The sequence below is a fragment of the Ictidomys tridecemlineatus genome, chromosome 7 (genome assembly GCF_052094955.1).
Source record: "Ictidomys tridecemlineatus isolate mIctTri1 chromosome 7, mIctTri1.hap1, whole genome shotgun sequence".
In the NCBI taxonomy this organism is placed as follows: domain Eukaryota; kingdom Metazoa; phylum Chordata; class Mammalia; order Rodentia; family Sciuridae; genus Ictidomys; species Ictidomys tridecemlineatus.
The window spans coordinates 104,454,163-104,523,533 of record NC_135483.1 but is presented as its reverse complement, the minus strand read 5'-3'; the positions used below and the strand labels follow the sequence as shown (position 1 = coordinate 104,523,533).

The 69,371-nt window shown below is 52.7% G+C and overlaps 1 protein-coding gene across 14 annotated transcripts; it reads left to right on the top strand.

Moving 5' to 3' along the window:
• The first annotated feature begins 10,472 nt into the window (after nt 1-10,472).
• On the top strand, nt 10,473-67,342 carry Bin1 (bridging integrator 1). 14 transcript variants are annotated; one of them, XM_005315884.5, is made up of 19 exons: nt 10,473-10,846; nt 39,110-39,190; nt 46,085-46,139; nt 46,269-46,363; nt 46,802-46,897; nt 47,798-47,905; nt 48,556-48,648; nt 52,281-52,366; nt 52,537-52,612; nt 53,888-53,970; nt 56,994-57,141; nt 58,508-58,636; nt 61,726-61,833; nt 62,281-62,304; nt 63,337-63,444; nt 64,374-64,463; nt 64,703-64,813; nt 65,039-65,140; nt 66,674-67,342. In XM_005315884.5, the coding sequence occupies exons 1-19, from the start codon at nt 10,763-10,765 to the stop codon at nt 66,779-66,781; spliced, it is 1,785 nt and encodes a 594-aa protein (XP_005315941.1). In that variant the 5' UTR covers nt 10,473-10,762; the 3' UTR covers nt 66,782-67,342. The 14 variants fall into 14 exon arrangements, with proteins under 14 accessions (XP_005315941.1, XP_021577488.1, XP_077873386.1 ...); XM_021721813.3 differs by lacking the exon at nt 48,556-48,648 and having other exon boundaries at nt 10,474-10,846; XM_078017261.1 differs by lacking the exon at nt 10,473-10,846 and having other exon boundaries at nt 46,241-46,363.
• The last annotated feature ends 2,029 nt before the right edge of the window (nt 67,343-69,371 follow it).

Genomic DNA, 69,371 nt, shown 5'->3' with positions numbered 1-69,371 from the left:
GGTGGTAGATGCTGCTGGTAGAAACAATGCAGGCCACATGATGAACGTGAGTTAAACATGGCCAATGACTTATGAAATCCTGGGCCTCACTCAGGCCTGATATAAAGTCCGAGGAGGTGACAAGGGTGGGACATATGTGAAAAGACAGACAAGCAGGAAACTTTGGACAATTGCCCACAGATGAGATCCCAGCTCCAGGCAGGTCTTGCCCTCCACCTTCCATCTTTTTGATGCTAAGTGCCTTTCTAAGTTTGGGTGGAGGGTTTCCATAACCATTCTGGTGGCTACCATGAATATATATTTGCTGAACACCTGATCTGTGGCCAGCCTCAAGGAAGGAACTGGGGGTCAGAGCTAACTAGATCCTGTTCCTGCCTGCACCCCCACAGGAGCCATAGTCCTCTTGGGAAAGAGGACTATGAATTGCATGTCCTTAAACTCTATACCACAGTTGAAGGCTGTGGTCTCAAACACATTCCTTCTACTCAAGGGCACCCAACACCCAGTGGAGGTTGTTGTGAGTTCTCCACTTAGCATCTGAGCAAGAAGTGATTCTTCTCCCAAATGACTGTGACCTCCTCCCCCAACTCTGGTCATCACTCAGCCAGGAGGAGCACACAGAACGTACTATCAGGTTAAGAACTGGGTGTCACGTCACCCTTCCTTCCACAGGGATGGAATGTCTTCCAGGTGTATGGGATGCTGGGTGTATGAGAAGGCAAGCACAGGGTTCTGGAGGAAAGTCACTTGGCCTATCTGAGTTAGCTGGCCAAAGAAAGTTCTTGGAGGAGAAGATGCCTAAGTGTGTTTTTAAGGGTGAGGAGGGGTTGCCAAATTACTGGGTAAAGAAATGAAGAGAGGAGAGCTGGCTAAGTTGGGTCTGTGTGTACCTGTCTGTCACTACACCAGGTCTGTTTTGTCTACTGTGCAGCGCGACCATCACTGAAATGAATTTTGCAAAAGAAAAAGTTTATTCACAGCTGGATACAGGAGGGCAGGTGTCAAGTGGGCCTGCCCAGGGATAGGGCTTACAGGTATGGGCTGAGGTGTGGGGAAAGGTAATTGAGGTTAGAAAACTGGAGGTTTGCGTGTGTGATCACTTCATCACCTGTTACCATGATGCACATACGTCCGAGGTCTTATATACACCTCTAAAATTGGTGCTTTTCAAGTTGACTAGAAGCAAGCGATTAAGAGTAAGTAAAGCAGGTTAAGCCCGGAGGATGTTACAGTGCGAATCTTAACTATCCCTCAAAGGCCATGTGTCAAGGCTTGGTCTCCAGCCCATGACACTCTTAGGAGGTGGTGGGGACTTTAGGAGGTGGCGCCTAGTGCAAGGAAGTTGGGTTACTGGTGGTGTGCCCTTGAGGAGGATATCCAGAGCCCAGCATCTTCTGCTTTGTCTTTGCTTCCTGGCCACCATAAGATGAATATTTTGCCCCCACACCCACAAAAAGCATGGCTTAATATAGGTCCAGAGAGATGGGACCAAGTGGCCATGGACCAAAACCTTTGCAACCATGAGCCAAAACATATCTTTCCTTCTTATAAGTTGATTTATTTCAGGTATTTTGTCACAGCAATGGAAAGTTGGCTAATACAGAAGGTCATTCAGGTTTTTCATCAGCCTCATGTTTTTAGGAAGGATATATTCAAAATCCCATCTGAGTAGCAAGTGTCTTTAGGCAAGACTGAGAGGAATAGGCAAGCTTTGGAGTTGGGGAGTCCCTTTCTCTCTGAATGTTCTTTGGAGTTCTAGGTATGCCCACTAAATTAAAAAAAAAAATCACCCAGACCCACAATTAGATTAGATCTATAAGGTGAACTTAGAACAAGGGAAAAAAAGATAAAAGGAAAATAAAGAAATGAAAACTCATTATCAGGAAAGCAGGAGAAATCTGGTAGAGTGGAGAGTTGCTGTGGGTTTAGTTCCAATTGCTCTACATTCTCACTCATGTTTGGTGTTTTCAGTCTTTTAAATCTGAGCCTTTTTCTTTTTTTTTGGATGTATGTAGTGTCAGCTCATTTGTGATTTTAAGTTACCCTCCCCCAAAAGACTAAAGTTAAACCTCTTACGGGCTTATTGCCATTTGTAGATCTTCTTAAGGTTTCTTCAAATCCTTTTTTAAAATGGGCTCTATATCTTCTTCTTATTAAATTATAATAATTCCTGATATATTCTGAATAAGAGTTATAATAATTCCTTATACATTCTAAATACAGGATGTCTGTATCATGAATAGTTTTATCGGAGTGGATCACCCTTTTGATTTCATAATGTATCTTTGGAAGAGCAGGTTTAAAAATTTTTAAGTCCCATTAATCAAATTTTAATGGTAGCTTAATATTCATGATAGAGACAAACCAGAATTTGGAAGTTTGGAAACCAACCCACGTTTAGACATTTATATTGTTTCTAAAAATCATTATTTTACTTGAGAGGAATATCTTTGAACTTACACTGTGTTCTAATGTAGTCTCAGATACATCTCAGGATGCAAATGTTTAAAAGGTTTTTGTTATATACCTTGAAATTGCTTTTCTAAAGAATGACTTGTGGGGCTGGGGCTGGGGCTCAGTGGTAGAGCACTTGCCTCACACGTGTGAGGCACTGGGTTTGATCCTCAGCACTACATAAAAATAATAAATGAATAAATAAAGATATTGTGTCCATCTACAATAAAAAATTAATTAAAAACGGATGTCTAGTAACCTTGTCAATGAAACCCAGACTTGTCTTCTTAGTTGTCTCATAGCTTGCTAGTCTATAGATTAATGAAACTTTAGAAATCCTTAAAAATAGATGATGCAATCTTGTCTCTGCACTTTATTTAGTAAGCCATTTTTTTGGGGGGGTGTAGATAATACAAAGATAATGACAGTAAATTTCCAGTGAGCATTTGCAAAGACTGGGATCTTATTTCTATAGGAGCTAAGCAGTGATTTATAGAAGGAGGTGCTGGGCAAAGGGCTGTTTGCTTTTCTACACTTCTATTTACCCATCTGTAAAGCTGGCAAAGGTCAGCCTACTGTGTCTCAGCAGCAATGTGGGCCATGTGACAGCGTGTCATTGTAACAGCTACCATTTCCCAAGTCCTCTCAGTCTGGGAACAGGGACTGATTCGGTTACCTCTAATCCTCCACACAGCGTCGTCTGTTGAGTGTTTTTGCTTCATTTAAAAGGAGTGAGTAGTGACTGGCCCATGGCCGTAGACTAATACTGATCAGCCAGGGCCCTCTGTTCTAGAGCCTGAGCTGCTCCTGTTGTTTTACCTTTTGGACATACCACAGACCACACCGGGGCCAACAAAGATTTCAAGATATGCAGGAGAAACACAAGCAAGTGGTCATCTTGAAAAGTTGTTTTGCTCTTGGAGAATTCATTGCTGGCGCCAGAAGGAAGGAACTTGCTTACTTATTGCCAGAAGCCTTGTTAACATTCTCAAGCTAGTTGGTAGCTCAGTAACCAGCCCATTCCCACAGGCCCCTCCTGCAGGGACTGGTGACAGTGGATCTAAACAGTAGGTTTGAAAGTTGGGGGTGGAGGGAGGGTCATTTCAGAGAGTTCTTTGAAGGGCTGCCCTCTCATTTCTAAAAGGATAACTTCAAGGAGACTGAATAGGCCTGGGGCAAGATAGACAGGCTTGGGGGAGATGGACAGTCTGGGGGAGATGGACAGGCCTGGAGAAGATGGCCAGGACCTGGGAAGATGAACAGGCTTGGGACAAGATGGTCAGTCCTTGGGAAAGAGGACTGTGAATTGCAAGTCCTTAACCTCTTTCGCCAAGTTTCTTCTTAACTCCCACTCCTATCTAGGAACTCGTATTTCATATAGAGCCTAGAATAGTCTGGGTTTATGCCTATTTTCCAAATATAATTATTTATTTTCCTTTTCACTTGAAACTGTCCCAATTTGTGCACTCCTTATTACTGCAGATGAGGCAGGAGAGACAGTAGAGACTAATTTGGAGATTCCCCTAGAATTAAGGATGCATTATGATGTCTCTCAGAAGGATGTTATTATGACAGTGGTACATTAGTCATATCTCTTTTGATTACAAGTGATCTCAAATTGGATTTAGCAAAAAAAAAAATGGATTGACTCTTATAGCTGGATAGTTGCAGATGGGAGTGGGCAGGATTCAGGAATGACTGGGACCAAGTTCTCAAGTAATATCCTTCATTCTGCTTCTTAGCCTCTGTTTCTCTGTCTTTGTTTTGCCATTTCTCCATCTTTCCATCTCTCTACTCTTGTTGACTGAAGCTTTTAGGCAGATCTTTCACATGGTAGGCTAGCTGGCCTCTGACAACCTAAAATTTATTCTCCCTGCTTAGCAAATCTAGCAGAAAGAGGAACTTCTGGACCCACAAACTAGATCAGTCCAGAGAAGGTTCTGCTTGGGCCATGTACTCATGTGTCCATCCTTTAAGCCCATGGTATTAGCATATCTGGGTGCAAGGGACAAGACTGCACTAACCACTACCTCGGTTAATTTTGGGTTGCTATAACAGAATACCTGATACTGAGTGATGAATGAAGAAAAAATGTTTATTCAACTTACTTTTTTTTTTAGACTGAAAGTTAAATATTGGGTGGCCTCACTTGACTGGCCTTTGGTGAGGGCTTTCCCTGGTAGAGAAGTGGAAAAGGAAACAGCTACAGATAGAAGGGTCTAAACTCATGGGATGACCTCAGTTTATAGCAATTGGCTCTCATGATAACTAACCTGATTCTGGGAGAACAGTACTAATGCCTTTGGAAGACAGAGTCCCCATGACCTAATAACATCCACTAGGCCCACCTCTTTGCATGTTCTGAAGCTCTGGACTTCTAGCATATGAGCTTCTGAGGGACAGACAAACCTTCAAACCATAGCATATCCTCAATAGGAAGGAGCTCCAAATGAAAGCAGGACAGTTAGCAGAGGAGACCAGAGTTATACCATCTGCCAGCTACTATATATAGCCATCATTGTCAGAGTCATTTCCAATATTCCCAGGGCTTGATAGATATTTCCACAACATTCTAAACCATATTATAGATGAATGTCGAGTAGTTGAAGTAACACACCTAAGGATGGAAAAGGGGCAAACCGGGGAGCCAATTTCTGACCCCAGGTCTGTTTGCCCTTTTCATAAACTCATGGAACTTGAAAATGGCAACATTTTATAGATGAGAGGGAGAGAGGATAATTTGAGTCAGAGAGCACTTCTTAGACACTTTATCACATTTATGGTACCCCTAAATAATTGGTTCAGCCTGTAGATTCTTCTAGATGCTGGACCAGACAGCCCCTTCCTGTCCTAAGAGGTGAGGACTGCTGTTCTAGAAGGGAGGTATGAAGCTGGTCTATTCAGGGCCTGGGTGCTGACTGTCTCAGAGCAGGACCTACCAACCAAGTACCTTTGGTAAGTTTATCTGAGTATCTGTCTATAAAAGGGTAGCAAAAAATCCTGCTTTTGTCAAACACAGGATTATTTTGACAGCCCCAAATGTATAAATAATAGAAATCTTGCTTCATTAGAGAATTATGCTGCTGCTGCTGCTGCTGATAGTGCTCATTCAGAGCCTTTAATTCTTTAATTCTTGAATTATAAAAGGGAACATGGGGGAATGCTGTTTTCTTTCCAAGGGAAAAGAGGACTCCTTTTGGCTTGCCTGTGTTCCTCATGGTTTAAACAGACAAAAACAGACAGGCAGACAGACACTTTCCAATCAATGAGACACCGACACACACATGTACCAGAATGGCCAAAATCTAGAACTCTGACAACACCAAATGTTGGCATCCATTACTGGTGTGAATGCACAATGGCCCCACCACTCTGGAAGACGGTTGGTCAGTTCCTCACAACGTTAAACATACCCTTCCCATTTATCCAGCAATTGAATTCCTCGATATTTATCCAAGGAGTCTATAACTTAGGTCTATATGAAAACTTGTACATAGATGTTTACAGCAGCTTTATTCATGAAGGCCGACCCTTAGAAACAACCAAGATGTCCTTCCATAGGTAAATGGATAAATTGCTACCTCCAGATCATGGAATATTATTAGTGCTGAAAAGAAACAGTCTATCAAGCCACAGAGGGACATGGAGGGAACTTAAATACATATTATCAAGTGAAAGAAGCCAATCTGAATGTATTACATGGGTGTGATTCCAACTATCTGACATTCTGGAAATGGAAAAACTATGGGGAAGGTCAAAAGATCAGTGAATGCTAAAGGGTGAGGGTGTAGAGATGAGTAGGTGGACCATAAAGGATTTTTAGGTGGTGAAACTACTCGTTTGATACACTAATGGTAAATATATGTCATTATACATTTGTCTAAATTCTCAGAATGTATATTCCCAAGAGTGAACCCTGATGTAAACTATGAGCTTCAGGGGACAATGGTGTACCAATGTAGTTGATCAATGGCAGTAAAGATACCACTGGGGGTGGGGGTGGGGTTGTTGATAGTGGGGGAGGCTGTGCATGTGTTGAGGGGAGGATACAGGAAATCTTTGTATCTTCCACTCAATTTTCTTGAGAACTTAAAAACGGTTGTAGAATATTTAGTTTACTAAAGACAAACAAGCAAACATAATTTCTCCAGTCCTTGAAGTTCAAACACATGGCATATACTCTCTGACTCTGAGATTTCTCTTTCTATTTTGCCACATCTATGGTTTCTCAATTATTGTTCTAGGAGAGTTTCTTCATTTCAGTTCGCATTTTTAATAGCATTTCTATCTGATGACTAAAATAGGACATATACAAAGTTGGGAAAGTAAAAAAAACAAAGAATAAGACAAACAAATCCCCAAATCCTCCCTCCCAAATTACTCCACCCAGAAATAGCAATCGCATTTTGGTTAGTGGTTGGTTCTATTCTGCATTATTCTACCATCACGAAAAACTTCACAAGCATTATCGTTCTGGTAAACATTTCATGTATGACATTACACATAGTTTAGTTAACCATTCAGAATGATGATGGTAGCATATTGGATGTTTTCAGTTTTGCACCATTCTAAATAATGTGGTGGACATCTGTGTGGTTAAAGTGTTGCTGAAATTTTTGAATCATTTCCTGGACTTGGGATTGTAGGGTTGAAGAGTGTGAATATTTTGATGATTCTTAGACTATTGCAAACTGCTTTCTAGAAATTTTGTATCTGTTTGTACTCTGAGAAGCAGTGAGTGAGAGTTTCTGTCTCTCTGGTTTTCATAAGTAAGATAATTAAAAAAAAATCAGTTGCTGGGCACAATGGTGCAAGCCGGCAATTCCAGTGATTTGGGAGGCTGAGGTAGGAGGATAACAGGTTTGGGGAGAGCCTGGGCAACTTAGTGAGACACTGACTCAAAATGAAAAATAAAAAGGATTGTAGCTGGTAGAGCGCTTCTGGGTTCAATCCCCAGTACCATGCACACAGAAATTATTATGAAAGTAGGTCAGGGAAGGTATCTGTTGGTTTAATGAACATCTCTTTTTGTCTGGTAAAGAGTGAAATTAAAAAATCTATTTGTTAATTTTCAAATATCCAATTTTGTGAATTATCCATTTGTACTATTTTACCATTTATAAATAGGGCTCTTGCTGTTTTTAAAATGAACTTAAAAACTATTTCTATCTACACTATTTTTTAAATGTCAGACTTCAAAATGGAAAGTTTTCCCCTGGATATTTAAAATAATGACCTATCCCAATTAAAAGAAAATAGCATATTATAAAAAATTGTGAAGAAAGTAAAAAATCTCCTAAATTCTACCTCTTTGATTTGTATTAACATTTTTGAAGCATTTTCTTCTAAACTTTTATCCTACATGTGGACTGCAGTTTTTGAAGTTCAAAAATTTTAATTTTTATGCACTTAAAAACTATCATTTTAAAATTTCATATATGCTTCAATGCTTTTCTGTTTAGGGAAGTCTGATCTAGACATTAGATAAAGAATTACTTTTAAAGATAGAGCCATGGGCCAGAGGTGGTGGCACATGCTGTAATCCCAGAAGCTCAGGAGGCTGAGGCAGGAGGATTGTGAGTTTGAAATTGTGAGTTTGAAGCCAGCTTCAGCAATTTAACAAGGCCCTAAGCAACTTAGTGAGACACTGTCTCAAAATAGAAGGACATGTGGTTCTTTTGATGAAGGCAATATATTTTAGGATACTTAGGAAATGAAGGGGGAAAATATCAGCCACAATGCTTTGACCCTATTGCAACTACTTTCTATTTTGATGCATGGTTGAATCTTTTGATCCTGAGTATTTAATTAATTTTTATATGGTTGTGAGGGTACTGCATATGCAATTTCCTATCTTGCTCTTTACACTCATAACTATGCCATAAGCATCATTTTCATATTGCCACATAGTCTTTGTCATGGTTATTTTAAATGATTCCCTAATAGCCCCTCTGGTTTCTGTATAGTCATGACTGACCCTGTTACACTGATGAACATTTCAGTTGCTTCCTATTTTTCCTTCAAGTGATATTTTGAAACACCAATGTCCAGCCAAGCAGAATCTCCTACTATTCCTGGGGGGCTGACTATAACAGAATTTGACTTCTGCTCATTTCTTCCTCTCCTTAGAGGAGCACTGGAAGAAATCACTTCCCCTCCCCCTGTGCTGAAGATGGAACACAGAGTGTTCAAACCCAGTGCCTCATACGTGTGAAGCAACCTCTCTACCATGGAGCTACATCCCCAGCCCAAAAAATAATTTTGAAAGAATGATTGACAGTCTTAAAATTAGGTGGAGAGGAACCATGAGTTGAAAGCATGTTGAGCTTTCAAGAGAAAGCCGCCTTAGGAACCCGGGCTGTTGACATGTTTTAGGAGCTCATGAATGAAGCACAAGTTTATAATAGATTCGACAGAATGCTTTCTATTTACGCAGTGCTGGTAGTTTTGAGGGCTGGATCTGTGCTTGTCATTTGCGATCTCTGTGACTTTCAACAGTGAGGCAACTGCTGAACCTGCTGTCTTTCTGTAGAATAGGAAGAATAATAGGCCAGGAGGGAGACCAGGGGAGTGAAGAAGCGGGGGAAAGAACCAGGAGCAACTAAGGAGCAGGCAGGAGAGCCTCCCAGGAAAGAGAGATGCACTTGTATGAATGTAGGCTGGATCTTTTATTCCAGGGCCTCAGTGTCTCTATTTGTACAAGGGGCTTCACATGCAGTTTGCAAGAACCCTTCTTACAGGAGCCCCCAGTCCTGAGACCCCCCACCCTAGGCCAGGCCTGAACCTCTGACTGATGTGTGGCTCCCTCCGGCTCCTGTTCATACTCTGGACAGCTGAATCTAACTTGTCTCTGTTAAACTCAGCCCATAGTTTCTGAGAAACTTCCAGGGCAGCATTCTTTACAGTTCTTGGTACTTCTGGGGGTAGTGGATGTACCTATTTATTACAGTTCATCCTCTGTACCTGTGAGTTCTATATTTCTGGATCAAAAATATTCAAGGGGAAACATTGTGTCTGTACTGAAGATGTTACAGACTTCTTTTTTCTCCACTTGTCATTATTCCCTAAACGATACAGTATAACAATTATTTACTTGGCATTTGCAAGTATTGGGTATTATAACTTACCCAGAAAGGATATGTATAGGTTATTAAAAAAAATATACTAGACTATTTTACATAACGGACTTTAGCATCCATAGGGTTTGGAGTTTGCTGAGGTCCTGGAACCAATTCTGTAATTTATAAAAACTGACGTTGGTCTGTTGGCAAAGTTGGCGTACAATAATCATGTCTTCTCCATGAAAATGATCCTTAATTATTTTCCCGTCTGCAGGAATTAGGAAACAACTCAGTATTGAGCGGTGGAGAACCAGGCACATGGTCAGAAATCTTGTTTCAGGCGTCTTAATGTCTTGTTTGTAGAATGGGAATAACAACACCTACTTCATAGGGCTGTCTGGAGACTGAAGGAAATAATGGTTGTCAAAACAGTTAGCACAGTGCCAGGCACACAGTAAGTGCGCAGTAATGTTAGATGGTTATTATGATCACGATTACTGGCAACTTGGAAAGACCGAGCCCTAAGATGGCACAGGGCTAGGCGCCAGGGAAAGACTTGGAGATGTGCCCCAGGCGTGCAGAGAGACTTGTGCGGCTACCAGCAACGAGAAGGCGGAGCTTTAGGAATCCAGCTGGAGGCGAGCCCCCGAAAGGCTGGACTCTCGGGCCATATTCTTCCAGTCGAGGCTCCTTGACCACGTACCAATCCACACCACATTATCTTTGATTTTCGAAAGTTCTCAATCCTCCAGACTTGCAGGAGGTGACTGCTGGGTAAGAGGACCAAAGCGTCGGGCCCGCGGCGGTCCTGGACCCCAGACTGTCGTGTTAGGCCCCGCCCCGGGGCGGTGTCACCGGAGCGTTTTGGGAGTACCTCTCCCCGCAGCACCCGGCGTCCTCGAAGCAGACTCCCTCCTCCAAGGCTGTGCGGTTCCGGCGAGGGGTGGCCCTTTAAAAGGCAGTGTCTTGTCCGGAGGGGGCGGGCAGGGGGAGCTGACCGCCGCCCGAGGCCCAGCCCCTCCTCCCTGCCCCCTTCCTTGGTTCGTCCGTCCCTCCCCGGTCCCAGCGTCGCTGTCTCGCTAGCCCAACGCACGCTCCGCCTCCGTCAGTCGGCTCCGCTGACTAGTGAGCGGCGTGGACAGGAGCCGGGGCCGGACGCGCGGCCGGGGCTGGGGGCTGGGAGCGCGGCGCGCACGGCCTCCCAGAGCAAGATAGGGCCCCCGCCACCGGGCGAGGCCGGCGCCGCGATGGCAGAGATGGGCAGTAAGGGGGTGACGGCGGGGAAGATCGCCAGCAATGTACAGAAGAAGCTCACCCGCGCGCAGGAGAAGGTGAGCGAACCGGTGTCTCGGTCACCTGTCCCCCTACTTCCCAGGGTCGGGCCCTGTCGCCGTCGCACGGCTGCTGCCTAGGGGTCCTTAGGCTGCGACCCCCGACGCTCTGAGTTTCCCCCTTCGGGTCGCGTTCTCTGTCTCCCCACCTGGGCTGGGGCTGGGGAGGGCGCAGCTGTCCGCTCACCCCCTCCTTCCCCTGCCTTCGGCCGCTTTGTACAGTCGCTGTTCCCCTGCGGAGAAGTGGCGGCCCACGCTCTGGGATCCCGTAGCTGCGCTTGGTCCTGTGTAACCCCACCCTGGAAGCCAAGGGCTGGGAGGCTGGGAGGCAAGGTGGGGACCCCCAGCTCTCCAAGCCCGTGCGGGCAATTCTGGAGGGGCCCACTCTGGGGAAGGGAGGGAGCATTTCTTTCCAGCCCGGGGCTACCGCACGCCCCGGACTCCTAAGGCTACTTCCCAACCCGGGGGTGCTGGAGCCCGCAGTTTTCTTTCCCACCACCTCTCCGCCTTCGATCCCACTGGCCCGAAAGAAGGATCGGATTTCTTTTCCTGCGAGGTGCCTGAGGCCTGGGAGCTCCTGCCTGGCTCCGCGGTCAGCAGAGGGCTGCGCACCCCTCCAGGAGGTCCCCTTGTTCGAGCAGGGGCTTAGTGTTTCCCGCTGTCCGGGAGGGGGTGGCGGTGCTGGCTTTGGTAGCCCTGGCCGGCCGGGTGGGGACCTGTCCCAGAGTAGGGGCGTGTAGGGCGCCGCAGGAAATCCGACCCCTCTTCGCCGAGAGTGACTCCCAGCTGGCGCGGGGGGATGGTGTCGGGGCTTCCTGGGGCACCCTGACTGTGCAGGAAATGCAGGGATTGGGAGGCGGGGGTCCTTGCCGGGTCAGCTTTTTATCCCAAGCCATCTCTGGTTTATTGAATTGGATCACGCCAGCTGCTGACGCCACTTCCCCCTGACGATTCTTACTGAAATCTGAGAATGTAGAATCCGTGTTTCTGCCAGGGTAGCCCCCCAAGAGCTCCGTGGAGGACCGGGTGGGGACCCAGGGACAAGCCGGCCTTCCCCAGCAGGCCTTGTGGCTGTTTATAAACAATGACTTTTGCAGCTGAGACCTGCGGGCTCCCTAAGGATGCAGTCACGTGATGGCGCTGGGGGTGGGGGGTTGGGGGAAGCTTCCCCTGTGTCTCCCTGAGTCCCAGTGCTTATCCTTGTGGTTGGGCTAAGGAGGTGGGTTGTGTGTGGAGGGAAAGGCTGTGGGCCAGGCTCCAGATCTGGCCAGCCCCAGCTCCCCTACCCCACCCCAGGAGGAGGGATTAGAGCCCCAGGAATAGCTTGGTGGGGGCTGGGAAGACTTACATCTTCCAGGTTGGAGGGATAGCAGCAGTTACTCTTGCTCCCCCTCCTCCCCATGACTGGCTAATCCATCTAGGTGCCTGGAGCAGGCAGCCCTGGGCCTGAGCCTGTTTCCTGATCCTAAGAAGAGAAGGAAGATGAATAGGAATCTGAGAGCTCGCTGAGACAGGTTCCCTGTCCCCTTCTGCTGATGTCCATCTCCTGCCTGCTCCCCATTGCTCCTGGTGTGCCCCTTTGCCCCAACTGCCTTTCTCTGAAGCATCATCTTTGATGTAATTCTAGGCAAAGTAGGCATGAGTTGTGTCCCCTTATTGTAAGTGGCCATGTGTCGCTGGCTCACAGCGGCCTGGGAGCTCCTGCCTGGCTTGAGCTCCCTCTTCAACCCCTATTCTGTGGTCTTGGGCAGTTGGCTGACAACTGGTGGGCAATGGATGCTGGACTTGGCCAACAGCAGGTTAGGCCCTGCCCAAACCTGGGCTTCTTGGAACTGCAGTTGCTTAGTGCCACAGCTGTTCTCTTCCCCATGGGTAGTAGTTAGGCACCCTCACCCCACCAGAAGCCAAGGCAATGTAACAGGCATCATGGCTGTCTTTGAACGTAGACTTCTTCCAACCTTTTCCTTCCAGGCCCAGCTGCAGGCCCTGCTCCCCATACCTCAATCCACACCAACCTCTTCTGTTTGCTTTTCCTGCCACTCAGAATCTGTCACAGGCTGGCTGTTGCTCACAGGGCTGCCTCCTCAGCATCTTCTGGTGGTGTTCAGGACCCATTCTAACTTCCATCACTAATGGAACTTCAATCCTGCTGCCTTACAATCGCCCCACCACTGTCCTTACCTTGCCTCAGTCAAATCAATGAATAACAGGACAATTCCTGTTTCCTTTTTTTGACATAGGAGGGCATTTTTTGATGAAGGATAACAGGAGCTATGGTGGAAGGGTCAAATGATATTCATATAGGAAGAAGTGCCCTCCATCGTTCATCCTCTCTTCTCCGCACACCCCATCTCAGCTCAAACATCCACTGAGACTCAGGGGGTCACAGTGTGGTCAAGGGCACCCTGTCCTCTGGTGTTGTGGATCTCTATGGGAGTCACTGAACCAGGTCTCCTCTGTGTCTTTCCATGGATCCTGGGTTGCTGTTATCCACTGATCCATCTGCCTCTATCACTGATTAGGGCAGATCCATATGTGTGCACTTTGGGCATTTACCAATAGGTAAATCACCCAATAGGAGCTTAGTGTTTATGAACAAATGAGGGCATTTGGGGGGATTGATTTGGGAGCCCTAAAACAGGCCTGTGGGTGGGCCGATTTGTGTCATGTACTACTTTGCTGTCCCTTGTTCATCAAATCCTAACTAGATGTGAGCCAGATGCCTTGTCCTAGGCTGAGTCCCTGGACACTGTCAAAGACTGGGTTGCATGTGGCTCTGGCTCATGAGGAGCATATTCCTGTAAGGTCTCCTACTGCCACTGCTGGCCTCTCAGCCACTCCCAGTGTGCCTGAAGCTCAGGCCTGTGGGCGCCATGAGGTCATCTTCCCATTGCGTTTGGCGTGTCGGACCCTCTATAAATGACTGTGTCCATTTTTGGGCCTCAGAAGGGTGGCTGGGCAAAGCCAGTTTAGGGTGGAGCCTGGGTCAGATGACAGAGAGGATTAGAGGTTGGCGGACAGAGCCCCTTGGGGGATGGGGTGGCTGGGCAGAAGGACAGCTGGGGTGCAGGGGGTGGAATCTGTTCTGTTGGAGAAAGGTTTGTGGCCCGAGAGTCCTCATGGAGCATGTGTCAAGGAGGCTGGGCCTTGTTCTGGCGGATCTGGGCTGGTGATGAACATGGGAGAAGGCCCTGACCAGGGTGGAAGTGTGTACTTTCCCCCTCCTGGCTGGCCTTTCCTGAGCAGGCTGGACAGTGGGGAGTACCAGCTGGGAGTGGGAGGTCCCAGGGCTGTCCATGCACACACTGCACTGGCATGCCCAGCAGATGCTCATTAAAGGAAGGGGCAGTGGCAGTTATTTATAGGACCCTGACACATGGCCATGAGTCTCACCATGTTCCTTTGTGTGGTCAAGGTCTCCCCACGCAGTAGTTTTGTCAGCCTCTTCAGTAGGAGCTGGGCCTATACACCAAGCCCATCCTTGCTGCAATGATAAGAGTGGCCAGGCCACAATTAAAAGTAGGTGCTTTTAACATAAGAGGCAGTTGGGGCATAGGCAGTCCTTACCACCCATCCAATCATACTACCTTGTGCTAGAGCTCAGAGCCCACCTGGACCACTGATTTTGCAAGTACCACTCCTTCTCAGGCCCCAGTCCAGAGCTGCTGCACAAGAGCAGCAGGTGCTTTGTCCACCTTTGCCCTTGAGTATTTGAGACCCTTTCCTTGCCCTCCTCCTTCCTCCTTCCTAGATCACTTGTCTTTTCCTCTACCTGTCTCTCTATCTCCTTGCTCTGGGCCTTTTCCCTTTGAGTTTGCCCAGGCTTTTTATGGGGGGAGGCGGGGTGGGTACTGGGATTGAACCAGGAGCACTTGACCACTGAGCCACATCCCCAGCCCTATTTTGTATTTTATTTAGAGACAGGGTCTCCCTGAGCTGCTAAGCACCTTCTCCTTGATGAGGGTGGGTTTGAACTCGAGATTCTCCTGCCTCAGCCTCCTGAGCCACTGGGATTACAGGCCTGTGCCACCGTGCCCAGCTTGCCCAGGCTTTTGATGTACCTTCTAGACTGCCATCAGCTTCCCTTGAACCCAGGTTATTTATGTAAATGTTCATCACCTGCTGGAGGGAGGGATCCTGACATCTTATCTAGGTGTGTATACAAGCTCTGTGGGCTTTGGGTTTAGGCAGGTGAGTGAGGGGAGCTTGGAAGCACATCCCGGGGACCTCTCTGAGCCTCTGCAGGCTTGGGTGGCCTTAGTACAGTGTGCTGGCAGGACATAAGCCAGGCAAAGCCTGTTTTGTCTAGGAGGGCAGATGAGGGGAGTGTAATGGGCTGCCTGGGGCCCAGGGAAGAAGAGGTCCCAGGAGCCATGAGTGTGGGCTGAGGTATGGAGTGGGGAGTGGGGATGGTCAGGACATTGGCAACCTGGAAGAAAAGGGTGGACAGGTGCCAGATTCAGGTCAGATTTGATCAAGTCTTCAATGCTGGGGATTCAGGGAAGCCAAGCTCGCTCGACTACTTCTCTTCTTCCTCACAGATCACTCACTGGGGCTCCCTTCTCACTTTTGCTCTCTGGCACCTGGCCAGGCCTTTGCCCCTGTAACCCAAGGCTGAGCCTCACGTAGTCCTTTTGCTATGAAGTTCTAGAACCCCAGAGTCCCACTTTCCACTTTAGGCCTTGTGTCCTGCAAATCACTATGTGAATGGGCTTTGGTTTTCCCTGATTGTCTGCGGAATCTTAGGCAAGCTGCAATACCTTCCCAAGCGCTGTTTCTTTTTGTTAAATTGGGGATAATGATGGTTCCTCTTTACATGTATGTTGTGGAAAGTAGAACCTTTGACAGATGTCCTGCACATAGCAAGTGCTCACTAAAGCCAGCACTACAAAACCCCCACAGGGAGACCTACTTCCCCACACAGTCTGTCTTCCCAACTCCTCTCCCTGGGAGGGTCCATTACAGGCCTTTATAGATAGCTAATCCCTGCTGAGCCCTTAGCTGATCAGGGCTTAGGGTGCTGTCACAGTCCTGGCGTGGTGCGTGCATATGTTCATGTGTGTAGTGTGTGTTTGTGCTCTGTGCATGTGCCTGTGTGTGGTGTGTGCAGGGACAGTCTACGGTAGGTGGAAGGCTTGGACTAGAGATCAGACAGTTTGGGAGTGAATCTCTACTCCTACACATAAACTGTGACTGGGCACATTTCCCTTGTCTCATCTTCACTTTTCACCACTGGTAAAGTGGTAATGGGGTTTGCATATTCATTCATTTATTCTCACAACAAATATTCGGTACCCACTACCTTCTGAGCACTGTTCCAGGGAGTAGGAACCCAGAGGTGAACAATCCAAGCCCCTGGTTTTCTAGAGCTGATATCGTAGCCAGGGAGAGTCAATGCACAAATGACTGTGGTGATAGGTAGGAGCTGGAAAGCAAGAGGGTGTCCTGTATATGAGACCTGTGCTGATCTGATATTCAGATGTGACGTGGGATGTAGGTATGCAATGGGAGGGTTGGGTTGAGGTTGTGGGAAGCTTCTGTCTTCAGGTGAGAGGGCACCTCTGTGAGCAGGGCTTCCTACTGGATGCCAGGTGTATTGTGCTTTTCTTTTCTCTCTCTCTTTCTTTTTGGTACTGGACATTGAACCCCGGGCACACTTTGCCCCTGAGCGATATCCCCTTCCTTTTATATTTTTTATTTTGAGATAGGATCTCACTAAGTTGCTTAGAGCCCAAGTTACCAAGACTGGCCTCAAAATTTTGATCCTCCTGCCTCAGCCTCTGGAGTTGCAGGGACTATAGGTGTATTCCACCAGGCCTGGTGTATGTTGTGTTTTTCGAAAGCCACCTTTCCATCAAGTCTCCTTTTGGGATTAAAAATACAAAGAAAGGCCACCAACACTGAAAGTACCAAGCAGGGCAGATCTGGGCAGATGTGCAGCTTTGGTGGGTGTTTGTGCAGGGCCTGGGGCAGGGCCTCCTATGCTGGATGTAGACTGGGGAGGTGGGAGAGGCCACTAAAAGATGAAGGAGACTGTGCCAGAGATGGCCTAGACCAGGAGGGCCATGTGTAAGATTTCCACATGGAGCTGTGACTGGCATAGCAGATTGACACAGCCTTAGAGATAGGGTTGAGTCCCTCCCCAGGGATTATTATCCTAGGCCAGTCATGCTGACTTCTCTGATCCTCAGTTTCCTTGTCTGAAGCAGGGATACTTTAGACCTACTTTGTGTTAGGTATTATAAGTAATACCTAATTACTTATTAGGTATTAATTATTGCTGTGACACTCAGGATCTGGGTCAGGGAGCGGGGAGAAGGTGTGGGTCCTTGCAAGCTGAGGAAAGAAGCCATTGGGGGATGAAATGGGGAAGCTGCTAGCCCAGGGCAGGGCCCTAGAGCCACCAGTAGGATTCAGCATCTTGCTCTTCTCGTGCGACCTCACGAGCCTGGCACCCAGGCTTCTGTGCACCCCTGCCTCAGGCTGCCACCTCCTAACAAGGCCACAAGGTTGTACACATGCCAATGGCTGGCAGGGGTCAGGGATGGGGAATAGAAAAGAGAAAGGCAGGTTCTTCCTGCCCCAGGGGAAGGTTTGTCAAATATTAACTTAATAATAATAGCTGTGGGTCACTGTACACCTGCCTTGTGCCATCATCCCTGCCAACAAGTGAGTTTGTTAGGAGTCCCTTGAGCAAAGGAAGAAATTGAGGCTTGGCCCAGAGCTGTGACTCCTATGGATTGCCACCTCTGTTGTGGATGAGGCAGTGGGTCTGACCCTGGAGACCACCTTGGAGTCATGCAGATGAGATGGCAGTCTCCAGCTTGGGGACCCTGCCTGTCCCTCCAGCCCCACTTGGGATCCAGGTTTTTACTTTGGGGTGTGTGGTAGACTCTGGGGATGACGGGAAGACCTAGGGTTTCCAGAAACAAGTCCAGAGTCATGGGTTTATGCATCACTAGGACACAAGACCCTGTGTGTGTGTGTATTTTCTCCAATAATAAAAGCTATGTTAATTTAATCTAAAGGAGGACTCCTTATTCTGAAATTGTATCCTGCCTACTTTTGTTTCAGTCATTGATACAATGTTTCTTTGTTGAAATGATAGCATTACTAGTCACTTTTTACTGTGTTTGAGGAAGAAGTAGCCATGTTGTCTATCACATGCAGGCACACAGAGAAGATTTTTCCTGGTGAGGGATTTCTGCTCTGGGTCCCTTGATGCCTACCTCTGTGGCCTGGGTTCAGGCTGGAGGCAGGTCTGTGTATCTCTGCTCATGAGGACAAGGGCTGGCCTGTATCCTACAGTCACTGTTACATCCATAAGCCGTCTCTTGCTATCTTTGGTCGGGGGGGTTCCAGGACCCCCACCTTCCAGATACCAAAATTCTCAAGCCCTTCATATAAAATGATGTATTATTTGCATATAACCTAGGCTCCTCTTCCTGTAATACTTCAGATCATCTCCAGATTACTTATAATACCTAATACAAAGTAATTGTGATGTAAATAGTTATTATGCTGCATTGTTTAGGGAATGATGTCAAGAAAAAGTCTGTGCATGTTCAGTATAGGCACAGTTTTTTTCTTTTGAAGATTTCTGATGTGTGGTTGGTTGAATCTGCAGATGTAGATACCCAGGGCCGACTGTACTTCTTGCATGCATGGGTGCACGGCTTCTCTGGTAGTGAAGAGACAGGGCTGATGGCTGTCAAAGACTCTGGGTTTCAGGGTGCAGGCTGAAAGAGAGGGACTGCAGGATTCGGACTGGGGTTACAAGGTAACCGATCCCACCCTGCCTCTACCACTGTGGGGTGATCTAGTCCTTCTTCCACACTGCCTTTTCCCATGATCAAATGGCATGAAGATGAGCGGACAGCCCAGTGCTGTAGTGTGGCCTAATCTAAGCCAGTAACTATAGCACTCGGTGATGGGTAACAGGGCTCTTGTGATTGGCTGGGGCCCTGCTACGGAGTCCTGCCTGGTTTTAGGCCAGATGCCAAATGGGGCTTGGCCTCAGTCCTCAGCAGATGGGTGTTCATAAGAGCCTATGGGTGACAGGGGCACTGGGGGCGCTGACTGGTGGTAGTGGGGATTAGTGTGATTGGCCAGACCAGACACCTCACTGTTAATGCAGCTTGTCACTGCCCTCAGACGCAGTTCCTGGGCTCTTTGCAGAGGCTCTTCCCTCAGCTTGCAAGGACCCACACCTTCTCCCCGCTCCCTGACCCAGATCCTGAGTGTCACAGCAAGCAGATGCAGTGGGATTGGGGTCACAGCATGGAGTGGGGGAGGAGTCCAGACTTGAAGCCTTCTGGGACAGAGCTTGGAGTGCTGAGTACTCTGCCCCTTTGGAAGGGCTGTGAGCTGTGGACATGTCCCCTCTGCAGTGTGAGGGCCCAGTGCCATGGGCTGAGCCCCAGATCATCATGGGAGGGAGTGAGTAAGTGGGCGGCTGTAGGCCGCAGCTGCTGCATAACTGAGCCCTGGTGAATTCCTTGCTGCCAGCGCGGCTTGCTGCTCTCATCTCTTCCAGACCTTTGTTGACCCTTTCCTCAATGTCGTCAGGGTACCCTTTTTAGGGTCTTGTCTCCCCAAATATGCTCCTTGCTTTGTTTTTGTTTTTGTTGTTGTTTTGATACTGGGGATTGAACCAAAGGGGCATTTTACTACTGAGCTACATCTCAAGTCCTTTTTAAATTAAAAAAAAAATTAGAAAAACATTTTTTTTTTAGTTTTGAAAGAGGACCTGGCTTAGTTGCTAAGGCTGGCCTCAAACTTGCAAACCTCCTGCCTCAACTTCCTTCCTGCTTCAGCCTCCTGAGTTGCTTACAGGAGCATGCCATAGCACCAGGCGGGCTCCTTGATTTGTGTGAGTCTCTTCTTACACGGGTTCAATCCCCCGAGAAGACTGCAGCTCACCTATAGGTGGTGGCCATGGCTATCTTATTATCCTGATAGTGTTCTCTCTTATGTCCATTTTGAGCCAAAATGCTGAGAGGCTCGTGATGGTGCTGTCCCTGGCCAGCGGAGCTCCCTGCCTTGTAGACAGTGCCCATCCTGGGACTAGGGAGGGCACTGGAGGTAGTCCCTGAGGTCTGTGCCTTCTGTGCCTTAGGCTTGTGCATCAGGAAGAGGTCCTTGGGGATGGTGAGTCTGGACTGAATCCCAGGGCAAAAGAGGCAGGCTGGGGTGGGGAGTCGTGCCCTGGCAGCCTTGGGAACAGCACACCCAAGGCCTCTTTGGGTACCTGGAAGGGTGAGTGTGGATGGGGTGAGTTGAGGCCTGGATCTGAAGATTGGAGCCAGGCCTGGGATGTAGCCCGTGGGCTTCGCCCCAGACCCGCATCAAGCTCTTTAGCTTTTTACTTCAGGTATTATTTGAACCATATTTCTGACTCCAGGTTTGGGTTCAACTAAGGACTGGGTATTTTACTGATGTGGGCCTCGGGAGCCTCTGGCTTTCCCAGGAGGAAAAGACTGAGGCCTGGGAGAGGTAGTGAGTCCTGAGTCTCCAGAGGGAGCAGCCTCAACTAGAAAAGATCCAAACATTTCCAGGAAGGCACATGGGGACAGGGGCAGGGCTGGGTTGCAATTCTGGAGGCTGCCTGTCAGGGCTGGGGCCAGGGCCAGGTGACACCTGCTGCTGAATTACTGGTGGACAGTGTTCTGCACCAGCTCTGCTCCATGCAGGTCTGTTTCTGTGTTTCAGAACCCAGGATGACACAAGAGGGCGTGACACTGCTGGGCTTGGAGAGCAAGTCGCAAGGGTCATTGGGCACCTGCGCTTTGCTCCTCCCTGTGGGGCTGGCCATTAACTTAAATGGGAAAGGAGACTCCCTTTGCTTTTGGATCTGAGTGGTCCTACCAGCTATGGGGACCCCTGGCTGCATGTTCACACCACTGGATGGGGAGTGGGCATAGGAGGACACAGTCTTTGTTGTGTGGATGGAGGATTGGGAGCACCAGCGGGTTGATGATGCTTATTAGAGTTTCAAGGGAGTCTTGTGGCTGCAGGAGTTTTGCTGGGACTTCAGGACCAGGAGCGGGATGGGGTGACAGGAGAGTCTTTGCCAATCCAGCTCCATTTTCCAACAGCTGTGACTGCTTTCTTTGGACCCTTTGCTTAACTCGCCCTCTCCATGAGGCTCCTGCCAAGATGCCTGAGCCCTGGACGAGCCTGGGCCCATCACTGGGCCCTGGGGACCAAAGTGGCACTGAGAGGCCTGAGCCATGAAGGTCCCTTGTGGGGACCCCTGCTTTCCATTTAGCCAGCCTCCTGTAGCTCCCCTCTTCCTCTGGCCCAAGGTGTCATCAGCTGTCTTATTCCACGTTGTCTAGTTGATGGATAACTGTCTAGGGGGACAGACACTGGTGATGGGGAGGATGGGTGTGCTGATCTGGATTCAGGACCACTGGCAGGTGGTAGGAGAAAGAGGAAAAAAAGAAGATTCAGGAATTACTAAGAGAAAGAGGAAGAAGATGATTCAGGGGCATGATGGGGAGAATTAAGAAGCTTTAACCTTCAGAGAAACCAGGGAATTTGTCCTGCAGTCCCGGGCACATCGCCTGTCCTCTCTGTTTCATCCTCTGAGAGTGGTATGGTGGGAGTTCTTGCTCGTGGGGTTTGTTTGAGGGTGAAGCACCTGGCTAGCAGCCTGCTCACTGGTGAGGGCTGATGCTCTGCTCTGCCCCAGGGAGATCTTGGGAAAGCCCTTGACATCCCACAGGCGCACACCATTGTGGCTTTTGTGTTTTGTCTGTGCTATGGCAGGTCTCTTGAAATTGAACTGCAGTGTCCTTAATTTTTTTTTTTTTTTTCCCCTGCATAAGCTGAAGAAGCTAAATTGGGAGGTGCTGGCTGGCTTCACCTTACAAGGGAGGAAGTCAGAGCTCCTCTGAGCTAGACCCTGATTGAAGGGGGTAGGGATGGAGGACACATGGTTCCAGGTCAGGCTGCATGTTGAAGGGCCTGAGGAGGGTCTCAGAGTCATGCATTCATTCATTAGAGGAGCCTGATGTGTACCAGAAGAACATGAACTTGAGATACTTGAGTTGGGCCCTGGCCACAGAGCCCCAGGGTGCCCATCTGGAGACTGGGAAGCCTGCAGTCAGGTGAGCTCTGGCTCCCACTGGGTCTGGATGGTTCAGGAGGGCAGGACCACCTTAGCATCTTCATTGAATTTGGTAAATTACTAAGAGCCATCACATCTACCACCTGCCATTTGTTTCTCTCTGTCCTGTGAGGTCACCCTACAGAAATACAGTCCCCTTGGGCAGATGAGGACACTGAAGCTCAGGGGAATCCTGGCATTTCCTCCCTTTTGAAACTCAGAGTGGCCTTTTTCACTAGCTTGTTATCCCTCTCCTGGAGTGAGATGGTGGGGGAGGGCAGGAGGATGATTATTGAAGAGCAAATGTGTTTTCAAATGAAAATCAGTGTGTGGGCTGCAGCAATCAGGGAGCACCTGGTGTATGTTTGGGGACTGAAGGTGGGGGTGCACCCTTGGTTACCCAGGAGGCTGGCACATCAGAAGAGAAGTTGATAAGAGAGAGCTGGACCTCTCACTGTTGTGTATTTCTATGTGGCCCCTGGGATTCCCTCAGCTATTTCAGGATTGAAGGCAGGGTGCAGGGGACCTGGGGCTGGATCTGAATGAAGCTGGTCTGACTCTGTGCTCCCCAGATCCTCAGGGTGTCAGGGGGAGCTAGGTCAGATGCCATATCTCCTACCTCCCTCGAAGAAAGGATTGGGGGAGCCTGGGGGAATTTAGGAGCTTGGGAAGCAATTCAAGGCCAAGTGAATAGCCAGGTGTATGAGCTGAATCTTGTTCTAAATGGAGAATCAGAATCCACAATTAATTGGATGCATTTGCTAAACCTGGGACAGGACCCAAATATTGTTCTTTTTTTTTTTCTGAAATATGTCCCTTCTTTCCTCCAAGGACCCAGTGAAGCAGTATGTCCTGGGAGTGGGCCTGGCTGAGCTGGAATATCACCTGCTTCTCCAAGTGAACCAGCCTGGCCCTACCTTACTGGTTGAATGGTCAGCAGGCCTGGAGAAGGCCACAGCTAAGGCGTGCTCTTGTTCTATCCTGAGGACTTAGGGGGCATTGCTGCCCCAGCTCTGGTGGCCAGGTGGGGGTTGCTCCTGGGCTGGCTTGGGGTGGACTGCGGAGAAGTGGGTGTAGGTTCGGGGCCCTGCTAGGAGAGCTGAGTCAGCGTGTGGGAAACTGCTCAGGAGTGAGGACGGAGCTGCTGCACTGGCGGGTCACCCTGCCTGCTGTGCCACTCTGACCTGAGAGGAGAGGCCATCCCCGCAATCTGCAGCAGCTCTCTTTCACTCTGTGCGCAGATTTGCTGCCTTAGCATTGCGGAGGTCTGGAGCTGCAAAGGCCTCAGGCAGGCAGCTGAGACCCCGGGATTCTGTTCCGCCCCTTTCCTATTACTTGGGCCAGTTAGTAAACCTTTCTGGCTTCTCTTCACTCTTCTATAAAATTGGGTAACAATCCTGCCTGCTGAACCCCAGCCTTCAAGGAGGAAGATGAGCTCTGTTGTGCATTTATATTGCTGGCTCTGGGAACAGAGCAGACTCACAGCACATAGTGAATTGGAGTGTGAGACTCCGGGGGATGAGGGATGGATGGGAAAGGCTTTGCAAAGTATGGCAAGGTGGGAAGAGTTCTCACTTTTGAGTCTCAGAGGCTCAGGTTCAGATCCCAGTTCTGCTCTCCTAAGTCCTTTGACCTTGGGCAAGTTATTATTCATCCCCTCCGAGCCCCAGTTTTCCTGTTAGTGGAATGGGTTTATCATTGAGGATTAAATGGGAGAATGTGTGTCTCCATTTCATACTGAGGCCACTGAAGGTCAAAGTGCTAGGACCTTAGGCTGGTGTGAGGGTGTTAGACCGCACCGTGTCTTGTGCATGTAAACTCTTGGGGCATCATTCCTGAGACCAGGCCTTGGGCCACCAGTGCCCCACTTGGGATCTAGATGACCTGAGGGCCATTAGAGGGAGTAAGAAAGGGAAGGGTATGGTCTGTTGAGGACCTTGTAGGTGCTAGGCCCCAGCTGCACTGTGGAACTCCAGCCCTCTCAGTCCTTGCATGGAATGGCCAGGGATCTGCAGATCTCCAACCTAGCTTTGGATCTCAACCCCTGCTCTTTCGTTCCTGTGATTGGCTGCTCTGGCTGGCAGATCAAAGCCCTTTTGCCGGAGAGCAGTATTTCCTCTTGTGAAGAGGGCCTTATGGGAGGGGACAGTTAGGGATGAGACCAGGGCTGCAGGCCTGGTGGCTGCAGGCACAGTGGGGGTGCTGATCTTGGCTATGCTTTCTGGGAACCTCTGCCCTCTCTCTACCCCTCTGATCTCACTGCCTCATCCCTCCTCCTATAGCCTTTGGAGGAGGCCTGGCTTGTTGAGCAGAGGGACGGGGTCACACACCTTCTTAGACAGTCAGGCTGTGAGTCCTGGAAGTCAGAGACTTTCATGCTCTGGAGGCTGGTGACCTGCCTAAGGCTGTGGGTTAGTGACAGTTCTCTGGCTGCCCTGTGCAATTGTTCCCCTGAGCTGGTGAGAAGCCTCGAGGGTGGTGAAGACATTTAATTAGCAACACTGCCTCATGCTGGGTAGCAAGTTGGGCAGTGGTCAGCCTCTCTGAGCTCTTCTGCTCCTTTTACAGGTGTTAGCAGGACCTGGATTATGGCCCAGAGAGGATTGGTACCTGTTAAATCACGCAGCCTGTCAGAGTGGGATTGGGAGGTCCCTGTCCTTCCCTTTCCTGTCCTGCTCCTGTCCAGCTGTGTACAGACCTCCTGCATCTGGAGGAAGTGATGGACAGTGCCTTCCCTGGCCCCTTCACCCACCTAAGCCTCCCCTAGCCCACCATGTTCTCTAAGGCCATTCCCTTTTGCCAGCACAAGAATAATAGGTATGGGATCAGCAGAGGAACACCTGGAAAAGTCCCATCTATGTCCCTGAATATTCATTTCATCTGCCAGAGAATAGGGGCAACTCCAGGGCTAAGGCTAGGGCCATGGGCAGGGCCAGGGCCAGGGCCAGGGCCAGAGCTGTGAGCAGGGGCAGTGTCATGGGCAGGGGCAGGACCAAGGCCAGAGGAAGGGTTAAGGCCATGGAGGCCCAAGGCTGGGGGCAGGGCTCGGGGCAGGGCTCAGGGCAGGGGCAGGGTGGGGGCATGTGACTCCTTCTGCCTGTTAGAGTTCCCTCTTGATTCTCCTCCCCATTGCCCTCACTCCTTCCTTCTGTGTCCATTCTCAACTCTCCTACGACCTCCTCTACTGGCTTCTTGGGGGAAAACACGGTGGAATGACCCTGTGCCAGGATAGGGCCCCTCTCATCGGCTCTGGACTCTGAACCTGCCAGCCTCACATTGGCTCCATCTCTGTAATGCAGGGGTCCCTCTCTGTGGTGCCTTGGGTGTGGGTACGGTGGATAGTCGAGGTCTGAGGCAGGAGGCTCTTAGCATGGTGGCCCAGAGACCCAGGCTCTGGGGAAGCCCCAGGCTCTGGGAGTGATATGAGGCTGCAGCAAGGGTGGTCTCCCCCCTGCTGAGCTGCACTTTGAATTTTCATGGTGGGCAGCTCTAATGGGAGCTATTTAAAACCAACTTTGGGCATTCACTCCACTGAATAACAAAAATAACAATGGTGTCCAAAATAATATTGATGTGTTTGAAGTAAACACGTATCTTATCTCTCTTAGTTACCGTTTAGTAGTTTTTGTGTCACAGATGTGGAAACTGAGGACCCTGATTAATTAGTGGATGACCTGGGTGCAGGTCTAGATGGAGTTTCTCAGGCAGGAACAGACATACAAACAGCTGAGGGCATTCAGAGGGATGAGTGAGTCTTGGCTCTGGAGGAAGTGTTGTGAAGGTCCAGCAGGGCCTGGCCTCTTTAGGGAGGCAGGATGGTGGGTGTGCTCATGGCACCAAGGCTCGTTGCCCACCCACCCACCCACTCAGACCTTTGCTTGGCCCGGAGGGCGCTGCTAGGCCCTTTCCCTGCTCTCCTGGGCTCCAGGCTCCTTCCCTCCCCAGCATGGGCTGCTCCTCGCTGAGTCGGGTAAGCAGGTGCTGAGGGGCAGGTGGGAGGTGGGTGGGCCGGAGGGGCAGATCCCAGCACTGTTTATGGCCAGCATCCTGGCCTGTGCTGAGAATAGCACCCACACTCGTGTGGGGGCGCAGGTGGGGCGGCCATGCTGACATCTCAGGACAGATGGGCCAGGGCTGCGGCCAAGGGTGTGGTGCGTGCCTATGGAGACACCCTGTCCTCAGTGGGCCCCGCCCAGCATGAAAGAAGAGGCCAGAGAGGCTCCCTGTGTCACTCACACTCTGCTGCTGAGTCCTCGCTTGCCAGTCTTTGGGCTTGGCACTGGGGGGGTGCAATGCTGAGGCCCAGCTAGGGTTTCTGGCAGTTGCTGCTGCGGGTCCCACAGGGACATTACTTTGGTTTGCTGCTTGGTTGATTTTGATGGGGCTTTGTACTACTTTACCCTTTTGACCAAGGGGACCAGGGTAAAGTGATGGGGGATTGTAGGTGTCTGCAGAGCTGTGGGTGGAGGAGGCTGCTGAAGGGCTTGGTCCCAGAGGCTGTGGGGTGGGATGACTTTTGTTTTCCCAGAGGAATGCTGAGCCCTAGTGAGTCATGGGGGCAGGTGTATGGGGTGGCAGGCACCCAGACAGGCATGTGTGGGCTGGGTGTGGGGCAGGGTGGGGACTTGGTGGATTAGGCTCTACAAGGTTTCTGGCCTGGGTGGATGAATCTCAGGTCAAGATAGGGGTAAAAGCACAAAAAGGGAAACAAGTCACCATGCTGTAGTGTACTGTCTTGTCTATACAGTCGCAACTCACTTTTAAAACCCCCTTGGAGGGATTTCTTGGCTTTACTGATGAGGTTCAATGGCTCAGAGAGGTGAAGTTACTGCCCAAATTTGCACAGCATGGGCCTGCACTTTGCAACCATTGCCTGTACTTCTTGTCTACTCACCAAAAAGGGCACTCTGCTGGCTGTCCAGACTAGTTACTCTAAGCTGGTCACTGCTCTGAGTGAGTCACCCTGGTGGGAAGGACTGAAGAAAGGAATGGTCAGGGAATGGGGAGTGGTCAGGCCCAATGGTGGGGAGGCTCTGTGGGCCCTGGCCATTGCACATCCATCTCTTCTTTTCCAGGTCCTGCTGGATTTTTGTTCAGAGATGTGCATCCTTCTTACCATGTCCCCTCCGTAGTGTGGGCTCCAGGGTGGAGACCTTGCCTGGATCTCTACAGAACAGGATCAGGCACACTGGGGCCTCAGAGCACATTTGCAGTTTCTAGCCACACAGCCCAGGGCCTGGCCAAGTTCTGAGCCAGAAGAGAGGACTTAGTGTTGGGGAGTGGGTTGCTGGGTCCGGGCTATGAGGGGCGAAATCTGGTGGGGGCAGCTTGACCCACTCCCGGAGGTTGGTGAGAAAGGGCTAGGCTGGCTGGGTGCTTGATTAGGGGTCTAGGTGGCCCTGGCCCTTCCAGGAACCCTGCTACCCTGGTTCTGCCGATGACTGGGCATGGGCTGGGCCTGGTGGATGGTCGTGGAGCGAGTCACCACCAAGCCCTGGGCCCAGCACTGCCTGGGCACTGCAGCTTCTCCATCTCTCCTTTAGCTGGCACCTCCTCTTGGCTACTGGCTCACCCTAGGCCCATGTGGCAGGTGGTAAGGGGTGGCAGGCCAGAGCCACGGGCTTGGGAGCCCATGGGCCACGTGCAAATTCTAGCTCATTGCTGACCTAACCATTGATCCTTGGTTTCCCCATTGTGGACCACCTCCTCCTCCTTGTAGATTTTGAGAACTCTTTTGGCTTTGGGATGCCTTTGAATGGGCTGCTTTTGTGTCACCTCCTGCCCTCTGCTTGGCTGGCCCAGCTCCTTCAGCCCCTCTGAGCTTGTTCCTTCAGCTTCTTCCCCATCTTGACTCTGGCCCAGTTGCCTCTGCTCTTGCTGAGAGCTCCCTGACCCTCCCTAGCCCAGCCTGGCTTTCCCTGGAGTCTGGGTGGCCCCACCCTGGCTGCTTGGCAGTAGGCTTATCTCTGAACTGGCTGGAATTTCAGGCACCCTGGGAGGGGTAAAGGGAGAGAGAGGTGGGGGGGCTTCCTGGTCCCCCACGGTCAACTGGACACCTTTCCCTGGGTCTGAGTGTCCCTTGCCACTGAAGAGGGAAGCGTGGGGGAGGGCACCTGCCTTTTCCTCCCCCAATCCCCTCCCCCCTCATTCTTTCTCAGGGGGTGTTGGCTGTCAGACACCACTGCCCCCCACCAGCTGGGAAGGCAGCTGGCCTCTTTGCACTTTGGGTTTTGACCAGCAAGTCACAGTAAAAGTTATTGTTGTGGGGCTGACATAGGTGGCCAAGTTTTTATTCAGTCAATTAAGGACAGAAGAAGGAAAATCAAACATTGGTTTTTCCTCTCACCAGTGTTTCACTAAGGAAAGGGAAAAATCACTCAAAAGAGGAGGGTGGTGGTCATTCTGGAGTGATAGCCTTCCTGGAGAGGCCAGTTGGCTTTCTTAGTCAGCTGTTGTGACCAGAGGCCTACAGAAAAGTGTTGATGAATCTTTGTGGTCTGGTGTCAGGGGACAGTGACTTCCAAAGCACAAGGACTTGTTCAAAAGACAGATCAGATCACCATGTGGGTGGGAGATAGGCTGTGAGCTTTCCGGGCAGGGGCCACCCAGCCTCTTTTGGCCAGGAGGAACCTGGACTCTGTGTGTGTGTGTGTGTGTGTGTGTGTGTGTGTGTGTGTGTGGTATATCATTGCAAAACTTTGTATTCTAATCCACAATCTATGTTGCTTATTTCTCAAAAGTGTTTTCTTTACCAGTTAAATCCTTGGAATTTGGCAAGATAGTGCATGAATCTTGGGCAGTAAATGCCACACGGGCTGCCTGCTACTCTAGGTGCCTGTGTCCCCCAGCTTGAGAATCACAAGTGGAGTTTGGGCTGTAGATTTGGACAGGTTTGAGTCCTGCCTGGCTCTCCTACTGACTATTGGCCTGGGCTTTAGTTTCTTTATCTATAAAATGGGGTCAACAGTCACCACCTGAGGGAGACCCAGTGATATGAGCTCAACTGTGAGAGGGGTGTTAATTGGATCAGGTGTTAATTGGACCAGAAGGGGGTTTGGACCAGAGACTCCCTAAAGGTCCTGCCTTGCAGCGTGAGCTTTGTGGGGCTCAGGGGAAGGGTCAGTGCCTTTAGCTGGGATCTACATGGCAGGCACATGGCCCAGAGATGGAATCTGATGGGGAAAGGGTTCCCTTTGGAACATTTTCCCTCAGGGGAAAGACAGTGAGATGATGACCTGTCCCCAAGCCAGCTCCTCCTGCCACCACCACCCTATCAGTGTGGGGAAATAGGTCCCTGGGATGGGGACGCAGAGATTTACAGGGGAGAGAACTAAGACCAGGGCGCGCATCCATCTCTTGGGGCAGACTGCTTGTGTTGTGTGTTTGGAAGCTGAGAGGGGAGGAGCCACACAGGGAAGGACCCTCCATTGTCTCTGAGAGGTGCTCAGCTCTTCTCAGGCCGGAGACCAGCTAGGACTCAATGTTGATTTCCCTTCCTCTAATTCTTTCTCCAGCTCTCTTGCCTCTTTTGGGGTTCTTCTTCCCCTGTTCCCACCCTCAGTCTCTTGCCTGACTCCATGTCTTCCTCATGATTCCTGCTGTGCCTCCAGAGGTGGGCAGGGACCTCTGCCAGGGAGGGTGTGTCACATGTGTATGAGCACCACCTCCTGTCTGTGGGAGCTTGCACTGCATGGGGGTCTGCCGGCTGGAGTGCATTTTTTGACTCCTGGGGATGGAACGCTGTCCTTGGCTTTTTGCCCAGGGCCAGTGTTTCAGTGCTTATCTTTCTTAAAAAGTCACTGTACCTTTGGAAGGTAGAAGGCAAAGTCAGAGGCATGGTCAGCCAGCCCTGTGCTACAGAAGTCTAAGGGCTTGTTTTTGTTTTTAATCACCTGAGGTCTCTCCTCTGTTCTGGATTTGATTTCTGGGATGACCTCCTAGTGGCCCTGGGCCCTGCTTCCTGGGCTTCATTTCCCTTTTGTGACCACAGCGGCAGGGCTAAGGGACCCCACAGCCTGCTGCTCTCCATCAGAGGTTGTGCCCTCATCCTATTCCCTCTTCCTTTGGTTACCCTCTCCTTCCAACTTGGACCTACACTTCAGACCTAAACCTTGAGTATTAGAATTTCCAGCCTCTGGGCTAAGTGTTGCCATTCTGAAGGGGCAGAGCACCTGACGCCCCGCTTTGTGAGTTCCTTAAGCTCTGAAGAGGGAGAGGCAGAGCTTTTCTGGGCTAGATGAGACATGGAAGCTCTCCCATGAGTGGTCCCACAGCCTGAGGACAAGAGTGACATCAGTGAAGAGGGCCTAGTCCTGGCCAGGTTACCTCAGCATCTGTTCCTATTTCCTCCTCCATAAAGTGGGACTGCCATATGCCCACTTGCTACTGAAAGGAAGGGGAAGATGGAAGGTCCTGGCTGGATGAGATCCAGACTACAGTATAGTCCCAAGAGTGTCCTGCAAGGTCACCTGACCACCCTGAACCAGAGCTTCCTGGAGCTCCACCATGCTCAGTCTCTGACTGCAGCAGCCTGTGGGCACTGTGGCCTTGGCCCAAGCACAGTGACGGGCCCAGAGGGTGGCTGCAGGGGCCCTGGGTCTGTCTCACTCCCCCACAGAAAGATAAATCTGAACAGCATTTGCTTATGGGCACCACAAAGCCACAGGGTCCTGGCTCTGCTCCCGTTTTTCAGTGTGGCTGAATTCTTTAGTGTCTTTGCCTTTCTTTTCTTATCTCTAAAGTGGGGTTAACAATCTGTAGTTCAAGGAATGGTGTGAAGACTAAATGCCTAGGAGCAAAGACCCCCCAGTAGCAAGGAGCATACCTGCCCACCGGACAGAGTCAGGACTCCTTGAAGGATTAGCTGGTTCTAGGACTGAGGCAGGGATGGGACAGGCTGAGCCTGGAGCACCTTATAGTGCCAGAAGAAGTACAGGAAGATGAATGAGGACGTGTCCAGAGGCTCCCACTGGCTATCTTTGGGATATTTGAGCATCAAAAAGAATAATGATGGAAATAGATTTATAACATATAGAATGCAAAGCCAAGATATGCGTTTGTATATCTTGGCTTTGCAAAGATATACAAACGCAAAGAGGGGAGGGTAGTAAAGATATGACTTGACTTTATCTTTACTACCCTCCCCTCAAAGGCAAGATTGAGGGAAGCTCCTTTTTAGAGAATGTTAGGGCACGAGGTAGAGTCTGGGTGACAGTGGAGTTCCTTGAAGGTGACAGTGCGATACATCTCAGTGTTTGATGTGCATTCAGTGCACCAGGGGGTCTTGCTAAAGTGGAAATCAACTCAGCAGACCCGGGGTGGAGGTTGAAATTCTCTATCTCTACCAGGCTCTCAGGTGATGTGATACAGCTAGGGACCTCCCTTTGAATAGCAAAGTGATTGCCAATCTATGTGCATTCACATGGTGACAGTGACTGTGACTATCAGATGACTAGTTGTCAAGAGAAAAATTATCTCTTACATCTGTAATCCTAGCAACTCAGAAGCCTGAGGCAGGAGGATTATGAGTTTGAGGCTAGCCTCAGCAATTTAGTGAGACCTAAGCAATTTAGTGAGACCCTGTCTCAAAATGAAAAATAAAGAGAAATGAGGGTGTATCTCAGTGGTTAAGCACCCCTGTATTCAATTCCTAGTCCCTCCACATGAAAAAAAAAAAAAAAGGAAAAAAAAGTTATAGTTATTCTTGCTCCAGGAAATCTGGCAAATATGAGTCAAACCATGGGGTCAAATTATAGCATACCAGGTAGGGGCCATTCTGTGGTAATGCAGTTGGAAGAGGTCAATGTCACCTCTGTAGTACTCTTGCCAAAAATATGTTCAACCTCAGCATAATAACAGGAAAATACTCAAGTGAATCCAGAGTTTGGGATTCTCCAAAGGGCTGGTTTGTACTTTAAAAAAATTGTCAAAATCATAAAAAAAATAAGTGATAAATAGGTGTGTGGGAAAATATTCTGAATTAAAGGATCCAACAAACAAGGCAATGTGTGAACTGTGCTTGGATCGCATGTTGGAAAGTGAACAAGTCATCTAGAGGTGAGGGACATTTTGGGGTTTAAGTAGGAATATTTGAATATGGACTGTATATATAGTCCATGTAGGTATATCTATATGTATATAATATTATTAAATAGGTGTTAAGCATATTGGGGGTGCTTGTGCCATTATAGATATATAGAAAATTCTTTAAAGTTTTTTGGGGGGTACCAGGGATTGAACTCAGGGACACTTGGCCGCTGAGCATATCCCCAGCCCTATTTTGTATATTATTTAAAGACAGGGTCTCACTGAGTTGTTTAGTGCCTTGCTTTTAATTGAGGCTGGTTTTGATCTTAGGATCCTCCTGCCTCAGCCTCCTGAGCTGCTGGGATTACAGGTGTGCACCATTGCTCCTGGCTAGAAAATACTCTTAAGATCTGTGCTGAAGTATTTAGTGGTGAAGTCTTTTGGGGTGAAGGGTCATGGTTCTGCAGGTTGTTTTAGGTTGGTTGGGCAAATGTAAAAGGGACCAAACTGTTTTTATATGGAGAGATAAAAGCAACTGTGGTCAAATGGTAGCAATTAGTTGGTGGACCAACGAGAAGGGTAGATGACAGTATGTTGCACTATTTCAAAATTTTTTGAGGTTTATCTTTTCAAAATAAAAAGTATTTGATGGGCATATGAAATGTGGTAGTAAATGGTGGCTTTGAATCTCTTTTCTGACCCCTTTACTCTCTTGGGGCTGTTGTTGGAGGCTGGATTACTGGAGGCCACCCAGACCCTCCACCTGGCAGTGTGGGAGTGGGCTTAGGCCACTCCAGTGTCTGAGCAGATCATGGGGATTAGGAGGAGTCGCTTGTCCCTCTGGGGAGGTGCCAGCTGCAGTTAGGAGTGTGCTTGGGAACAAGGGAACCTTGTGTGTTGTGTTTGAGAGATGGCCTTGGAGGGGGTTTGGGAGGCTGAGGGGCCTGGTGACAGGTGGGACCCTGCAGGATTGTCCTCAGGAGAGGCCAACTCTGCCCTCCCCAGTTTTGTGGGCCCAGCAGTGAGAGTCCTCTCAGGGCAGGAGAAGAGAGGAGGGAAGGCCTTGTATCCTTTCTCTGCCTGGGTGCCCACCCACACAGACCCTGCCTCGTTGCAGGCTTGTCTTTTGATGTCCCCAGCATCTTCAGGCATGTCCCTCAAGGCCTCAGAGCTTGTGGTGGTGAAGACTTGCAGCTGGTGGCCCTCCCCTGTCTTCCTGGGAGTCCCCTTGAGCATTAGGGCAGAAGGACAAGGGCCCTGTTCAGTCAGCTGCAGCTCCCAGCCTGGCAGACCTGAGCTAGGTGTGGGACTGGGGGTGGGAGAGATTCAGAAGAGAAAGGCCCAGGGTGTCAGGGAGACAGCCTGAAACCAAAAGGCCCTGGACAGGTGGGCAGACCACTGATTGTCTTTAGCTTGATTCTGGGGATCCCCTCTCCCTTTTGCCTTGGAGAACTGTTTCCCCCAGAGCAGGCTGGGGCCTTCTGCTGGCCTCGCTGCCTGCCTGGGGAGCTTTGGTGTGAACTGCAGGGGCGTGAGGGCGTATATCCTGTCACTGTGGTCCCTGACCGCAGGCTCTGCTGGGAGGAAGAAGTTCGGGGAAGACACCCTGCCCCCCGGCTGGGCTCACTCTTCGACACCACCTTTCTGAGGCTGCAGCTGAGCCAGTGCTGGGAGGAGATAATGAAGAAGGTGAAGGCCAGATGCCTCTTCTGGGGTCTCAGCAATGTGGTGGTGGGTGAAAGGGACAGGGATATGCATATGGGTGTTTGTGTGGTGAGGTGTGGGGAGCATTAACTGGGGGTTGCCTTGGCCTCATTTCTGCCTCTTGCTGCAGGTGGGAGGGGGGTGCCTGGTCTAGCAGAGCAGCCTTATGCCTTCCTGCCTGGAATCCTGGATCAGGGCTGATTGAGAATGTGACCTTGTCCCTGCCTCCCTCAGGCTTTCCTCCTGGCTCCTGGTTTGGCTCGTCTCACTGGTCCTGGGTTCTGAAAAGTGCTTTTCCTTGCCCCAGTGCCTTGGTGGTGAGTGTGTGTCTCCAAAGTGCAGGGGGCCTGGCCACTCTCTGGGGTGAGGCAGACAGAGATCAGAGCCCCCAGGAGGGGATTGCCTGGAACCCAAGGCTCAGCCAGGAGAGGTCACACGACTGCTCATCTGAGCAGTGCCCTCCCTGCCTGATCCTTGTCCCTCCCTGGTCATGGCTGCTCCCAGCTGGATGACCTAAGACCATTGGTCCTGATTTGTCTGTACCCACCTGTCATGTGTCACAGGAGGTGAGGGGGAAGTACTTGGTGTCTTGAAGTTCATGCAGGGGTGGGGGAGGTCAGAAGTGATGAGCAGCCTGTGGGGGCTTCCCCTCTCTCTGAGTTTGGTGGCCTGCACTGACATGTATCCTTGAAACTCACTCCTATGTTCAGGGCTGTTTAGGGGCTTGGCTGGACTCCCCATATCAAGGGGAGAGACTGGCCCTGAGCTCTTGTTCCTGTCCTAGGCTGTGACAAGGGCCACAATGCGGGGATGGCAGGGCCTCCTCCCTTTTCTGAAGTACATGGGACCCTCTTGCCAAGCCCTCATGGGCTCTGGCACCAGGAGGCACAGAGCCCTGTTGTGTCTGGGAACCTCCCAGCCTCCCAGGGGAGAGGCTGAGCCGTGTGGGTGTTTGCAAAAGGCGGTTCTGGAGCCAGCCACGTGGCAGCCTGTTGTCCAGCACTTCAGCTCCACTCACGCCTGGCCTCCGGCTGAGGATGTGGTGAGAGGAAGCTTTGATATGAAGTGACACTGAGTGGCACTGATAAGGCTTCCTGAACTAAACACTGGTTCTGCCCGGCCCTTCCTCCCTCCCTCCCTCCCTCTGCTAGCTAGGGGTGTCTAGCCGGGCTTCTTCTGTCACATGAACAAAGACTCTTCTTTGTTTATTACAAAGTGAGGCACCTATGGTTAAGTGTAGGACAAATGTAAATGATGCTGGTGGTCTGGGGCCTGCCCCACTCCCTCAGCTTCCGTGTAACCTTGAGGAGGCTGTGAACAGCCCTGTGTCACCTGGCCCTCCTCCTCTTTCAGCTCTTTCTCATCCTTCCAAACCCAGCTCAGTTGTCCCATATTCCCTGAGTCCTGCTAGGCGAGGCCCATCCTGGACACTTACTGCCTGCCCTGTTCCCCACCACCCCCCGTCCATCTGTGAGCTGGGCACAGGGAGTGCCCACTCTTGGTGTGTTAAATGGGTGGGATGTGGACCCTGTCAGAGTAGAGAGGTGTGTGTGTGTGTGTGTAGTTTGTGCGCATGTGTGTGCATGTGCGTGACTCGCAGGTGAGTCTCCTGACGGAAGGCACTGGTAGGGATGGAGAGAGCAACCTTGTATCCCTGGGATGCAGACAGATACCGAGGTGACCAAGCAGCATTTAGGTGTCCTGGGTGTAAGGGCTGGTCAGAAAGGCCTCCTCTTCTGGTGGCTAGGGTGTGGCAGGGCTCCCACTCATGGAAGGAAGAATTAGAAGCTGCACTGAGAAAGGTGGTGGGGAATTGTCCCTGACCTGGGACAGGCAGTGTCCAGTGGTCCCCCCCATCCCCACCCAGGCACTGGAAACTCCTTGAAGGTGGGGCCTTGTGCCCTCGTCTCTTGTCTCCAAGAAGGGGTGAGTGCAGGGAGGGCTGAACAGGGCTGCTTCTCTGGGCCTTGGCTGTGCTGCATGTTCCGTCTTACTCTTGTTTCAAAGTTCCGCACTTCGGGGGCTGAGTGCCTTCTGTCTAAAACACAGGAGGAGACTGAGTCTGAGAGAGGGGTATTTTGTTCACAGTCACATGGGTGCTCTTGAAGCTCCTGGCTCAATGTGCCAAAAACCAGTGAAAATATCTTGTGTGTCTGTCCTGTGTCTAGCCTTTGTGGAAGCTGAGGACCCAGAGATAATGGGGATGCTGTCCCTGACCACTAGCTGTTCATATAGGCAGGGCAGAGGCATGAGATGGACACTCAGGCACATCACACAGCAAAAAGGAAAGTGGGTGCAGGCCCACAGTGGCTCAGAGTATTTTTGGGGACGAGAGAAGTCAGGGACCATTTCACAGAGGAACCTTGTCATCTGAGCAAGGTTTTAAAGGGTGCGTAGGAGTTGACCGTGACCACGTCTAGGGTGTGTGGGTGATCTTGGGTTGCAGTCTGTCTGGACCTGGTGGGAGGGATGGGGATCTTAGACCCAGCTTCCAGTGGTGTGAGGCTGCCCTGCAGGCATTTAAGGGACTTGGTGTTTTTGAGTATGGTGGGCTAGGCCCTGCCAGAGGTTTTACAGACATGATCCTTGCAATCTGGGAGGTGAGTGTGGATAGTTTCTTGATTTTGCAGATGAGGCACTTGAGTGCTGATTTTTTTGGCTCATGGAGGTTTTGCTTTGATTTTCTCCTCTCACCCCAGGGTCAGTCCCTGGCACCCAGCTGTGTTTGCCCAGCTATGTCCTGTAGCACCCTCATATCCACCCCTGCCCTCCTGTCCGCCGTTCTCATCCTCTCTCCATCCTTGGTGACCTGTGGAGGCCTTGAGAGGTTTGACTGTTGTCTGTGATGTGCCTCATCTCTTCAGTCTCCCCTGTCTGATCTCTGCCCTGGCTACCACAGCCCCACATGCTTCCCTCTGTCTCCGACTGGGATGCTGCTCCAGCAGAGATTCCCAAGGCAGGCAGAGAGAGATGGCCAGTGCCCAGTGAGAGCACTGGCTTCCTAGGTTGGGCCAGGGAAGATGTAGCAGGGCAGTGACCACCTTGCAAAGTCCAGTCAAGGTGGGTCAGGTGCTGGCTGGGCCCTGGGTGGGCAAAGTTGGCATTCCAGAAAGTGTGGCCCACCTTGGTACCTTCAAAGGGAAGACGTGCCAGAGGACATGGTGCATGGTGATCCGCTGGCCTTGGACAGCTGCTGGACTGGCCCCCTGTCCTAGGGCTCCCTGTCCTTCTTGCCTCTTTATTTTTCCTCCCCTGCTATTATATCTTTCTCCCTCTCAGTGAGCTCTGGGGTTGGAGGAAGCATGGCCATGGGAGGGAGGGAAGTATGGGAGAACCTGCCAGCCCTCTGGTCAGGGCTTCCTGTTGGCCTCCTGATCCAGTTCCTGCTTTTCCCCAAATCCTTCCTGTCTCCTGGCCTTGGGTCTCCCTCTTTATCCTAACCTTCCCACCTTACCTCTGGCCTCTGCTTCTTCTCCCAGTCATAGCCAAAGAGGAACAACTGTAAATGACCGGGGTGGGGGTTGGGGGAGTTGGCCTCTGAGGTTTCCAGCCGAAGTAAAGCATGTGGTCGTGTGTATGTGTGAATGTACAGGTGTGAGAGTGTGTGTGTGACCGTAAGGACAGGGGCGGGCAGGCATTGCCTGTGGGTTATGAAGGAGGAAGCAGTGTGGCTGGAGCAGGTCACTCCTAACAGTCCGTTCAGATTGGGCGCTGATTCCAAGTGACCTCAGACTCGACCTGGCCACCTCTGTCTGGGATGCTTACCTGCCAGCTCAGGGTTCTCTGTGCTCCCTGTGGTGGTCATGGCCCTTGAGCCCAGGCAGTGGACTCATGTGGAGACGTGGGGCTGCCCCGCTCCTGCTCAGCTCCCTTGCCAGCTGCCAGGTCGGGGTGGAGCTCCCAGGGAGGAAGTGTGTGATGAGCAACACCTGGCCACTCACTCTGTTTCTGAAGCCTCCCTCCCGGTGTTATCCCTCCAGCAAGCCTGTCCGAGGCTCTTGGCTGATGGTGGAGCCTGGGAGGCTGTAAAGCCCAAGGGACTGTCTTCCTATCTTCATCCATTCTGTGTTGCTCTAACAGAAAACTCCAGCTGGATGATTTATAAAGAGAATGTCTTAGTCAGCTTTCCATTATCCTAAGAAATATCTGAGATAATCTACTTAAAAAAGAGGAAAGTTTTATTTTGGGTCATAGTTTTGAAGATTTCAAGCTGTGGTCACTTGAGCTGTTGCTTTTGTGTCTACAGCAAGATGGTACATCATTGTGGTGTAGCAATCTGCTAGACTTGTGGCAGCAGGGAGGCCAAGAGAGAGAACAGGAGGGGCCAGGGTCCCAATACCCCTTTCAAGGGCAGTGACTTCCAACGAGGCCCCACCTTGTAAAAGTTCCACTGCCTCCCAACAGTGTACTGGCTGGGGACCAAGCCTTGAACAAGGGCCTTGGGGCATACTATTTAAATCATAGTAGAAAAGAAACTTATTTTTTATACTTCTGGAGACAGGGAGGTCCGAGATTGATTGAAGGTCTCCTGGGGAGACCTTCTTGGCAATCATAAGATGGCAGAAGATATCCCATGACAAGAGAGTGGGCATGAGAGGAACCAAGTAGCTTTTATGGTTGGCTCTCTGTATCCACAGGTTCTGCTCCAACCAATTGTGGATTGAAAACATTTGGGGAAAAAAATTCCAGAGTTCCGACAAGCAAAACTTGAATTTGCCACGCATTGATGGAATCCATATGAATGAAGCAATGTGTGGGTGCTCCCTCCTGTATCCGCCCACCATTCCAGAGACTCTGCCTCTCCAGCTCCTTGAGCATCGTTTGCCTCTTGTCTTGTGCCTTGTTCTTGTACCGGGTAGCTAGGCCCACAGCAGTTGTGTCTGTATTGAACGCGTGCAGACTGTTTTTCTTGTCGTTATTTCCTATACAACACAGTAGAACAACGTCTTACACAGCATTTGCATTGTATTATGTTCTCTAAGTAAACTAGAGCTGGCTTAAAGTCTGTGGGATGATGTGTGTAGGTTATGTGCAAATACCAGGCCGTTATTCTATAACCTACTTGAACATCCACAGATTTTGTTTTCCCAGGATATCAGCAATATAACAAAACCCGACTCTCGAAAACTAACCCATTTTCTTGATAATGACATTAATGCCTTCATGAGGTTCTGCCCTTACCTACATTAGGCCCCATCTTCCAACATCGCTGCATTGAGGATTAAGCTTCCAGCACAGGAACTACGAGGGACAGGTTCAGCTCATAGCAGCTGGGAGATCTCTTGATGGTCCTCGTGCCTGGGCTGGGTGATATGGTCCGCAGACCCCCTCATTCTCATCTTGTGGTCTTGGCACATCAGCACCCTTGTTTTGGCTGTTCTACTTCTCATGATAACACTCTTCTCTCTCTGTCTCGGCAGGTCCTTCAGAAACTGGGGAAGGCAGATGAGACCAAGGATGAGCAGTTTGAACAGTGCGTCCAGAATTTCAACAAGCAGCTGGTGAGTGTAGTGACCCTTGGCTTTGGGGAGCTCATGGGAATTGAACTGTGGCTTCCATGTGGAAAATGGGAAGGACCAGATCTGTGGAGTAAGAGGGATTGGAGGGGGATCAGTGTGGGCTGGTGGTGTCACCAAAGACCTGGAGGAGAGGGCACTGGCACTGGCTAGGAACACTGGAAAAGAAGAGGGTCAGGGGATACTCTAGAGAGAGTGATGGGGGAAGGGGAGGGTAGGTGGGAGCGGGCACTGGCTGGTGGCCAGACTCTGGAAGAGCTTGCATGCCAAGGCAAGTGGGAGCTACAGAAGCTTCATGCCAGGGGAGTGGCATCTGCAGGATTTAGTGTGGGGGCAGAGCAAGCTGGATTTGATTTGGGCATCTGCTGAGTATGATGGGTGCTGGGCTGAGTAACAGGCTCCAGGCTGGGTTCTGTGGATGATGGTGGATGCCTACAAACAACCCCAGGTGGCCTGTACGAATAGTTACCTTGTGTAGATGGAGCAGCTGAGGTTCTAGAAGTGAGGTGATTCATTCAAGGCCAACCAGTTTGGGAAGTGGATGCAGACCCCTACTTATCTGCTTATAAAACCTGGAGGGGGTTTTCAGGGCATCCTTACCAAGGACCATTCTAGGCTAGAGGCCAGTGACCGAAAAAGGTTTAATCACACTTGGCAGTATGGGGCAGTGGTTAGATATGAGGGAGGACTCCCCTACTGAAGGGAAAACTCTGAATATCCTGACTAGGCTGTCCTTGAAACTCCCCGCTGGAGATTTGCTAAGTCCAGAAAAAGGGGGAGTGAGATGAGCCTGTCAATTCTTCTTTCCCTGGGGAAGAACAAGGTAGCAGGAAGGGAAGGAGATCTGGGCCATGACTTTATGGCTTCAGAAGGGCAGATAGAGATGTATAGGACAGATAGCGGTGGTGGCCAGTGGAATGGGACTGGGCATTGGGAGTGAGGTCAGGATCTAAGCTCTGCTAAGAGTGGGGTTGGGTGGGCACAGACTCTTGATACTTCTTCTCCATGGCTGTGGTCTTTGATGGTTCCTATCAAAACCTCTGTAGCTGGAATGAAACCCAGGGGAAGGGGTCTCCTTTGGAGACTACTGACAGCTCACTGACCAAGGGCTAGGAGCATTCCAGAGTGACAGAGAACAGCTGGGAGAGGGCTGGGAGCTTTCTGGGAGAGGGCCAAGGAGCATACTGGGAGAGGGCCAGGGAGCATGCTGGGAAAGGGGCCTGGAGCATGCTGGGAGAGGGCCAGGGATCATGCTGAGAAGGGGGTATGGAGCATGCTGGGAGAGGGGGCCTGGAGCATGCTGGGAGAGGGCGCCTTCAGCGTGCTGGGAGAGGGCCAGGGAGCATGGCTGGGAGAGGGGGCCTGGAGCATGCTGGGAGAAGGCCAGGAAGCATGCTGGGAGAGGGCCAGAAAGCATGCTGGGAAAGGGATTCTGGAGCATGCTGGGAAAGGGGGCCAGGGAGCATGCTGGGAGAGGGGTTCTGGAGCATGCTGGGAGAGAGCTGATAGCATTCTGGGAGAGGACTAGGGAGCAAGCTAGGGGAGGCCTCAGAGCCAAGCTACCCTGGTCTGCCAGAAAGGCTGAGCCCAAGAGGCTCCCAGAGCAGGGATGGGAGCCATCATATCTGCTTGTCCCCCAGACCAGAAATTACAGGTGTTTTAAGACCCTTGTGGATCCCATAACAGGCCACATCTACTGTGTTAAGTTTCCTCAAATCAAATAAAGGCTTGAACAAGAAATCTAAAGCCTCAGTTCTGATTCAGTCTCTTGGAAGCTCCAGATATGTCCCCTTCTTAGCTGTTTTCCTCAGTTTGTGGGCAGCTCGGAAGTCCTTCTAGGGATTGCTGCTACTTGGATACTTACTATGGGCCATGAGGTGTTATGTGTTTTGTAGACATTTCCTTGCAGCCCTTGAAATGGACGCCAATATTCTCTTCATTTTGCAAATGTAGCACTTGAAGCTCAGAGAGGTTAAGCAAACTTTCTCAAGCCCACACTACTGGTTTGGGGACTTGGGGATTTCAATCCAGACCCTGGACCCTTGAATTTATTCTTGAGTTTCTTCTCTGGAGCTGACCCCTAGTCCTGAAGGCAGGTGGCTGGGTTGGTGGGAAAGCTGTAGTCCCAGAGAGGGCATGGTAGCATCTCCCCAGAGCAGGCTGGACTGTTTGGTGGAGGTGAGGAAAGAAAGCATAGATGTGGAAGCTGAGGTTCCCATGGCCTGGCTCTAGAGCTGAAGCCACAACATTGCTCTCCCTACTCCTCCCTTGGAGTGACCCCTTTTGAGTCCCTGGTCCTGGACAAATAACCCCTCGCTGATCTTTGGGCAGAGGTACTGGGTAGAGATGCCAGGGCTAAAGATAGCCAGTGCTGGTGGCTTCCTGGCTGTGGGCTTAGAGTGGTCACCTGAGCTGGTGCTTTTGTCTGCCCCAGGTTTGGTGGGGTGACTGACTTATCCGGGGCTGGGGGTGATAGTGGTGGTGGACAGTTTTGAAGTTTCATTCAAGTGTTGGGGTAACCCTCCTGTGGAAGTCAGCTTTTTTGTTCCTCCGACCAAAATACCTGACAAGAACAACTAGAGGAAAGATTTATTGTTTGCTCACGGTTTCAGAGAGTTCAGTCCGTGGCTGGCTGGCTCCATTGCTTTGGGTTTGAAGTGAGGCAGAATATCATGGCAGAAGGGTGTGGTGGAGGAAGGTGCTCAGATCATGGCAGCTGGGAAGCAGAAAGAGAGAAAGACAGGAAGGAACCAAGGATAAGATAGAGTCACCAAGGCACACCCCCAGTGACCTGCTTCCTTCAGCCATGCTCCACCTGCTGTAGGTTGAAGATACGGTTCTGCGGTATTATGTTTTCTCACTTTTCCCGCCATAGTCTGTTTAGCTTTTAGTAGATGAATCCACTAATGAGGTCAGAGTCCTCATAGTTCACTTGCTTCCCTAAAGCCCTACTACGGGACATTGCTGCATTGGGGACCACGTCTACAATACATGAGCCTTTGGGGGACATTCCAGGTCCAAACTATAACACCTTCCTTGAAGGTTATGGCACCCACTGGTATATGCAGATGTCTGGGGTGTGGCATGAATGTTGGGGTTGGGACTGGTGTGAGGGTCACTGCCCTTGAGAGAGGAAATGAGGGAGCTGCTGTGGATTTGGCCTCAGCCAACCTACAGGGCTTGGTGGGGAGCCGGGAAATGCAAGATGGAGACAGTACAGAAAGCCTCGAGACTCTCCTGCCTCTTTACCCGTGTGCCCCAGTATCATTAGGCCCAGCATTAGGGGTGGACAAGGGTAGCAGAGAATTTAGTCTCCAGGGAAGAAAATTTTTCCTGTGAGGGCGAAGCCTTGGAGAGGGTGTTGCTCACGTTTCCATCACCTGCTCTCGTAATGAGCCCCTCTGGGCCCGTTTGGTGCTGGTCATAGGCCCTTGTCTTCTGGCCATTCACTGAGGGACCATAGGGGCCTACTTGGCCCCCTTACTTCTGGAGCATTGCACATCATGCCCAGCTGGAAACCGTCTTGGCTTTTGAAGGTTGGCCAAGCTCTACTTCTTAGGGTCCCCTTGCAGCTTGCAGGACCCAAGACTCTCTGAAGTGGGGCAGGTCTGGTTTCTTCTTTAACCTGGGGCCCACCTGGGTTCTGCTCACAGTGGGTAGCCCTGGATATTGAGTGAAGACTGATCCCCGAGCATTGAATGGTGAGGGGCAAGAGTCAGAGCTGGAGCCAGAGGGGTCCTTGTGGCAGGGGGCCATCCTTGTCCTCCAGACCTTCCAGGAAGCTGGGTTCTTGAGTCTGCAGGGGCTCGGGGATGATGGCTGAGCCATCCCTTTCTGGCACTGCCTCAGGTCCTTATTAACTCCCACAGGCCAAGTTGGGCAGTGGCCCCAGAATCTTCTCCTTCTCCAGCTGGGCTCTGCAAAGAGTGTGCTTAGAACCCAAGAAGCTTCCAAAAAATTATTTCCCAGGCATCCTGTTTAGGAGACTGAGGGAGCCAGTTTAGAAGTGAGCACACACAGTTCTGATTGGTCCAAGAGGGGCTGGCTTGGATGGGATCCAGGGCAGAGGAAGGCATTGTTCACCTCGAGGACTGACTGCCGAGTGCGGCTTAGGGATCCAGCTGCACAGGAGAGGCAGAGCTCCCGGCAGCCCCTTGCACATCTGCAGACCACGTGCTTGCTTACAGCTCAGCGTTGTCCTGGAAGCACAAGAGGCCCTGGTACAGCCAGCAGCCCCGGTTAGTGCAGCTGCCCACCCCATGGGGAACCCTTTACTTGGGTGTCGTCTAGAGGCAGGTGGGGATCAGGCCAGAGGTGCAGCTGGGTAGGGGGAGTCTTTGCAGGGAAAGAAGCCAGGTCTGGAAGATTCTATGATATCAGATGACCCAATGGCGTTGCATCATGAACACACTTGAATCCTCATCTCGCCCAACAAAGCATTTAATTGTTAGATTAGGGAGCAGTGTCAAGAGTGGATGGAGCTTTCCTCATTGGTCAGTCGGGCAGGGTGCACAACCCATCCTTGCTGGCATTCTAGAGAGATCTGAACATTCGTTTCTTCATTTGATTTTTAATCAGTAGCCTCACATTTAGGTTTGATCAGGGTTATTTACTATACAGTTGACCCTCCTTATCTGTGTGTTCTGAATTTGCAGATTCAGCCGATTGCAGATAGATTGAAAATATTTTTGGGGAAAGCCAATAAAAAGTAACAACACACCTACAAAAAAAAAAAACAAAACCCAGCACAAGTCAAAAGCAATGTAGTATAATGATTATTTACATACCATTTACATGAGAGATGTTATGAGTCATCTAGAGATGGTTTGAAGTGTACGAGAGGATGTGCCTAGGTTATATGCAGATATGATGCCATTTTATATAAGGGACTTGATCATCTGTGGATTTTGGTATCTGAAAAGGGGTTCTGGAGCCAATTCCCCATTCATTCCAAAAATCAATGTTCTCTATGGGCAATCGAAGGAATTTTAGAGAGGCCTTTTTTTATTATATAACATCTTATATGCTGTTCTCAGCCACCCCCCCCCACTCGCCACATGGCCCCACTTCGATGTGAAAGCATTCATTGTAGTTAACAGGCAGATCCGTGTGTTCATGGGGGCCACATTGTCACCAGTTACTCAGCTAACCGCCTGGCCTTGGAGGGTCTCCCTGGCTCTCCAAGTCTCTGTGTGACTCTGGGCAGGTCGCTGACCCTCTCTGCATCCTTGCTTTTCAGAGGTTACGGTGGAGTTGAGGTGAGGTGCACAGAGCTCTGTGTGCGTTGGGGAGGAAGGGCAGACCTGAGCTGAGCCAGGGTGAGCCTGGGGAGGGAGGTGGGAAAGCCTGCTTGCCCTCCTTGGACTGACCTGCCTGGGTGGAGAGCATCTTCACACTCTTCAGGGTGACTAATCTCCTGGGACCATGGCTGGCTGCTGGGCCTGCATCTCCCTAAGCCCTCTTAGGGTGAGGGGATCCAGAGCAAGGGTGTGTCTGAGGCTGGGATGGGCACCTGTAAGACCAGGAGGGTGCCTTTGTGGAACACAGGTCAGCCATAGCCATTACTGTTCTCCTTGTGTCCCTGCTCCCCAACCCCCACTCCTCCTCACTTGTAGTCCATCTCCTGAGAGTGGTCTTCAAGGCCTCTGGAATCTGGTTCATGGGAGCCACTTCCAGACCACTTTTGATGTGTCAGGCATGGTCATTCACCTAGGCTCAGGGAGGCCACTAACTTGGGCCTTACTGCTGGCTCCAAAACCTGTATATACTTTCCTTTCTTCCCATACTTCTTCTGGAACTTTCCACGTCTCATTGCTGGTCATCTCAGACCTCTTACCTGTTATTCACCCCTCTTTGTCCCAGAGTTCAGTGTCCCAGGCCCCTGATTTCTTTCTTTTCTTTTCTTTTCTGCAGGGGGAGTAGTACCAGGGATTGAACCCAGGGATGCTTAACCACTGAGCCATATCCACAGCCCTTTTTATATTTTATTTTGAGACAGGGTCTCCCTGTGTTGTTTAGGACCTCGCTAAGTTGCTGAGGTGGGCTTTGACATTGCAATCCTCCTGCCTCAGCCAGAGCCGCTGGGATTATAGGAGTGTGCCACTGTGCCCAGCCTGGCCCCTGCTTTTTGTGGTATTGATGGTGCAGAAGGATGTGGAGCTGGTTTCACCCTCTGTGCTGGCCCTGCTGTCTCCGGAGGCCCTGTTCTCACTTCAGGAGGCTTCACACTCTGCTCACTCGTGCTCTTTAGCCTTTTCCTCCTACATTCTATATTCTACATCCTTCCTTTCAGCTGGACCAGCGACTTTAGGGTCCTGGAAATGACCCCCCCGTTTGCACCCCTGCTGACACTGTCCCTTCTGGAGTTTTCCTGTCCTTGGAGGTCTATGGTCCTCTGCCATTAGACCCTCTGTCTTGTGAGGGTCCACACTGGGGCCTCATTCCCTGACACTGTGCTGTGGCAGCCGTCTCTTCTTGGGTCCTACCTGAGCTGGCACTACCACAGCTGGCTGTGACACTCTCCTGGCCTGGGCTCCTGTGCCTGTTGTCTGAGTGCAGTTTGGTCCTTCCACACCCAAGTAACCTGCTGCATTCTGCTGTGCTTCCGGCATGTCATCTGGTGCACAGGGGCCCTGCCTTCCTGCCTTATAAAGTGTGCATGGTGGGGAGACAGGGTTTTCGAGGCAGGGATGATGCCAGGAGTGCAGTGCTCTTCAGTGTGAGCTTGTGGCCGTAGCTATTGTCCTCTGAGGTGGGTTCCATACTGGCCCACTGAGGGGTCAGCCGAGCAGCCTTGTTTATCATGTGAAAGAAGCAGGGAGGAGAGTTGGGGACAGAGGGTGCCCTAGGCCCTCACCTGGTTCTCATCTCTGTCCACAGACTGAAGGCACCCGGCTGCAGAAGGATCTCCGGACTTATCTGGCTTCAGTCAAAGGTGAGGGAAAGGCAGGGCAGATCTGGCAGTGAGGGGTGATGGGGACAGAGCTGGGGACAGGATGGCAGGGCCAACTCTGCAATGGTGGTGGCTGTCACTAGAGGCCACCTGCTTTTCTCTGCCCCTCAGCCATGCACGAAGCCTCCAAGAAGCTGAACGAGTGTCTACAGGAGGTGTATGAGCCCGACTGGCCCGGCAGGGACGAGGCCAATAAGATCGCTGAGGTGAGCGTGGGACTGGTGACCTCAGCCCTTCCCGGAGTGCACTTCTAGCCTCAGCTCATGTCCCCTAGCCTCACCCTCTGGGACAAGCTGTCTTGGTTCCCCAGTGTGCACACACTGTGTGCCCTTGGGCAAGCTGGCTGTCATTCTCTGACACAGTCACCCGAGGGGTGAGATAATGGATTGTGGCAGGCTCTGTGTATTATGACTCATGACTTACAAAGTCTCCTTCACTGACTACACCTCCCTGTCATCCACGAGAAGCTGCAGGGCAGGAATTGTTGCCTCTGTATTACAGATAGGGACACTGAGGCTCTGAGAATCCACTGAGTGCTTCAAGGTAGTGGGGCTGGGGCTGACCCCCAGGTCCCTGGGGTGGGAAATGGGGATGGGTATGGCCCAGCTCCCTGCAGGCCCACTTTCATGCTTTACCTATTTCAGAACAATGACCTGCTGTGGATGGACTACCACCAGAAACTGGTGGACCAGGCGCTGCTGACCATGGACACGTACTTGGGCCAGTTTCCTGACATTAAGGTGAGAGTCCTCTTGATGGATCTGACTTGTTCTAGTCTGGCATCCAGTGGCAGGGGAAGGAGGAGGAGACCCAGAGGTGCTGTCCAGGGCTGGCTCAGGCCACAGCCAACTCTGTCCTGTGGGTGACATTTGCCTGGTGTGGCATCTCATCCTTCTGGGGCTACTCCCTCTGTGATCAGTCCACCACCTCTCCTGCTCCACAGACCTGGCCCTTCCTGTACTTTGGGTCTGAGGGTATGGGAGGAGCCCCGTGGTGTGTTACCTGTGTGTGGCCAGGTTGCTGTGGAGTGACTCTGGGACTGACTGTAAGGTGTGTGGAGTGTGAGGCCCAGGCGTGTGTTTGTGTGGAAGGGTGTGTGGAGTGGTGAGTGTTGCCTGCTATCAGGGTCTGCTTGTCGGGCTGTATTTGTGTGATGACGAGGCCAGCTGCCTCCATCAGGCTGGGTAAGTGCCAAGAGCTCTCGGTGCGCCAGTCCTGACTGAGGCAAAGGGGACCTGGGGTGCTGTGTTCATGAAGGCACAAGGGTCTGGTGCCCGAGAGGGTGACCATTATGCTGGGCTTTTGGTCCCTGGGTGCGTGTGGGTGTCATGGTCATGCTGCCCCAGGAGCTGCCCCCTGATGCCTCAGGCTTCCTGTTACTGATTGGGGGTACTTTGGGAAGGAGAAGAGGGGCCCAGCGGCATCTGTAAGGAGCCCAGTGCTAGGCCAAGAAGGTTCTTGGCTTCCATATTACTGGCTGGTGTTTTAAGGAAAACATTTGAGGCAGAGGGGCAAGCCGCTGGAGGGGGTAAGTTCCTTCTTTCTGGAATGCTCCAGCACCCAGGGTTCCCGAAGGCCTGAGACAGGCTCTTGTGGGTGCCAGGCCCCGCTCAGCCCCTCCTCCTCTGCTTGCCCCCCAGTCACGCATTGCCAAGCGAGGGCGGAAGTTGGTGGACTACGACAGTGCCCGACACCACTATGAGTCCCTTCAAACCGCCAAAAAGAAAGATGAAGTCAAAATCGCCAAGGTAAAGGCTGGAGGAAGGGTCAGGGGAGTCTGTGGGAGGCAGGCAGATGGCGGGAGGGGAGGGGTGATAGTCCAGGGTCCATGGGGTGGGGTGGGAATGGTCCAGGGCTGCAGAGAGGAAGGCCCTTCAGGGTGCCGGGGTGGGGGCTCACTTGTGGCTCCTGCCTGCCCTCGGCAGGCCCCTCTGCCCTTTCTGAGATTCTGAGGCCCCTTTCCAGAATGAGAATAGACCTAGCTTGGGTTTCAGTGGAATGGTGCCACCACCCTGCCTGGCGCAGGGTGGACTTCTGTCTTGGGATCTGACGTGACCCTGGGTTGGCTGGAACGAGCTGGTGGGCTGGTCACAGTTCCGGCCACCACTGGCCACTGGGTAAGGGGGTTGGGATGGTGGGATTCCTCCCACCCTGGGGCCGGACCCTGCTTGCTGAGCCCCTCTGCCCTGCTAACGACTCTCACTTTGCCTTTGCAGTTGGAGTTCACCCCCTCCTCGTGCCCCCTTGGGCAGGTTCCTTTTTCTTGCTGCAGGGCCTGTCTGTCTGTGCATTTGGGGAGTGTGGGCTTGGTGTTTAACCTCTGTGTCTGTTTCTCTCTCCCCACCTCCCTCCTGTCTCTCCACTCTCCTTTGCCTTGACCTGCCTCCCTGCCCCCCAGCCTGTCTCGCTGCTTGAGAAAGCCGCCCCCCAGTGGTGCCAAGGCAAACTGCAGGCTCATCTCGTAGCTCAAACTAACCTGCTCCGAAATCAGGTGACATTGGCTTCTAACCTTGCACGTGCTGGCGCCTTTCCGTCTATCGGTCTGTCATTCTGTCCTCTCACTGGGCACCTGCCTGCCCAGTGCCCAGAGCTTCCCTGGGCGGGTGGGGGAGGGCTCAGCCCCTTCCTGGGGTTGTGGGGTAGGGCTGGTCTCTGAGTTGGCGGAGGTCGAACCACAATCAGGCAGGGGACTCTCAGACACGTTTGGTTTAGAGAATGTCCAAGGTGGGTAGAGGCAGAGGGGCTGCAGCCCACTGGAGATTCCTCTTTTGTCCCAGAGCTCCAGGAACCCAGGAATACCTTTGAACCATTTGTCGTTTCCCAGGGCTTCCGTGAGGAGGGAGGTGATATTAGGGCTCCTGTCCTGGTGTGAGCCGTCCTTCAAGTCTCACAGAACTCCATGGTTACCTGGATTGACCAGGGAGACATATCTGAGGAAGATATGTCCAGAGAGGCCCAGTCTCCTGCCCTGGGTGCCAGAGCTGGCTAGTGGCATAGCTGGATCTCACCTGACTCAAGCTACTGGGTCCTTAACCTGGCCACTCTCTGGGGCTGCATGGGCTGGGCCCTGCCACAGCTAGCCCAGGACTGAGGTGATGGGAGGGGGCGTGGAGAAGGCTCCCTAGTCTGACTGGGATGCTGAGACCTGGAAGTAGAGATCAGGGTCCTGGAGGGTTGGCCTTCTGAAGGTTTCTTGAGGACAGCTGCTCAGCATCACAGGGTTCCTGGGGGGCTTCCTGGAGGAGGCTCTTTGTACAAAACTCGTGGGTTACCCCACCACCCTGGCGATAGATACTTCCCTTTTCTCAGTGTCCTGTCCTTAGAATGGGCTGGTGTGACTGAGACCACTGGAGATGGTGCCCTGTGAGAGGTGGGCCACGTGATTTTCTGTCCAGTGAAACCTGTTATTTTTCAGGTTGGTGTAGATGAAGCCTGGACAAGACTCCAGAACCCTTCATTGTGTGTGTGTGTGTGTGTGTTGTGATGGAGGCAGGTGACAGGCTTGACCTAGGAGGTTGGGTTTCTCTCTGGGCAGCTGCCCTATTTTTCCTGGGCCACCTCCTGATTTCATCATCTTCAACCCACATGTATCGAGTGCCTAAGATGTGGGAAGCTCTGGCTTGGTGTGGCTCGCCGCCCAATTTCTTACCTGACCTCTGCTGCCTGGTTTCTTTCAGGCCAAAGCTGGGGACTGACTTTGGAGGCACTGGGTGTTGATAGCCTCATGCTGAGGTTGGGGGTCAGGTTGACCCTGGCTCTCTAGGGCCTGTGGAGATGGTGGGGGGCCTTTAAAAGACCTAAGTCTTCCTCAGTCAGCTGAGGAGGTAGAGGAGAGGGGGCTGAGGGAGGATTGGGGTTGCTGAGCCAGAGCCAGGGTTCCTGCATACTTTCCCCTGAAATAGGTGAAACCATTTGATTGGCCCCCTAGGAGGCTATGGGGCCTGGGATGGGAGCCTTCCTGCTGCATTTGGGCTCCTGGGTGGGTGTGGCTGAAGATGCTGCTGGGTGGGGCCCCTGAGGCATGTGATCCCATCTTGGGATGCTGAGTTGCAGATGTTTTTCTTGCCCAAACTGGCTTTCCTACTTGTATCTACCCCCTGCTCTTCTTCCCCCGACCCAGCACTGGGGATTGAACCCAGAGGTGCTCTACCACTAAACAATATCCCAGCCCTTTTTAATTTTCTATTTTGATACAGGGTCTCCTATGTTGCCTAGGCTAGCCTCAAGCTTGCCATCCCTCTGCCTTAGCTTCCCAGGTGGCTGAGAGTACAGGGCCCCACCATAGTGCCCATCATGGGTCCCATTTGTATTTGAGCATATCCTACTTCTTCTCAGGCCTGTCTGAAAGTTGGAAATATGTTGGATTTGTTCACATGACCTGGGGGCTGCTGGCTGGCCATGAGCTGGGAACTTGGAGCTCAGGGCTGCCCCACTTGTGGACTTGGCTTTGGGGAGACAGGGCGTTCTCTTGAGCTGTGCTCTTGGGAGCTGACCAGCTCCACGTGTCCCTGAGCTGGCTCTGAGGTGCTTTCTATACTTGCCATGGCCTCCTGAGGCCTTCCTGCATGACCTGGTGCTGATCTTGGATCTGTCCTTGACCTGTCAGCATATAGGGGAGCTCCAGGGCCTGGAAGGCCTCCCCTAGCCATGGACAGTCTCCCCTGCCCACCACCCCCAACTCTCTGCCAACCCCAGGTGCTACTTATGAACCAGAATATGAGGAATGTGACCTAAAGGGATTAAAAGACAGGCCCTGACATCTGGCAGCTCACTAATGGACCTGCCCTGTTCTTTGCCATGTGGCTGCGACCTGTGAACAGGGCCTGGTGCTCAGAGGGCCACCAGTCTGATTGAGGGATGGGTGTGTGTTTAGATGGATATTTTCCCCACTTCTGTTACACCTCTCAGTTTTATAAGGTGGATTTTAAATGGTCAGATAAGGAATCCATGCTCATTCTTTCAAGTACCTAAAGGTATAGAAGCCATGGTGGTCCCTTCTTCAGCCCCACCCCATCACCAAATGGCTCTAGCTTAGGTCTATACTTGGGATAGGGGCTCACTAGGGCTGGTCCTGGTGCCTGAATCTGGGTGGAGCAACGGGGCTGGGCTTGGGGAAATCGCAGGCTTTTGGCAAAGTGCTGTTAAGGCAGCTGGTTGCCTTTGCCAGAAGGTGGCCCCGGCCCCACTGGGCCTGAGAATTGAGGCTGCTGGCAGAGGTTCCCCCTGGGTGGGACCCGCTACATTCCTAGGCTGTGACTCACACCCTGAATCCGAGTCACCTTCCTGAGTCACTGTTCCCAGCAGTGTCTCTCCAGAAGTGAGCTAGCAGAGCCCCTTCCCCAGGCCTGGCCTGGATCTGACTTGCCTTTCTCTGGCTGGGTGATGGAACCTTGGCGCCACCCGCTGGCGGATGTCAGCAACCCGAGAGGCACGGGAAGGGGAGTGGGGACTGGCATCTGTCAGCAGCTTAGCTTCCTTCTTCCTAGTCACTACCTCCCTCTGCCAGTCCCAGAGGTACCTGAGCAGCTGCTCCTAGTAGGTCACAGAAGAGAGAGGGGTTGGTGGGAAAGACTGTCCCAGGAAGGTAAAGGAAGGCTGGCCTTGGCTGAGCAGGAGCTGGCCCTGAGGAACAGGGAAGGAGCTCTCAGGAGGGGTCAGCAAGAGCAGCAGCCCAGGCTGCCACTCAGCCCAAGGGCGTGCATATGGAGGCAGGCAGGACCCCACCTGGCCGGGTCTGAGACTTGCCTCTGCACCCCTCCTGAGTAACTCTCTAGGCCCTTTGTCTAGCTTTCTTGTCGTGTGCTCCCTCACGCCGCCCCCACACTGGGTTCCAGGGTTCCCCTTTATTTGCGTGGCTGCTCTGCCGGTTCACTTCCTAGAGCACCTCCCTCCATCCAGCCTGGACCAGGGTGTAGGGACCCTGAAAGGCTGCAATGGGAGCCCCTGGATGAGTGTCCACATCCAGTCCATCCTCTGCCTTGCTTAGAGCCCCAGTCCCTGCACATTGGCAGGAGGTAGCAGTGGGACAGGCTGGCCTTGGGGATGGGGGTGGCCTGCCCTGGGCTGGCAGGGGCTGGCTGGGTCAGAGGCCCAGAGAGAGGAATGACCCATCCTGCCCTCCAGGCCGAGGAGGAGCTCATCAAGGCTCAGAAGGTGTTTGAGGAAATGAACGTGGACCTGCAGGAAGAGCTCCCATCCCTGTGGAACAGGTGAGGCCAGGAGGGGTCCCTCGTGCCGACCTGGAGTGCCCAGCCTACGTGTCCATCTGGGGTGGCCCCTGCCCGCTCAGGGCTTGTCCCTGATGAGGGTGGGTGTGTTCACATGTGGATAAGCTGGCCACGTGGCTGTCTACTAACCGTGTTCTTCTTACCCCCGCCAGCCGTGTAGGTTTCTATGTCAATACGTTTCAGAGCATCGCGGGCCTGGAGGAGAACTTCCACAAGGAGATGAGCAAGGTAGGCCCTGGGGACCCCTGTGGGCCTCAGGGCCTCTGGACCATGCTCCCTCCTGGTCTGACCATGGTGGTCATAGCCATGGATGGGGCCACCCAGGCTCCCCCTGGCCTTCCTGGCTTGGGTACACTAGTCCACTACCCTCTCTGGGCTGTGGGGAGGAACTGGCTGGTGCCTGTTTTCAAGGGGCTCCCTCTGCCTATCCCAGATCCAGCCCTGGCCCCTTCCCCACATGCAGCCTGTTGTTGCCTGGTCGAAGAGGTTGGGGGACATGGATCAGCTGCCCTCAAACTGTAAACTGGCTCATGGAGCTCAGTGTTAGGAAATGATGACGGTTTCCTAATTTATGGGGGAAAAAATTGAGACGTTGAAATAGGCCCGCCTTATCTGCCAGATGTGAGAAGCGGTCTGGCCAGCTGATATTCCTACACTGCATTATTTCCATGACTGGACTGGCAATTGGAGTGCAAAGATGTTTAACTTTGCAGTTGGAAAAACCCAGTGTTGGCAGCTTCCCTGATCCATGCAATGGGTGTGGGTCTGACTTTTGTCTCTTGGGCCCAGAGGAATTAAGTGATTGATGATGGTGGATTACAAGCGCAGGGCCAGTGGAGGAAAAGCCAGCTGGGAACCTTTCCCGACTTACAACCCTCAGTAGGGCTTCCTGCCTTTTCGGGTCTCTCATTCATTCTTATTTTTTCCTTCTTCCCTTCAAAGATTTGAGACAACTTATGACAAGTCTTGGGGAGGGAAATCTCTCTATCTAAAGTTAGTCCATGGAAATAAAAAAACACTAGGCAGAATTGCGTGTAAGTAGGAGGAAAAATTCAGCTCTGAGCGTCCTCGTCTCAGTAATGAGAACCACAAGGTGCATGGGACAAATTGCCTTTCTTGCCTGTGCTTTGGTGAAATTCCTGGCAGTTATTGTCAGTCTGAAAGCATCTTGGCAAAACGACCTTGACCATTAGGATAAACAGTGATGGCAAAACCAAAAGTTGAAATAGTGCAAATTTTATATAGAATATTGGGGCATCCTTATAAGTAGTAAGAAGAGAAGAGATGATCCCCACAAACAATAACGGTTAGTAACAAGCCCATTCCCCTTTTCTCTTTCCCCATGGTTTTTCGGGTTTGGTGTCCATTTCCCAACTCTCATCCATAGAGACAGAGGAGCTTGTTCCTGGCAGGGGCCGGGTTGGGAGAAGGAAAAAGAGGTGGTACTGGGGAGGTGTGGCTGTACGGGTGTGGAGCCCCCATCTGCTCAATGTCCCCCTACAGCTCAACCAGAACCTCAACGACGTGCTGGTCAGCCTGGAGAAGCAGCATGGCAGCAACACCTTCACAGTCAAGGCCCAGCCCAGGTGTGTGCAGGCGGGGAGGCCGTGGTTGGCCTGGGCTCCGGCATGGCCAACTTCAATGGCTGGGACCCTGAGGTGCCTTTCTTGGTCCCCTGGGGTTTTGGCCCTGGGACTCTGGGAACCTTCCTGGCCCTGCCTCCTTGTGACAGGGCAGCGGTTGAGGGCAGATCAGCTGCTCCTCCAGTGTGTCCCTGAACCCGGGGTTTCCCACCTCGTTTGTGGAGAAGGTCAGGGTGTGGAGAAGCACCTGCTCAGCATTGGGGGCCAGGACTGAGTGGTCCCTGGACAGCAAGCCCAACTCCAGAGCAGGGTGGTGCCCCTGCCCACTCCTCACTGTGGCTGTTGTGAGATGCCCCGAGCCTGGATGCTGGCATGAAATGCTCCACATGAGCTCCTCCCTGTCCTCTGCAGGTGCCCCAGGGGACCAGGTGCCCAGGAGGTCCCCGGTTCCTGAGAGAGGCCACTAGGGGAGGGGAAAAACCCTGTGCCTTGGGTTGGGGCCGTGGGGTTGGAGCAACAGCAAGTCTGGGATTTCCCTCCCTTTCTGGGTGTATGTGTGTGAGAGAGTGTGAGAGTTCAAGTGCGTACAAAAGTACACTTGAGTATGTTGGTGAGATTGTGGGAGTAAGCGTATGGGCATGTTTGAGAACATGAGTATATGAGTGCACGTGAGTGTGTGTGAGTGAATGTATGAGTGTGTGAGTGTGTATGAAAATGTATGTGTGACAGTGTGGGTATGAGTGTGTGTGTAAGTGTGTGAATGTATGAGTGCATGTGAGGGTGTACGAGTGTGTTTGTGAGAGTGACATATATCTGTGTGTGTGACATCATAGCAGGTGCAGAGAGCCCTCATGAGCCTAAGTTTCTGCACAGGGTGATTGTGGGTGTTTCCTGGGTGCCTGGGGTGCTGCCTAGTGACTGTGTCTCCCCTCTTCCTTCTCCGAATGCAAGAGTGACTGAGAGAGGGCCCCACCAGTGCCTGAGGCAGCAGGAGGGGTGTGGAGGGTAGGGGAGGCTGGGATGAAGGCCAAGAGGTAGAGCTGAGGTCCCCAGGGAGGGCACCTGCTAGCTGTGGAGGGACATGTGGGTACACCCAGGGTGTGTGAGGTGGTGGCGGGTGTGACTGTCCTGGGCAGTGCAGGCTGGCCCCTTGGGAAGGGCACCCAAGGCCAGAGGGAGGCAAGTGGAGACTTGGGACCTGGCTTTCGACCCAGCTGGCCCATGGTGCAGCCCTCCTCTTCCAGGGATGCACACTGCCCAGCTGACCCCTCCCTGGCACTCTGGGCCCACCTGGGGTTCCTGTGGCCTGGGCCTTGTCAGCATCCCTGGTACACCGAACTGGGGTTTCACCAGGGCACTAGGCCTGACAACAGGTCCAAGGATGGACTGTCCAGGCCTCTCCTGGCCAACAGGAGGGCAGAGGAAGGGGCCTCCCTCTGCACCTGGCATTTCCCCAAAATGAAGGCTTCCATGTCCCGTCCATCCCCACAGAAAGAAAAGTAAACTGTTCTCCCGGTTGCGCAGAAAGAAGAACAGGTACCGGCAGATAGTGCTGCTCTGGGGGCCTCCGAGCCAGCACCCGGCCACATCGTGCATGTGCCTTGTGCCCTGCTGTGAGGGCGCCACTAACTTCTAACCTGCCCCGTGTGCTGTGCTGCCCCAAGGGACTGGGTTGTGCCATGTGTTGGGAGGGGACAGAGGACCAAGGGAGCTGTCAGGTAGAAAGGAGGAGAGTGCAAGGTAGCAGTATGACAATGTGGCCCTGACTGCCTAGGTGCTCACAGGTGGAAAAGGTGGCAGGGGGAGGCCTGGGGAGGCTCTGGAAGGGGACACTGCAGCACATGTATATACCATATGTCATGTTGATTTCTCTTTAAGGAGGCAAATACATTTCCATAAAACAAATTCAAAATAGACAAGACAGTACCAGGAATGTGTCTCACATTGTCCTCAAGCCCCACCAGGTGACTTGGTCTTTCTAGATCTGTACCGGCCAGCATAGTGAATGCCTGAAACGTGGCCAGGGTAATGGAGGCTTTGAGTTCGTAGTGTTAATTGATTTAGATTGAATACCCGCCTCCCCTGTGGCTGGTGGGTGCTGTGTTGGACGGTGCCATTCTAGAACATCCGTATGCAAGAACAGATGATTTTGTCCTTCACACCCAATGGCCACTGTGCACACCTTTGCCCAGGACCTTCCCCTTATTTCTGGTCTGTCTGCTCTTCTGCCATGAAGTCATGCCCATCTGTTTACTGGCCTCTGGGCAGTATATTGGGGAGGCACACTGGGCTGAGGGGGACGGGGATCGAAGGTCTGGAGACAGTGAGGGTATCATGGGTGGACTAATGGACTGCAATGGGTGGAGGTGGCAGCCTGTGGGGCAGGCCGGGGAGGTGGTCCCCACCCCCTGATAGAGGGACTGCTGTGTAGTTGGGGAGACTCACTTTGCCTCTAGAGTGTCTGGCTTGCTCATGCTGCAGATCTCGGACAACATCAGCATAGGCTGGGGTACCAGGTGCCTTCTGTGTCCCCAGGGATCACAGGCCTCTGGTCTGGAGTCCCAGCTGGTGCAGCCCCTGCCTCCAAGGCAGGTCCCCACTGTGAACTCCTGCAGGTGCATGCCCAGGGCCTTTCCTTACCACCCATTCTCAAAGACACGCATACCTCATATTCTCCTGTACCTGTACGCGTGCACACACACTTCCACACGTGGATGCAGGGGGATGTGCAGGCAATGCACGTATACACACTGTTTCCATGTGGAACCCTGGGGACATGCAGGCACCATGTACACACCCTGTCCCATGTGGAACCCTGGGGACATGCAGGCACCATGTACACTTACTCTCACACGCGGGTCCATAGGGACATGTAGGCCTACATACACACAATTCCACATCAGGGTCTGAGAGGACAGGTACACAGGTGTTCTTAGGCATACACCCATGTACCTGCCACATCTGCGCATCTCTCTTATGCCATGGCCTCTCTACATTGTCCTCCCTTTCTTATCCTGCCTCCATAGTGACAATGCCCCTGCCAAAGGGAACAAGAGCCCATCGCCTCCACCAGATGGCTCCCCTGCGGCCACCCCCGAGATCAGAGTGAACCATGAGCCAGAGCCAGCCAGCGGGGCCACACCCGGGGCCTCCATCCCCAAGTCCCCATCTCAGGTAGGCATGCTGTCTCAGTGGCCTGTCCCCTGCCCCCCCTTTCTCTTGCTCCTATGTTGCTGTCTCCATCCTCCTCCTCCTCTCCCTCCTCTTCCTCCTCCTCCTCTTCCTTCTTCTCTTCCTCTTCCTCCTCCTCCTCCTCTTCCACCCCCTGCCTGGACAGGTTTGGAGCCAGAGGCTTTGCCCAGCGGGGGCCTGGGCCTGGGCCTTGTTCTCTTCGGCCCCCACCTAGCCCAGGCTGGCCCAGTGGCCCTGGCCCACCTCAGGTCTGTGACTATTTCTCCTTTCTTGTGTCCCCACGTACCCTTTCCCTCCCCTTCCCTCGATCCCTGGCTTTTCCGCATTTTGGCTCCTTGATTTTCTCTCCATCTTCCTTCCGTGTCTAGATAGGTGCTCAGGTGTCCTCAGCCTCCTGAGTCTCGGAAGTCTCTCCTCTCCCTGGCCGGGGCTGGAGGAAGGAGCCCCACCAGGTGTTCTTGTGGGATTATGAAAGGGACAGAAAGAGGGAGGACTCCGTGAGGGAGTGTGGGAGGTCCAGGGGGACAGAGCCTGGGCTTCTGGACTGTTTTGTCTCCACACCCCACCTGCCCCACCAGTGAGGGGCCTGGGAGTGGGCAGCCAAGTGGGATTGATAGGGGAGCACCCTTTTGGTTTCTATGCTGTTCCTGACTCAGTGCGCAGTTTGGATAATGATGCTAAGAGTAGGGACAAGTGCCCAAGTGAATAGCGCTTCTTCTGGGCTGGACACTATACCAGTGCTCTCCATGTTTTCATTCACTGAATCCTCCCAGCTGCCCTGGGCAGTGGAGACCATTAGCACCGGTATTCAACAAAGGGGGAAGCCCAGGCTCGGGGACTGTGTGGCCTGCACGAGTTCCCTCACCTTGTGAGTAGGTGTGTGGCCCTGCATGGCCTGGCCCCACGTTGGCCTCTCTAGGGACAGACTGAGGCTGAGCTGGGGCAGCCCTGCCTGGGCCCAGGGAGATGGAAGAGTGGACTGTGGGAGGGCAGAGGTGGACAGGGGTGAGCGCCAGACCTCACCCAGAGGTCCTGGGGCCTGAGCGGTCACTCTTACCAATTCTTTAGCTCTCTCTTTTGCTCCCTCTTTCTCTTTCCTCCGCTCTCCTTTTTTCTTCTTCCTGCACAGTATTTCTGGACTTCCTGCCTTGGTCTCCCTCCTGGGGGTGGCCTGTAATCCTGGTGTCTGGGTCTGGGAGCAGTGACTCTTCATTGACCTTGTTTTCCTCAGTTGCCTGCGTGGGGCTGGGGCTTGGGGGTGTGACTAACCTTGGCTTTGTCTCTGTCTCCCCGGACCCCCACGCTCTGCTCTGCCTCCTGCGCTGCCCCCTGGCCTGCGGACCCACAGCTCCGGAAAGGTCCACCAGTCCCTCCGCCCCCCAAACACACCCCGTCCAAGGAGATCAAGCAGGAGCAGATCCTCAGCCTGTTTGATGACGCGTTTGTCCCCGAAATCAGCGTGACCACCCCCTCCCAGGTCAGCCGCGGCCGCCGCGGCCCAGTCTTCTCCCCTCCTCTCACTCTCCGGTCTCTGGGAGCATGCATGATCTCCATCCTCCATCCCATGCCCTGGGCTCCTGTCTTTAGGGCCAGGAATCTGGCTGTGTAGTCTGCGCCTGCCTCTCTCATTCATCCGCCCTCCCACTTCCGTCATTCCTCCATCACTGTCCATCATCCATCTCTGAGCATGTCCTGTGGCCAGATGCAGGGATACGGAGGTGACAGCTGTCCCCTTGCCTCTGGGGGCCAACTCTGCTGATGCTATGGTGGGGAGTGTGGAGGGCTTGGGGCAGCCAGGGAAGGTTTCCTGGAGCAGGTGACCTTCGCTCGGTGGCTAGTCACAGAGAGCCATAGGCAGAGATAGCGGAGAGTCTGGGAGGGATGGGAGATGGGATTACTGTAGCCAGAATAACATGGGAGTGGGGGCAGTGGGAGTAGTTGGTCAGAGCAGTCGGACACCCTAGAGTGGCCTGGCATGGAGACTTTGGCTTGTAAATGTCTAAAAGCCGTGTAATGCCTCTCTATGTATGAACAGGAGGAGGGCACAGCAGGGAGTGTTGCTCAGGACCGAAACAACCTCTCGCTGGCACCAGACTGGGCTGACACATTATCAGATGGACTCAGGGGCAACCCCCAGAGAACCTCCCGCTGGAGGCTGGCTCCCCAGCCTCCCTTCTGCAGGGCCTCACCTTTGATGGAAGTGGTGCTAGACCAGACTGTGGAGGACTCGGCCACTGTGCCGTGGGGTTTCTCGGGCCTGCCTGCAGCCCTGCCCGGGAGGTCTTTCGACTCTGCCTCCAGCAGGCTCCTTTGCACAAGCCCAGAAGCCTGGAGGAGAGGCCCATGAGCATGGTGAAGGGCAGGTGGGATCAGAGAACAATGGTTCCAGGTTGGCACCAAGACTGCTGGCAGGTGGCTGTGTGACACAATGCCAGCGGCCCAGGAGACATACAAACCTTTCTGAGAAGGAGGCACAGGGAGGTAGGAATAGCAGTGACAGCCCTCCCCTGCCTGAGGGTGACTGGACATGCTGGCCAGCATGTTTTCAGATGAGGGACTTGAATGACATGAGAGCAACTAAGTACCGACCAAGTAGTGCCACCCGCTTCCTGCAGTACATCCTTTGGTTTTCAAACACCCTCTAGGAGGGAGCATTGCCCCCATTTAGGAGGTGAGGGACCTTTAGGCCTGATTGACAGCCTGTCTCAGACAGAGAAGAGGGTCTGGCCAGGAGGTGGCTAGAGACTGTTCATACCCAGACTATGACTCTGTGTCTCTGTTCCCCCATGTGTCTGCATGTGTCCTTTGCCACCCCTTGTATCCATATCCAGGGAGGTAGGGCTATCCATTCTGGTCTGGGGTGGGACAACTGTCTACCTGGGGTATTGCTGCATGGGGCAGGGGTGGGTTTGTCCCCATCCATGATGCAGGTTCTACCAGGGCTTCTTTGCTGTGATGTGGTGAGTAGCCTGTGTCCCTGCGAGGAAGGATCCTCAGTCATGCATGGTGCGGGGCGGGGGTCACTTGCCAGGAGCAATACAGCAAGTGGTCAATGCTGTGGCTGATGACCCTTCCCTGGGAGCACTAGGGAGGTTGCTGTCTGGACTTAGCCGACTAATGTGAGGGTGTTGAAGAAGCAGGGTGGGGCTTGGGGAGGACGCTGGCCCCCTGCTGGTGGGAGGTACCTGGAGGCTGTGTGTATTGGTGTCCTAAGTACTCAATCCTCAGAGATGGCTTGGCTGTGAGGTGGGGCAGTGACCTTACCGACTCAGGCCCATCAGATAGGACTGGACCTGAAGGACAGTCAGCTGCTGGCGGTAGGCCTGGGCTCCCCTGGTTCTGGGGAGTCAGTCCATTTGACCTGCTGACATGGAAGGCCTGATGCAGGGGGACAGATGCCCGTGAGTGTTCTCAGGAGGCCTCTCTGGAGAGCCACTGCCCATACCTCAAGTCTCAGGCCCTTGATGGAGGCTCTGTGGTGGACACCGGCCTGGAGGGCACTCCCTCTTAGTGCTGGGTGCCTGTCAAGAGTGAGTAGGCCAAGGAGTTGGCTGGCCTGGGCTTTGGGGGCTAGGGACCTGCCCAGTACTGCATGAGGGCTCAAGAGAGCCAGAACCCTGAGCCACATCCTCTTTTGGATCTGGATAAAGTCTTCTCTGGTCCTGAAAGAAGGAAATCCCTTGTATAATAAGATGAAGGCTGCAGACTGTCCAGCCCCTCCTTAAAAGCACCCTGTCCCCTGAGTGCTGGTGCATTCCCAGCCCCCCACCAGCCTCAGGGGGCTCTTCAAAGCCAGTCATCAGTTCTGACATCCAAGGGTCCTCCCCTGGGGGCTCTGGGGAGACCTCCCCCTGTAGTGGTGCGGCCTGTTGTACAGTGGGCTTCTCCCTTGGGGCTGAGCCTGTTCTATGCGTGCTGCTGGGCCCACTGAATAGGGGTCTGATGGTGGCTGCAGGGGTGGAGTCGAGCTTTAATGCAGGTTTCCCAGGTGGATCTGAAGCCCCTAGCACTGGGGACCCCACTTTGGAGATTGGCCTCTGAGGCTGTCTGGGCTTGCTCAACCCTTTCTCCATCCCTGCAGCTGGTTGGTAGGTGACACAGAGGGTGACTTGACTGGGGTTCCCTGTGGACAAGTAGTGTAGAACTCCCAACCCTGGGGCGGGCAGGTTGGGGAGACTGAGGGTGATCCTGTCCAGCTGGGTTGTGGCCTGGGGCTGCTCTTGGTGTGCAACGGAGCTTTTGGAGAAAGGAGAGGAGCACAGGAGTCTGCCCCATCCAGCGGATGGAGATGGGGGCAGTCTGGGGCTTGCCTTGGTCTTGCGGGGTGGCTGCCTCATGGCGGGACTGCTGCTGGATGTCCAGTGCTGAGTGCTAGGTGTTGTCCTTATGTGAGGGGGACCTGTGCCAGGTCCTGTGGTCACGGGTAGTGCTCCTTAGTATATGTGTGTGAGGTGGGTGGGCCAGAGCCTGGGATGGGGGTCTGTATTCACCTGCTGTGTGTACCTGAGGTGAAGGTGCTCAGCCTGCCACTAACGACCTTCCTCTTCTGCTGCTGCTGCTGCCAAGTTCGAGGCCCCGGGGCCTTTCTCTGAGCAGGCCAGTCTGCTGGACCTGGACTTTGACCCTCTGCCACCCGTGGCAAGCCCCGTGAAGGCGCCCACGCCCTCTGGTCAGGTTGGTTGTGCCCACTACCACCCGCAGGCCCACCAACTTCCAGGGTCTGGGCTTATGTTTGCCCACCTGCTATGTGGCCACGTAGGCTCAAGGTTTGGGGGTCCCAGATCACCAGGCCCTCTTCCCACTCACTGCCCTGCCCTTCACCTTGCTTCCTGACTCTCAGCCCTTGTCGCTCCCTTAGGCGCAGGGCAGAAAACAGACCCCGACTAGCCATCAGACGCCCCTCAGAAGAGGGCTGGTTAAATACTTCCTGCAACTTCTGGTTCATCTCAGCACCCTGCCTGTCCTGGCAGCCACTCCCTGACCTGGGGTGTGATAGCTGCAGACCTAGCTCTTGTTCCTGCTATACCCAAGCCCCGGGGTAGGGGTTCTCTGTGGACTGCTTGCTCTCCTGTCTCTAACCTCCGTGCTAACTCTGTCCTTCTCCCCCACTGCTGCGCTCAGTCAATTCCGTGGGACCTCTGGGAGGTAAGCTGTGTTTGCTCTGTACCCGGGGGAGCTGCGTCTCTGTGTGCCCAGGCCACTCACCCCCTACTCCTGTTCACAGGTGCACACACCTGGCACACTCACCCACGCAGCACACACAGACGCGGGCACACATGCACAGGGAGCCCACTGAGGCTGCTTCTGTAGCTGATCTACTGCTTCTCCTGGTCATCACCATGGGAAAGGGCCTCCTCAGTTTAACTGGAGATGAGGGTCCCCTCCATGATGTGACACAGTCCTCAGGGCCTGTGAGTGTTTGCCTGTGGACAAGAAGCCAGGTGGTCACCTAGGATGGACTGGGTTCTTTATGGTGGGCAGAGACCTGTGAGGCAGGAGGGCTTTGGAGTGGAGGGCTCTTTTTGGCAGTGGAGGAATGCAGAGTGGCATCTGGGAGCCATTTGGTGGGTGAGGGCAGGGCTGGTGTCTTCCGAGAGCAGTGACTATGGGCAGGTACAAGGCCAGCTCACTTGGGACAGGTGCCACCCATCAGCTTATAGCTCAGAGTGCTGAGGCCCAGGGAGGGCTTGGAATAGGACCCATGGCTGGTGGTGGTTGAGCCAGAATTCCCCATGGGCTTGGTCCTTGAGACCTCCTGATGCAAGCTGAGGCCCTGGCAGGAACAAGTGGATGTGGCATGTCATGCTCTGAGGGCATACACCCCAGTGCTGCTCCTGGGAATTCCAGGAGAGCATTTTACTTGAGCTGTCAGAGACAAGCCTGGTTTGAATGGCAGGGCGAGTTTCATGTGTGGATTTCTGTGGATGCTGAACTGCAGGTTCCCATCCCACCTGACCGTTGCCTTGGTAATGCAGAAATAAGGAAGGGGGAGAGAGGCGAGCCCTCGGGCTCTGGCTAGACTGTCCACCTCAGGCACCCACACCCTCCCGTCAACACTCTGGCCACTCATGACGGTCTTCTCTTGTCTCGTGCCCCCTGCCCAACGTTTTTCCCACCTGGCCTCCCTGCTCCTCCCTTCCCCACCTGCCCCGTTCTCTTCTGGTGGCCTGTCACTAGCCCACAGAGAGTCCAGCTGGCAGCCTGCCATCCGGGGAGCCTGGTGCTGCTGAGGGCACATTTGCTGTGTCCTGGCCCAACCAGACGGCCGAGCAGGGGTCTGCCCAAGTAAGTGCCTGCCCACCCCCACCCCCTGTCCAGCTTGTCCCCATCTCTGGGGATATAGCATGGATGAAGAGGCCAGAGGAGGGGGTACAGGATGGACCAGGCCACTGTGAGCCTGAGGGTGAGGATGGTGTCCTGAGCCAGGAGGCCCCTGGACAAGGTCACTAGGGGGTGTGGGTGTACATGGCTGGAGTCACATCTTGCCTCCCTCCCACTTGCCCACCCCAGTGCAGGGCCCCCTCTGAGTGGGGGAGGGAGGACCATTTTAGAGCACACCTACCAGTTTATACCAGGCACTTTCCAGAATTTTCTCACTTAATCTTCATTATGATCTGGTCAGCCACGCTTCTTCCTTTTCCAGGTGAGGAAGTGGAGGCTAAGGGAGGTCGAGGAACTTGGTTTCAGGGGTAGGAAGTGTCCGAGTCTGTGTTGGCCCAGGTCAGCCCAATTGCAGGGCCCTTGCTGGGGGCTGCTGGGGCATCCCAGTGTCCAGGGCTGGGAAAGGACCGCCCTGCCTGCTGTGAGCTGCATTCCTGTGGGGACAGGAGCATAGATGCAGGCTTCTGCCTGGTCAGCTGGGCCGGGCAGGGTGGACAGGAGGCAGCTGAGACTTGGTGAAGTCTTAGAGGACAGGGCCTGCGAGGCACGGTTGGGGTGGCATCCTGGGTTCCTGCACTAGGCTTCTGCATGCCTGTCACTTGGTGTTCCTGTGCCTGCCAGCACCTCTTCAGCATCTTCCTGTGTCTGGGGCCTGCCTGATCTGCAGGGGCTCCCAGATTATTCAAGGTCCTGGCAATGCTAGAACTGGAGACCAGCCAGGCCAATATCCCTGGCCTTCCCACTCAGGTGCTGCCCTCCCCTGGCCTGTTCCCTGTGTCCTGGTTGCAGCATCCCGTCCTGTGTCTGACCCCTTGCCGGCATTTATGTTGCAGCCTGCAGAGGCCTTGGAGGTGGCAGGTGGGACCCAGCCTGCGCCTGGAGCCCAGGAGCCTGGGGAGACGGCGGCAAGTGAAGCAGCCTCCGTAAGACGGCAGGGACCAAAGCCCTGCTTTTCTTTCCTGCTGTGTCCACCGTCTGTCTGTCTGTCCACCTGCCTCCCTGTGGCTCCCCTGTGCTACTTGCCCGTAGGCTGCAGTTCCTGTTGAGGAGTTTGGGGACAGGCTGGTCTGGCACCTGGCACAGACACCTCTCCTTCCCTCCCCGGTGGCCCTTGTTCTTCTGCACCATCACCCTGATCAGCTAACTTGTCTCCTGTCCCCAGAGTTCTCTTCCGGCTGTGGTGGTGGAAACGTTCTCAGCAACTGTGAATGGCACCGTAGAAGGCAGCAGCGGGGCCGGCCGTTTGGACCTCCCCCCGGGCTTCATGTTCAAGGTGAGCCCAGGCTAGCAGACCCAGCTACTGTTCCACTGTGCCTGGGGCTGGGGCCATCCTCTCAGATTTGCTGTCATATGATCCCTGCTATGCCACTTCAACCCACTAAGTGGCCTCGGAGCCCCGCATCACCATTTCATAGGGGTTCACGGTACAAAGCCTCTGCCTTGTGCTGGTCTGGAGGGGGACCACCGGGTGGCTGACATGCTCTCCTGACCTCTGCAGGTGCAGGCTCAGCACGATTACACGGCCACTGACACGGACGAGCTGCAGCTCAAGGCTGGTGATGTGGTGCTGGTGATCCCCTTTCAGAACCCGGAGGAACAGGTGAGTGGGTGCCGGGCTGCGGTGCCGGAGATGGCCAGCAGGGGGCAGCAGAGGCTCGCTGTCTGGAGATCCAGGACTTCATGGGATGCTCCTCCCCTTTCCCCCGAAAGCCCTTTACTCTCATCCTGATTTTTGTCCATCCTGTCCTCTCCCACTAGCCTCTTCTCCCTGCCCCTCTTCTCTCCATCTTTCAGCTTTTCAGTGTCCTCTTTTCCTTCAGCCTCCATTGCTTTCTCTTAGGCTCTGTCAGCTTTCTCTTTCCCCTTCTCCTTCCTTATCTACCCCTCGCCCAGGCCACCTTCCTCCCAAACAGGATCCCTCTTGCTCAGATCCCTGCCTGCAGGTGTCCTCTGTGCAGTAGACGGAGCAATGGCTGAGCAGTGGCCTCTCTCTGATCACGTCCACCTGGCTATTGCCCTCGAGGCTGGCCCTGCTCTGTCCTCACGGGGCCACCATTTTCTCAGATGTGTTCACAGCTGGGTCTCACCCCAGATGCCTTCTGCGCTTGTGGCTTCTCCATATTAGTTCATCTCAGAGGACCCTCCTAGGTTTGGGCCAGCTGATTTGCTCAGATGGCTAAGGGCTCTCAGAAGGACTTTACTTTTGGTGCAAGGGAGCCTTTGTGGGGTGTTTGGTGCCCATGGGGACATATGGCTTTTGCCCTTAGTTTCAGCACTGAGCACCTGCTGGCAGGGCATAAGGGGCCTGGGCCTGAACCCACTGATTCTCCTAAGCCCCCACGTCTCCACTGACCTCTCTAGGGTGCCTGCCCTCACTGGGTGGGATTTCAAGAAGGAGAACCCTGAACCTCAACCCATAGGAAGGTTTTGTTCGGGGGTGGCTGCACTGGGCTCAGATAGGACATCAGAGTTACATAGGACAAGGCAGATAACAACACAAAGGTAAATCACAAAGATCCAGGAAGTTCCCAGGCCTAGTCCAGCCACAGGGGCAGCAGCTGTGGGCAGGGATGGACAGTCACTCAGTTCCAGGATAAGCTCTGGACAGAAGACCCCTGCTAGGGGTCAGTAGTGAAGCAAAGGGCAAGTTGGGAGTGAAGCACGTGATAGGGTGGACTGGGGACCTTCTAGTAGCTTTTAACTGGTGAGTGCTTCTAGATCTTTCCAGTACTGTATATAGAAATCTGAAACCTGGAAGGAGTGCTACTGTCCTCCCCAGGGAAGGGTCCTCAGTGGGCACTGGGTGGTATGAAGCCCTGGGACTGGGGCGGGGGGTGTTGTTTGTCATGATTACATCAGTGTAGTGGTCAGGCTGTCTTAGGAAAGAGCAGCTCACCCAAACCAGGCGTAGGTTTAACCCTGAACCCACCCACTGAGGGCAGGCTGGCTCCTGCGGGGTAGGTATAGGTCTCAGGAAGAGGCATCAGGAGGCATTTTCAAGGTGGGCTGGGCAGGCTGAGAGGCAAAGAGCAGGAAGAGGGACCATCTTCCCAAGAGATTCCAGGGAACCCTGTTTGGTTCTGTGCCCTCTGTCCCTCATCTCTGTGTGATGTGGGTGCTCTCCTTGCACCAGGATGAAGGCTGGCTCATGGGCGTAAAGGAGAGTGACTGGAACCAGCACAAGGAGTTGGAAAAATGCCGGGGCGTCTTCCCTGAGAACTTCACGGAACGGGTGCAGTGACGTGACGGCGGAGTTCCTGCAGTCCTCTGGGCGTGTGAAGAACACCTTTCCCCTCCCCCCCAAAAAATGTGTGTTTCTTTCTTTTTTTTTTTTTCTTCTCTTTTTTCGTTTTCGTTTTTAAACTTTTGAAAAAGCAAAGGGAAACCGAGAGACGAGAGACCTAAGCCGAAAGGTATTCTCCCAAAGATTAGGTTGTTCTCCCCCCAAAGCCCAATCCTGGCCAGTCTGGTAGAATTCACCAGTGTTTCTGAAGCTGCTGTGGTCCCTAGTTGAGTTCCTGGCACCCTTCTCCGTGCCCGCATGTGTGCCCGGCTGCAGGGCGGGCTGGGGGCCGCCAAGTCACCGCCACGCTTGCCTGAAGCTTCAGCCGCGCCACCTGGGCAAGGGTCTTCTTTACCTGGCAGCTGCTGTGGGTGGGCGCAGACACCGGCCCTGCCTGGCCCTGCCCCGCAGATCATCCGTGTGCTGTTTGAAAATAAACCTTAGTGTTCAAACAAAACGAAACAAAGAAACAACAACAACAAAACTGACAAAACACTAAAAAAAATAATAATAAATAAAGCCTGTGTGTTTATTTTGCCACCCCCGCCCATCATCTGTATCAGGACTCCAGGAGTCCACACAGGAGAAAACCGGGACCCTGCTGGTGAAAGGGGGTCCGAGTGCTTTGTCCAGAGTCTGGTGGACTAGGAAGGGGCCTGGGCGCTGGCCCACCTTCACCCTCCTCTTGCGGCCCCTACTGAGTGCAGCCCCAGCTCCTCTGCTCCATCAGTGATGTGGGCCGGTCTGAGCAGCCTTCGATGACACGCAGCTGTGGCCCGGCCTTCCCAGGAGCTGAGGGAGATTGTGCCCGTGGCCCAGGAACCAGCCTGGACTTGCAGATGGGAAGAACTTGTCTTCCCACAAATTTGCACTGATAGTAAAAGGAGGTGACTGTGAGAAGACTCTGAGCTTTATATTTTAGAGTAAAATCTCTCGACTTTGCTTTAGGTGGCAGAAGTGTCCTTGCTGTTGGCCCTGATGGGTGCTGTGGGTGACAGATAGTGCTGAATCTGCCATCCATAACTTTCAGGAACAGTAGAAGTTACAGCAGTACCAAACAGAGGGTTCATTTCTTTCTTTTGAAAGATTTTGCTTTTTGTGTCTCTCTACCTCCTTCCCTCCGTCCCTCCTTCCCTCTTTCCTTGTTGACAGACTTTTTCCCTTGGAGGACCTGGATTTGGTGCCCAGACCTGGCCAGTTCCACTGCTTCTGAATCTGTGTGTGTGCCCTGGGCTGTATGAGGAGTTGTAGCCAGGGTGGCAACAGGAGAAATCTTCACTTTTATCTCAGTGTGAACATTGAAAACATAGTCATTGAAAACACCTAGCAAAAAGAATTTGCATTAAGTTTACGACAATATGAGATTCAAAGAGAGGTCAGATGGTGACTTTGTTGCCCCTGACCTTCAAGGCAGTTCTGACCCTTGCAATTGGGATAGTTTGGCAGGACAAGCCCTGCTTGGTACCCCACTATGGGGACCTGCAGGGGGCTCCAGAGGGGAGTCAGGTCTCCAGAGACAGTGCCCAGAGCAAGCGTGCAGGGTGCGAGGGCCACACTCATGGCTCCCCCTGAGCTTCAGCTGGTCTGTGTTGGACAGCTGGGTAGCTCTAGGTTCCTGTCAGGGAAATTCAGAGCCAGGCGGCCTGGACCAGAGGTTAGGGAGGTGACCAGCTGGGCAGAGAACTGAGCTGAGACCAGGACCGAATGAGGCACAAAAGGCAGGAGCGTGTGAACCAGTTTCTACACCTGGCACCTGGGCATGCATGGCCCTGGCACGTTTGCAGAAGCCTGGCTTGATTTGTGTCGATCAGTGGCCAAGGAGGCTTAGTCCCTGGGCAGGGCCTGGCTTTCACAGGGGCCAGGCCAGGGTGGGTTCTGGGCCCTGCATGGAGGCTGGAGGTTCTGGCAGACCCTGTGCTTTGGAGGGCCAGGCTAGGGGGTTGGAAGGAGCCCAGCTCAGGCAGTCCTCTGCTCTGGCTCCTCTTTGTCCTCCGGGGGCCAGGAGAGTGGTGGGGAAGATAGTGATGGTGCAGAGCCGGGCCTGGATGGAGCAAGGCCTAGGCAGGTGGGTCAGTTGCGTGTGGGTGTCTGCAGTACTTCAGGTGCCTCGGGGTGGTGGTGGGGGGACAGGACCACCTGGAGGCAGTTGTAAAGCTTTCTGGCAAGTGTGGGCCTCTCTGGGAATCTGTGAAAGTCTTTAGAAAATTGATTGACTTATTTATTATTTCTCTATGTTATGAACCAAGTTGCTGATAGGAGGCAGGATTTTAGCCCATGGGACTTGGCAGCTGGAATCATGACACTTTAGGGCTGGGGATGTGGCTTGGGAGTAGCATGCTTGCCTAGCATGCATGAGGGCCTGGGATCGATCCCCAGTACTGCCAAAATACATGTATATAACTACATATCTTATCAGTGCGAATGGCCCAACTGACCCCATGGTCAAGGCCATGGGCTCTGCACAAAGGGCCCCTGGATGTCTCAGAAGTCTCCATCCCAGCTCAGGGTCTCTTTGCCTCCTGCCAGCTCCCAAGGCATCCATAGTGGC

What these genes read in the sequence shown, in the direction of transcription:
- Bin1 (XM_005315884.5), top strand. Translation starts at nt 10,763, where the DNA reads ATGGCAGAGATGGGCAGTAAGGGGGTGACGGCGGGGAAGATCGCCAGC. An exon ending in TCACCCGCGCGCAGGAGAAG is followed by an intron (nt 10,847 to 39,109) that starts GTGAGCGAACCG and finishes CTGTCTCGGCAG; the next exon opens with GTCCTTCAGAAACTGGGGAA. An exon ending in GCGTGACCACCCCCTCCCAG is followed by an intron (nt 58,637 to 61,725) that starts GTCAGCCGCGGC and finishes GCTGCTGCCAAG; the next exon opens with TTCGAGGCCCCGGGGCCTTT.